This window comes from Oncorhynchus masou, chromosome 5 (genome assembly GCF_036934945.1).
Source record: "Oncorhynchus masou masou isolate Uvic2021 chromosome 5, UVic_Omas_1.1, whole genome shotgun sequence".
Taxonomy (NCBI): Eukaryota; Metazoa; Chordata; class Actinopteri; order Salmoniformes; family Salmonidae; genus Oncorhynchus; species Oncorhynchus masou.
Window position 1 is genome coordinate 53114947 of NC_088216.1, and position 72089 is coordinate 53187035.

The 72089-nt window shown below is 42.4% G+C and overlaps 3 protein-coding genes and 2 long non-coding RNA genes across 9 annotated transcripts in view; 2 read left to right on the forward strand and 3 right to left on the reverse strand.

Moving 5' to 3' along the window:
• Positions 1-246: 246 nt before the first annotated feature.
• LOC135539832 (NGFI-A-binding protein 2-like) lies at positions 247-16424 on the forward strand. The gene is given in 8 exon segments (XM_064965990.1): positions 247-662; positions 6981-7904; positions 8316-8449; positions 10393-10444; positions 10767-10881; positions 13239-13278; positions 13280-13422; positions 14917-16424. Coding segments are annotated over 7 exon segments (1500 nt in total). The 5' UTR covers positions 247-662; positions 6981-6989; the 3' UTR covers positions 15018-16424.
• Positions 16425-17105: 681 nt separating this feature from the next.
• LOC135539833 (uncharacterized) lies at positions 17106-20907 on the reverse strand. Of its 4 annotated transcripts, none has more exons than XM_064965995.1 (4): positions 20485-20907; positions 19257-19399; positions 18656-19035; positions 17106-18528 (listed from the first exon to the last, which is right to left on the reverse strand). In XM_064965995.1, the coding sequence occupies exons 2-4, from the start codon at positions 19366-19368 to the stop codon at positions 18349-18351; spliced, it is 672 nt and encodes a 223-aa protein (XP_064822067.1). In that variant the 5' UTR covers positions 19369-19399; positions 20485-20907; the 3' UTR covers positions 17106-18348. The 4 variants fall into 4 exon arrangements, with proteins under 4 accessions (XP_064822067.1, XP_064822065.1, XP_064822066.1 ...); XM_064965993.1 differs by having other exon boundaries at positions 20441-20906; XM_064965994.1 differs by having other exon boundaries at positions 20327-20906.
• A 1545-nt stretch (positions 20908-22452) lies between these two features.
• Positions 22453-26035, reverse strand: LOC135527263 (uncharacterized). 2 transcript variants are annotated; one of them, XR_010453415.1, is made up of 3 exons: positions 25855-26035; positions 23838-24067; positions 22453-23607 (listed from the first exon to the last, which is right to left on the reverse strand). It is a non-coding gene; the product is annotated as an uncharacterized LOC135527263 (long non-coding RNA). The 2 variants fall into 2 exon arrangements; XR_010453416.1 differs by having other exon boundaries at positions 22454-23607; positions 23855-24067.
• An 82-nt stretch (positions 26036-26117) lies between these two features.
• LOC135527274 (uncharacterized) lies at positions 26118-45652 on the forward strand. Its single transcript, XR_010453417.1, has 3 exons — positions 26118-26185; positions 32079-32245; positions 43815-45652. It is a non-coding gene; the product is annotated as an uncharacterized LOC135527274 (long non-coding RNA).
• Positions 45653-65342: 19690 nt separating this feature from the next.
• The window catches only part of LOC135539834 (nuclear receptor subfamily 4 group A member 1-like), a 10921-nt gene continuing 4174 nt past the window's right edge, over positions 65343-72089 (reverse strand). The window contains exons 6-7 of the mRNA XM_064965996.1: positions 71799-71977; positions 65343-68543 (exon numbers count right to left, since the gene is read on the reverse strand). Of these exons, the coding sequence (XP_064822068.1) occupies positions 68281-68543; positions 71799-71977 (442 nt within the window). The 3' untranslated portion in view covers positions 65343-68280. The remainder of the gene's footprint in view (positions 68544-71798; positions 71978-72089) is intronic.

The window sequence follows — 72089 nt, forward strand, 5'->3', positions numbered from 1 at the left end:
AAATAGGCTCATTTTAGACAGGTGCATCTTATTGAAAAGTGGGCAAATAAAATCCTAAAATGAAAGGGTTACAAAGCAAACCTCAGTATTTCAAGCCCCCGCCTCCCACATCTCCAATTTGAAAGCCGCCTCTCTACTGGGAGAGAGGAAAGCTCTTTTTCGGTCAGATGGCGTCCGCCCCCAGGTTTCTCGCACCCACACAACCAGCAAAAAGGCAGCCAGCAACCAATACGGTTCGCCGGGGGAAGATAACTGCCAACGAATTCAGACGAGTTATGGGATTTAGCTGGTGTCAACAGCAGTCAGAAGTGAGAAAGATAACGATTTTTACAGGAAAATAAAAGCGACTATATAAATACATTTAAGGCATTTACAATAGGTTGTGTACAATAGCTTTTAAAAAAGTATGTATTTATCCAATCTCTTACATTGATGGAAACTTAGTTAACGGGACTGGATGGGACTTTAAAAAAAGAGTCGTCGAGGGATGAGACTTTCGATAAGGTAAAAAGTGAGATAACAATTACGATTGCTGATATAACTTTATTTGTAGATAATCTAGCCTATTACGAGGTTCAACAGATTGTGCGAAAACTGGATTCGGGTCACTCAGTGCGCGCAGGTCCCCTCTGCCAATTCAGCCATCGGACGATTTGAACGAGGTGAGAGATTATGCTGGAGTTATTTACATTTGTATGATGAAATATTACATTTCACATACGTGTTTAGTCCCGTAGAAAGATGGATCATATGTTATTGCCTTGCACTATGGATGTTCGCTTAATACTATTGTCATTGTTTTTTAAATTATTGTCATTGTTTTTTAAATTATTATTTTCGTAACCGTCGCTTTGTGCATCATATGAACTCGCAAATTCTGTCCCCATAAGAATAGACAAACTATTTTTAACAAACTATTTTTAATTCCCAGATCTTGAAAAAACCAAACAATTGTGCATGTCTAAACATTTTTCCAATGACAATGCCATGCGTAATTGGAGAACACATCCTGCATATTTGAGGTATAGAGGATTGGGCACCCACACGTGAAGTGTTGTCAAAGATGATCATCAATAATAATAAACTATCAGGAAAAGTAGGCTTTTGTAGGCTAGTATAAGTCTCTCATGTGTAATCTGGGTTCAAATAAAAAATGGTATGGACTTAGTGTTTTCTTATACAAGACATTTGATTGATATTGACTTCATGTGTTCTTATATGAGACATTCTGCAACATAACAGATCAAAAGGTGTGACACATTTCTCAATACATTTATTGCATTCATTGCGAAAAGGTATGGGTCTTGACGCATGTGCTCCGAAATTAATACATAAACATGCATCAAGATGGTTGAGCATTAGGCAAAAACAGGTGAAATTCAGACAGACAGACATACAATACAGTGCCTTCAGAAAGTATCCCCACCCCTTGACTTTTTCCAAATTGTCTTGTGTTATAGTCTGAATTTAAAATGGATTCAATTGAGATTTTGTGTCACTGATCTACACACATTACCCCATAATGGCAAAGTGGAATTATGTTTTTAGAAATGTTTACGAATGAATAAAACATGAAAAGCTGAAATGTCTTGAGTCAATAAAGCCCCGTCTGCATTGGCACTTTGAAATCAACCCTGTTGGCATGACCTCGCTGGGCCAGCTCAAATTGCGTATCCACTGCCTCCAAAAATAAGAAATGATGCCATGTTAGCTTTCAATACGACCTGGCCAGCAAAAATTCTCGCTAGCTAGCTAGCTTATTTCAACTCTGATTTGCTAGCATTTGAGGGCTGACTGTTCTCATAAAAGTTTGTGTAGTGCAAAAAATGAATGAAGGACCCAGCTATGGTGCTGATTCGTGTCATGTCTGACTACTGCAGTACTGCTTATCTAAGTGCTAGCTAACAGCAACAAGCCCAGACGAGCTGCGGTGACCAGCGGTGATCAGTTTGGTGGTTGCGTAGTAACGGCTCCACCAGCCCGAATTCTAATCGAGCTGTAGCGAGTTGTGAAACTGTGCTGCACTGGCCCAGGTTTCCTTAGACACAGCTCGAATTTGGTACTTCCATTTGAAACAGCTCGAATTTTGCACTCACGGGGCTTAAATGGGGCGTTGCTTTTTCTTGGCCAGGTCGCAGTTGTAAATGAGAACTTGTTCACAACTAGCCTACCTGTTTAAATAAAGGTGAAATAAAATAAAACATAAAAATGAAGTATTCAACACATTTGTTATTACAAGCCTGGTGCATGCATGGTGCAATAATAGGGTACACCCTGTTGCTGCAGTCATCTAACCAAATCGCCCTCTAGTGGCCTCATGGGTGGAATGTTATATTTTTCATAATTAATAAACTTTTACACAGGAAATGCCAAACGTCTTCTGTGATGTATATAAAGTGCCATATTGGGATGCAAACAAAAAATGTCATACATTTCAACTGCCAGATTTTTTTTTAAGCCCATAACCATGTGTGAGGTTTATACTTTTGTTTCAAAATAGATTTGTTTAAGACTACCAAGAACACATATTTTGCAGTAAAAGCTTAACATGATTTTTGAATGACTACCTCATCCTTGTACCCCACACATACAATTATCTGCAAGGTCCCTCAATCGAGCAGTGAATTTCAAACACAGATTCAACCACAAAGACCCGGGAGGATTTCCAATGCCTTGCAATGAAGGGCACTTATTTGTAGATTTAAAAAAACAAGCAGACATTGAATATCCCTTTGAGCCTGGGGAAGTTAGTAATTACACTTCTGCTGGTCTATCAATACACCCAGGCACTACAAAGATATAGACATTATTCCTAACTCAGAGGAAGGAAACCCTTCAGGGATTTCACAATGAGGCCAATGGTAACTTTAAAACAGTTAGAGTTTAATGGCTGTGATCGGGGGAAACTGAGGATGGAAAAACAACATTGTAGTTACTCCACAATACTAACCTACATGACAGAGTGAAAAGTAGGAAGCCTGTACAGAATAAAAATATTCCAAAACATGCATCCTGTTTGCAATAAAGCACTAAAGTAAAACTGAAAAAATGTGGCAGAGGAATTCCCTTTGTGTCCTGTATACAAAGTGTTATGTTTGTGGAAATCCAACACATCACTGAGTACCACTTCAAATTTTCAAGCATGTTGATGGCTGCATGTTTTTGGTATGCTTGTCATCGACACGGACTAGGGAGTTTTTTAGGATAAAAATAAACGGAATAGCGCAAAGCACAGGAAAAATCCTAAAGGAAAACCTGGTTCAGTCTGCTTTCCAACAGACACAGAAACAAATTCCTCTTTCAGCAGGACAATAACCTAAAACACTAGGCCAAATATACAATGCAGTTGATTCAAGACGGCATTGAATGATATTAAGTTTTGCCTAAAATCGGCTAAACTCTTTGGTAAGATTTGAAAATGGCAGTCGAGCAATGATCAACAACCAGCTTCACAGTCTTGAAGAACAAAACAAATATTAATGTGCAAATATTGTACAATCCAGGTGTGCAAAGCTCTTAGAGACTCACAGAAAGACTCACAGCTGTAATCGCTGCCAATGTTGATTCTAACATGTATTGACTCAGGGGTGTGAATACCTACAGTTAAAGTTGGAAGTTTACATACTTAGCCAACTACATTTAAACTCAGTTTTTCACAATTCCTGACATTTAATCCTAGTAAAATTCCATGTTTTAGGTCAATTAGGATCATCACTTTATTTTAAGAATGTGAAATGTCAGAATAATAGTAGAGAGAATTATTTATTTCAGCATTCACATTCCGAGTGGGTCAGAAGTTTACATACACTCAATTAGTATTTGGTAGCATTACATTTAAATTATTTAACTTGGGTCAAACATTTCAGGTAGCCTTCCACAAGCTTCCCACAATAAATTGGGTGAATTTTGGCACATTCCTCCTGACAGAGCTGGTGTAACTGAGTCAGGTTTGTAGGCCTCCTTGCTCACACATGCTTTTTCAGTTCTGCCCACACATTTTCTATGGGATTGAGGTCAGGGCTTTGCTATGGCCACTCCAATACCTTGACTTTGTTGTCTTTAAGCCATTTTGCCACAACTTTGGAAGTCTGCTTGGGGTCATTGTCCATTTGGAAGGCACATTTGCGATCAAGCTTTAACTTCCTGACCGATGTCTTGAGATGTTGCTTCATCCACATAATTGTCCCTCCTCATGATGCCATCTATTTTGTGAAGTTCACCAGTCCCTCCTGCAGCAAAGCACCCCAACATGATGCTGCCACCACCATGCTTCACAGTTGGGATGGTGTTCTTTGGCTTGCAAGCCTCCCCCTTTTCCTCCAAACATAACGATGGTCACTATGGCCAAACAGTTCTATTTTTGTTTCATCAGACCAGAGGACATTTCTCCAAAAAGTACAATCTTTGTCCCCATGTGCAGTTGCAAACTGTAGTCTGGCTTTTTTATGGCGGTTGTGGAGGAGTGGCTTCATCCTTGCTGAGCGGCCTTTCAGGTTATGTCGATGTAGGATTAATTTTACTATGGATATAGATAATTTTGTACCTGTTCCCTCCAGCATCTTCACAAGGTCCTTGTTCTGGGATTGATTTGCACTTTTTACACCAAAGTACTTTCATCTCTAGGAGACAGAACGCGTCTCCTTCCTGAGTGGTATGAAGGCTACGTTGTCCCATGGTGTTTGTTTATACTTGCGTACTATTGGTTGTACAGATGAACGTGGTACCTTCAGGTATTTGGAAATAGCTCCCAAGGATGAACCAGACTTGCGGATATCTACAATTTCTTTTTCCTTTTTTACCATGATGTCAAGCAAAGAAGCACTGAAGTAGGCCTTGAAGGTAGGCCTTGAAATAGATCCACAGGCACACCTCCAATTGACTCAAATGATGTCAATTAGCCTATCAGAAGCTTCTAAAGCCATGACATAATTTTCTGTAATTTTCCAAGCTGTTTAAGGGCACAGTCAACTTAGTGTATGTAAACTTCTGACTCACTGGAATTGTGATACAGTGAACTATAAGTGAAATATCCCGTCTGTAAACAATTGTTGGAAAAATTACTTGTGTAATGCACAAAGTAGATGTTCTAAATGACTTGCCAAAGTATAGTTTGTTTACAAGAAATTTGTGGAGTGGTAAAAAAATGAGTTTTAATGACTCCAACGTAAGTGTATGTGAACATCCAACTTCAACTGTATGTTCATATTTCCGTATTTAATTTTCAATACATTTGTAAAAATGTGAAAAAACATGTTTTCACTTTGTAGTTCTGGGGTATTGTGTGTAGATGGGTGAGAAAAAAATATATTTAATGCATTTGTTATTCAAGCTGTAACAGCAAAATGTGGAATAAGTCAAGGGGTTTCTGAAGGCACTGTATAAACTCACAGACAGATAGACAGACATGTCTCTCTCTCTTTTCTCTTATCCCCCTCTCCTTCTCACTCTCTATCTTCTCTCTTTCTCTCCCTCTTTGCCTCCCTCTTTCTCTCTCTCTACCTCCTCTTTATCTCCCCATCCTCTTTCACCCTTCAACCCCTTCCCCCTCTGTCCCCCCTCTCCCTCTCCTTCCCTTCCTGTTTCTCGTATCTTTCTGACTTTCGGCAGGCAGGCAGGCAGGCAGGCAGGCAGGCAGGCAGGCAGTTTTAAGTTTCAAGTCAATACATTTTTTTTACTGACATTGTCTTCAGAATTCATTCTAACAAGACTCTTCGTTTCTAGAACTGCAAGACCATTGTGTCCAATGGAGGTCAACAATTATTTTGGGTGGATTGACTTTAACTTTCATTTGCCGGATCATGGCGGTCCCTCGGTCAGGTGTAGGCTTGTGTTCATCGGGAGAGTCTGCTGAATGATCCCATATGTGAATTGTGTTTCTAGGATCAACCGCCGATGTCACTCAAAAACACATAAACCCTACCTTTCTGCCATGTAGTGGGGGTAGGGGCAAATACATGTATTGTTAATTGGATTAGGGTTAGGGTGATGTCTAGGGCCTAACCCTAACTCTAGCTTCATGTCCACATCCCGGCTCAACCCTTAACCTAACCAAAACCCTTTTCCAAGGGTGCTATCTAGAACCTAAAAGGGGTTCTTTGGCTGTCCCTATAGGAGGACCCTTTGAAGAACCCATTTTGGTTCCAAGTAGAACCCTATTGGTTCCAGGTAGAACCCTTTTGAGTTCCATGTAGAACCTTTTACACAGAGGGTTCTTCATGGAACCCAAAATAGTTCTACCTGGAACCAAAAAGTGCTCTCCTATGGGGATAGCCGAAGAACCCTTTTGGAACCATTTTTTCTAAGAGTATAACCCTAGCTTCATGTCCATTCCTGGCTCAACCCTACACTAACCCTCACTTCATCTCCACATATTGGCTCAACCATAACCGTAACCCTAGCCATAACCCTAACTTCTTGTCCACATCCAAGCTCAACTCTAACTCCAACTTCAACCCTAACCATAGCTCCAACCCCATGGCTAGGGTTAGGGTTGAGCCAAGGTGTGGACATGAAGCTAGGGTTAGGTTTATGGTTGAGGTTAGAGTCTGTCTGTCTGCCTGAATATCCTTTTGCATTGAATGCAATGTATATTGACTTATGTGTCAACTCTCTTGACACATATCTATGCTTCAATATCATGTCTGTGCTTTGAGAGAGGAGAGAGAGAGAGGTGGTGATGGGAGAGAGAAAGAAAGATGAGAGTGGGGAAGGGGAGAGAGGGAGATGGTGAAGAAGGAAGGGGATTGAGAGCGAGGGGGGAGCGATGGATGAGAGAGGGGTAGGGAGGTAAAGAAGCAGGGAGAGAGAATGGAGGAGGGAGGGAGGATTATTCCATGTAGCAAACAAATTAATAAAGCATTCTGTCCACACAACACAATACATCATAACTGTTTTCTCCTTCCATTGATGAGACATTTATTAAACTTAAGTGGAGTCTTGTGTAACTCTCCTCTGGTCTGTTCCTTCTTTCCTGTCTACAGTCCTACGCCATGTCTCTGCCGCGTATGCTGGGCGAGCTGCAGCTGTACCGGGTGCTGCAGAGGGCCAACCTGTTGGCCTACTACGACACCTTCATCCAGCAGGGCGGCGACGACTTGCAGCAGCTCTGTGAGGCTGCAGAGGATGAGTTCCTGGAGATCATGGCGCTGGTCGGCATGGCGACCAAGCCACTGCACGTGCGCCGTCTACAGAAGGCCCTCCGCGACTGGGCAGCCAACCCGGCCCTCTACAACCAGCCCCTGGCCAACGTGCCCCTGGGCGGCATCCCGCTGTTCAAGGTGGATGGGACGGGTGCCAGCGGAACCGCCACCAGCGGACCCAGGAGGTCCCTGAGCAATGGGCAGCCAGGGTCGCCGTTCGACAGGGAGGACAGGGCGTGCCTCACCCCTTTGCACAGCGGGAGCCCCAGAAGCCCCTGCTCCCAGGCCTCGCCACAGCCCCCGGACACCCACTACAGGGGAAAGCTGTCCCCAATGGACCCCCGCTGGCTCAGCCCAGAGCCAGATGGGAACAGTGCCTCGGTCTCAGCCTCAGGGGTGGACGAGGAGCAGTCCAGCCCACCTCTACTCCCCTCTCGTACCCCAGGTCCCTCCACGCCCCCAGCCTCCTCCTCCTCCCTCTCCCCGGTGGTCCTCTCAGCCTGGCCTGGGGGCCAGCTGGACGGGGAGACGGCACGGGCAGTGGGGGAGAGCGTGGACAGGCTCCTGAGGACCCTGCCCAGGTCGGACCCCAGAGAGGTGAAGACACTCCTTAGGATGAACAAGAAGATGGCCAAGACGGTGGGCCACATCTTCAAGATGGCACCCCAGGACATGGCCAAGGAGGAGGAGATCCGCAAGTACAGCCTCATCTACGGCCGCTTCGACTCCAAGAGGAGGGAGGGCAAGCAGCTCACACACCACGAGGTGAGGGCATCAGTGTTTCCACTAATAGAGTTATCTGTGTACTAATATATGTGTGAGGCTTGAGCATTCCTACTGGGCACAGACGTCAGTTCAACGTCTAGTTTTGAATTGTCAAGTAACCTGAATTCAATGTGAAATCAATCAAAAATGTCACCAGGTCATTGGATTTAGGTTAAAAGTTGGGTGAAAAACCCCACAAAATTACGTTGATTACTTTTTTCAAATCCAATCAGTTTTCCACGTTGCTTCAACGTCATCACATTAAATGTTTTTTTTCAAATGACCTGGAAACAACGTTGATTCAACCAGTTTTTGCCCAGTGGGTTGTATGTTTTTTTAAATCATAGTGTTCATATCATTCTAATGTTCTCTTTCCCCTCTCACCTTATTTGATGTCCTCCTCATGTTCAGCTGATCATCAATGAAGCGGCCGCCCAGTTCTGTATGCGTGACAACGCTCTGCTTCTGCGACGGGTAGAGCTCTTCTCATTGGCTAGACAGGTGGCAAGAGAATGCGCCTACACCTCCACACTCAAGCATGCCAGGTAAGGGCACGAGGTTCCACTGTTTAGGGGGTTCCCTACCCCCGTCTGATGACCTTCCCACCCTCTCACCTTCTTTCTCTTCCTCTACAACTAGTCTGTGTCCCCTATGAGCCCTGGTCAAAAGTAGGAACTTAATTTGATCACTCTTTTGTTGCTGAGAATTTTCCTGCATAGCAGAAAAACAAACATTTAGTGTATTTGAGTTTTAAAAAGGCATCTAAAGTTAGAAATTTCCACTTAGAAAATTCTGACTTGATTTTCCCCAATGAAAAATGAATCAACCCCATACAAAAATGTTCATTCATTATAATCCACATAATAATTCATATTTGCTGTTGCTGCAGGATTATGTTCCTGCTGAAGCAAACTGGCTCAAATTAAGATCCTACATCTGTAGGAAATAGGGTGCCATTTGGGATGCACACAGGGAAACCCACATATAGAGAGACTTATACACTTAGCACACATACAGTGCCTTGCGAAAGTATTCGGCCCCCTTGAACTTTGCGACCTTTTGTGCAAAACTGATAGAGACATACCCCAAGCGACTTACAGCTGTAATCACAGCAAAAGGTGGCGCTACAAAGTATTAACTTAAGGGGGCTGAATAATTTTGCACGGCCAATTTTTCAGTTTTTGATTTGTTAAAAAAGTTTGAAATATCCAATAAATGTCGTTCCACTTCATGATTGTGTCCCACTTGTTGTTGATTCTTCACAAAAAAATACAGTTTTCTATCTTTATGTTTGAAGCCTGAAATGTGGCAAAAGGTCGCAAAGTTCAAGGGGGCCGAATACTTTCGCAAGGCACTGTAGCTAAGGCTGGCCAAGGTCATGCTACTCGTCAGACAGCACTGCAGTCAGTGCATCCGCTCCAAAACCAAGTCATACTTTGTGATCAGCTAAATGAAAAAACATTCAAAAACTCAAGCGTCTCATATAATCTATAAGATTTTTTTATATATCTTTCAAAATCAATTAATAATGTATGTGTTTACTGTTTAGTCACATCGCCTCAAGTTTTGGTTACACAACATCAGTTTTTATATACTGAACGAAAATATGAATGCAATATGCAACAATTTCTAAGATATTACAGTTCATAGAAGGAAATCAGTCAATTTAAATACATTTATTAGGCCATCATTTATGGATTTCACATGACTGGGCAGGGGAGCCAGGCCCAGCCAATAAGAATTCGCTTTTCCCCACAAAAGGGCTTTACTACAGAAATAAATATTCCTCAATTTCATCAGCTGTACCTAGTCTCAGACGCCTAGTGCCTAGTCTCAGACGATCCTGCAGGTAAAGAAGCCGGATATGGAGGTCCTAGGCTGACATGGTTACATGTAGTCTGAGGTTGTGAGGCAGGTTGGACGTACTGCCAAATTCTCTAAAACGAAGTTGGAGGCGGCTTATGGTAGAGAAATCAACATTACATTCTCTGGCAAAAGCTGTGGTGGACATTCATGCAGTCAGCATGCTAATTGCATGCTCCCTCAAAACTTGAGACATCTGTGGCATTGTGTTGTGTAACAAAACTGCACATTTTAGAAGCCTTTTATTGTCCCCAGCACAAGGTGAACCTGTGTAATGATCATGCTGTTTAATCAGCTTCTTGATATGCCTTACCTGTCAGGTGGATGGATTATCTTGACAAAGGAGAAATGCTCACTAACGGTTGTGTAAACAAATTTGTCCACAAAATTGGAGAGAAATAAGCTTTTTGTGCATGTGGAACATTTCTGGGATTCTTTATTTTAGCTCATGAAACATGGGACCAACACTTTGCATGTTGTGTTTAGATTTTTATTCTGTATATTTTAATTGGATATAATGAGCTACTACTTGCTAATGAACTAACAGACAGCAGGGCCAAATGAATCCTGGAGTTTGCACAAGAGGATTGCTCTTTTACTTTATTATTTATTTCTCTTATTACAGAACAAGTGCAGATGACTGCAGTTTATCATCCCAAAAGAGAGTGAAACATGAGGTGAGTGGGCTAAAGTCTCTGAACCCCTAACAAGAAAGATTTAAAACTATATCAAACTCTATTTTAATTTGTTAGTGTGTCTACAAAAGCTGTTTTGTCAACGTAATATTAGTATCATGTTGATCCATACAGCATTGGTAGACAATGAATAAGCTGTAATTAGAATAAATCAATGAAATTGCAAAAATTCATACACTGTAATTTATACCATAGATACTTTTCAATCGACCCTATACTATATATCAATTTTATGCCATTAGTACATTTCAGTAGTAATTGCATTGAACCACACACACACTATGACATTTGGTGTGTGTTTCAGGTGATAGTGTCAGAATGTGTGTCCTCCCTCCATGGTGTGGAGGGTTCAGAGGGCGTGTCCCAGAGGGCTGACGAGGACAGCTTATCAGGAGAGAGTCTGGACAGCTTAACACAAGGTACCATTGAAGTCGGAAGTTTACCTATACTTAGGTTGGAGTCATTAAAACTTGTTTTTCAACCACTCCACAAATGTCTTGTTAATTAACTAACTATACTTTGGCAAGTCAGTTAGGACATCAACTTTGTGCATGACACAAGTAAATTTTCCAACAATTGTTTACAGACAGATTATTTCACTTATAATTCACTGTATCACAATTCCAGTGGGTCAGAAGTTTACATACACTAAGTTGACTGTGCCTTTAAACCGCTTGGAAAATTCCAGAAAATGATGTCATGGCTTTAGGACCTTCTGATAGGCTAATTGACATCATTTGAGTCAATTGGAGGTGTGCCTGTGGATGTATTTCAAGGCCTACCTTCAAACTCAGTGCCTCTTCGCTTGACATCATGGGAAAATCAAAAGAAATCAGCAAAGACTTCAGAAAAAAATTCTAGACCTCCACAAGTCTGGTTCATCCTTGGGAGCAATTTCCAAATGCCTGAAGGTACCACGTACATCTGTACAAACAATAGTACGCAAGTATAAACACCATGGGACCATGCAACCGTCATACCGCTCAGGAAGGAGACGCGTTCTGTCTCCTAGAGATGAAAGTACTTTGGTGCGAAATGTGCAAATCAATCCCAGAACAACAGCAAAGGGCCTTGTGAAGATGCTGGAGGCAACAGGTACAAAAGTATCTATATCCACAGTAAAACAAGTCCTATATCGACATAACCTGAAAGGCCGCTCAGCAAGGAAGAAGCCACTGCTCCAAAACCGCCATAAAAAAGCCAGACTACGGTTTGCAACTGCACATGGGGACAAAGATCATACTTTTTGGAGAAATGTCCTCTGGTCTGATGAAACAAAAATAGAACTGTTTGGCCATAATGACCATTGCTATGTTTGGAGGAAAAAGGGGGAGGCTTGCAAGCCGAAGAACACCATCCCAACTGTGAAGCATGGGGGTGGCAGCATCATGTTGTGGGGGTGCTTTGCTGCAGGAGGGACTGGTGCACTGCACAAAATAGATGGCATCATGAGGAGGGAAGTTATGTGGATATATTGAAGCAACATCTCAAGACATCAGTCAGGAAATTAAAGCTTGATCGCAAATGGGTCTTCCAAATGGACAATGACCCCAAGCATACTTCCAAAGTTGTGGCAAAATGGCTTAAGGACAACAAAGTCAAGGTATTGGAGTGGCCATCACAAAGCCCTGACCTCAATCCTACAGAAAATTTGTGGGCAGACCTGAAAAAGTGCGTGTGAGCAAGGAGGCCGACAAACCTGACTCAGTTACACCAGCTATGTCAGGAGGAATGGGCCAAAAAAGCTGGGAAGCTGGTGGAAAGCTATCTGAAACGTTTGACCCAAGTTGAACAATGTAAAGGCAATGCTACCAAATACTAATTTAGTGTATGTAAACTTCTGATCCACTCGGAATGTGATGAAAGAAATAAAATCTGAAATAATCACTCTCTCTACTATTATTGCAACGATCTGGGTGTAGTGGGTGCAAAGTCAGGCGCAGGAAACAGAGAGTTCAGGGTAGTGCTCTTTAATGCACAAATGGTGAACATAAGCCACCCCACGAAACACTGGGCGCTCACAAAAACAAATGCCCCAAACACGGGGCCTAAAACAGTCCAGCAAAACCCACGAACAGGGAAAAAACATGTTCACCTCAAACGTGCACAAATGTCACACAAACAATCCCGCACAAAGAGCAGGCGGGCCGGGCCAGCTGGCTAATAAAGCCCAACTAATCACCAAAATACATAACAGGTGTAACCAATAAACAGACAAGGAGGGGAGGAAAGAATCAGTGGCAGCTAGTAGGCCGGCGACGACGACCGCCGAGCGCCACCAGAACGGGAAGGGGAGCCACCTTCGGTAGGAGTTGTGACAATTATTCTGACATTTCACATTCTTAAAATAAAGTGACCCAACTGACCTAAGACAGGGAATTTTTACTAGGATTAAATGTCAGGAAAAAAACATGTTGTGAAAAACTGAGTTTAAATGTATTTGGCTAAGGTGTATGTAAACTTCTGACTTCAACTGTACATACACTGTCACTTAATCATATTTCATTCCCAGACATTCTTTATGTGTTTCTCTAAATGTCACAGAGCCCCACTGACTACAAAGCACTATTGATAATAGTTAATGTTTTCTGTAGTGTCCAGCTATGTCCCAAATGGTACCCTATTATCTATATAGAGCCCTATGGGCCCTGGTCAAACATAGTACATTACATAGGGAATAGGATGCCATTCTTGACGCAGCACAGTCTTGTCAAGAAGCAGCTATATGTGATTGGTTCAAAATTACATTTACACCTAACCCTGTCTGTCCTAATAGACGTAGCCTCACAGTGCAACCAATCTCCATCCCCCGCCCCCCACCGACACCTCCATCCCTGCCAACTGGAGTCGCCATCTCATGCAACAAACGCTCATGGATGAGGGGCTGCGATTGGCTAAGATGGTGTCACGTGACCGAGCTGGCAAGATCAGCCTTAGGTCAGAGGGGACACATACCACAGGTGACTTTCTGAATAATGGCTTACAAACATTATCATTCAAGAGTTATCATGCTAGCACTCTTAAAGTGATAGTCTGACTTTTTCATGCCTAAAAATGTGTGTTATGTTGAGATGAGTCCATCCCACAACATTTGTTGTGTAGATTCGGCTGCATGTCTCTATCTCAATTGAATTGGAAAGATAATTTCATCATTTTTAAACGGTGCCTATCTTTCGTATTCATTTGAGTTTGAGACATACAGCAGAATCGAACTAAATCAACTCAACAAATGTCCTGGGACATTGTCTCCTGATATTAAACCACTTTTGAGGTATGAAAACATTTGACAAACCTACATGATCACTTTAACATACTGCCCCTGTAGCCAGTATTGTTGTCTAGGGTGATGCCTCCCACTATCCGGAGCTGTTTCTCTAGCTGGGACTGGAGAAGAACTAAAGGAGAGAAATTAGTTGGGGGATAGAGAGGGGAGGCTGAGGAGGCAGCATCCAGCTACAGTTTAGATTAGAAAGTCATACTGAAAGTTGACATGGATGTTAGTTTATTCAAATTGCCATGAGGTCTTCTAGCATATGTTAATAATAGCGACACTTAAAATGATTATACTTAACCCCTTCCTCGTCACATTTTGTCACTCATCATTAAAATGTAAAAGTGAAGCCATTGAGATGTTAATAAAGCTACTGTGCAGTAGTACTGGGCTGTCACAGTAGGCAGGGTGGAGAAGATACAGGGAGACAGAGAGAGAGAGTGGGAGAGAGAGAGAGAGAGAGAGAGAGAGAGAGAGAGAGAGAGAGAGAATAATGGTGGGGGCCAGAGGAAGTGCTGTGGGAGCAGTAGAAACGGAACCCCCCTCCCCCTCACTCCTCACCAGCTGATGTCACATTGTGTTAGGCGTGTGGGCTGAAGGGCGGGATGGATTGAGAGAGGGGGCTAAGAAGTGGGTGGTAATTGGAGGGGCGTTGCATTGACTCACCAGGCGACAGAGAACAAAAATAAAAACCTGTGGGCAGGGAAATGGCACAGGCTTTTTTTTCTACCTCTTCCTCGACTTCTTAAGTAGAGGGGAAAAACAACCAAGATGACATGTTTCATCTCTCTATGACGTCGGTCTCCTTCTCACTTCCCCTCCGTCGTCCGTTGTTCTTCTCACTCATTCTGGTTTCCTTCTCCATTTCTCTCACACTAACTCAAGGCAACATGACTTGTCTTCTCTGACTGTACTGACTCCATCTACAGTATTATCCTATTAGCTTATAAGTGGGTTCACATTTTGGCAGACAAAACCCTTGACATTTAAATTCAAGTTCTTGACATATTACATTTCAAATATTAAAGAGTGCTACCATAGTTGCATGGTGTTGTATTTCCCCTTGTATTATTTTGATTAAGTGAAGTACTCTATACCAATCAAATGTTCAGGGGGAGTAATAATGTATTATCATATTGTCTCAGTCGGCCATATAGGCTAACAGCCCTTATCGTTCTTCCAGACTTTGAGGTCAAGGTGGAGAGGAGGGGCTCGATAGCAGCGTGCAGCAGCAGCAGCAGCCCTGGCAGCACCAAAGATGACTCGGACCACAGGGGAAAGTAGTGAAACCAACCACTCATCGACAACCCTGCCTCTCAGCTCCACTCTGATCTTGGAGGGCACAACTCAGCAGGCTTTTCATCTGTACTTGACACTTGGGAGTACTGGGGAGGGGAGGTGGAATGAATCATTCCAATCTAAATCAATTTTGGATCCCAAATGACACCCAATTCCCTACATAGTGCACTACTTTTGATCAGAACTCTGGTCAGAAGCAGTGCATTATATAGGGAATAGGGTGTTATTTGGGACGGAGCCCATGATTAGCTGAATCGGGTGGTTCAGGGAGAGGTAAAACATCATAAACCTTCTAATACTATGGCCTTCCAGTACTGAAATTGAGAGATAGGCACTCTACAACTTTACCTCTGTATATAGTGTGCCCAAACACTCCTGCGGGGGCATTAGCCACATGCATCCACAGGGCTACGGTAACACTTACACAAATGTAGGAGGTATGTCACACACTGATGTGATAATGTCTCAGTTTGCCCACTTTGAACATAATCCCAATCCCCATAATCCCCTCCTCCCCCACCCCGCCCCCAGGACAATGGATGCAAAATGTTGATATCATGACTAACTTTTGGTGCTATTTTCGTTCTGTTGATACAAGGTTGTCACTGAGATTAGGATAAGTATCTGTTATGACACTGCCGTTAAAGATTGGTTTTACAAAGTGTCACTAATTTGAGTGTTGACCGTTAGATGATAAAGGCAATGTGTACAGAGAAGATAATCAGGTTCAGAGGCCTTTTTCTTCCAATACTGCAGCAACTGTCACTGACACCCACTGAAACTATGTTAATGTAGAGGGGTGGGTTTGGATGTTAATATGTTAACACTATTGAGCCCTTAGATTAAATTTGTTGGTGAACTCAACATTCTTTGATTTAACTTAATAAGGCTTAAACAAGCAACAATAATTTGGATAACTCTTGAGGCAATTACTAAGTTAGCAATGACAAGAATGCTCATCTCCCAATGTTATTATTTTAATACAGTATGTATGTCGTATCAAACACTAAATTCTTTGATTATGAAGTTTTGGAGAATTCACTTTTTTTGGTAAGAATGCATAGATGTTACTGGGAATGAACGTTTAAAAGAAAGGTGTTTGGATGGTTAGGAAATCAGGGAGAATCCAGGACATGACATTTTCTGCATCTGAAAAGGGCCCCTATTTCCTATATAATGCACTACTTCTGAACAGGGCCTGCCTGTAGTCAAAGGTGGTGCACTGTATAGGAAAAAGGGTGCAATTTGGATGGACACATTATTTCCATGAAGTACCTAAACTGTAACCTCCTGCCTCACAAGCATTAAACAACCTCCTCCATTTGTTATGCTGAACAGCAGATTATTTATTTAGTTAAATCTCAATAAATGTTATTTTATTGTTTTAAAATTCTTGTTGTGGCTCCATCTGTTGCACTCCTTGTGAGGAAATCCATCCACCCCATCTGTTGCACTCCTTGTGAGGAGCATAAGTGTCAAATGTATGATAAGGCTGAAGAATCCTGCGTCATTTGAATGCTGCCAGTAATTCCAGAACTAATAGAAAAGCACTAGGTCCAAACAGTCATATTCCCACTCTCCCCGCACTATCACCACCACCATCATCATCACCGCCTCCGCTCCATCAAGTTGTTTGTTCCTTCCAGTTCTAAGCTAACATGACTGTATTTGTGATGTCACCTGCCTCAACTCCCTGTGAGTCCCCCCCCCCCTCCCCACCCCACCCCACCAGCATCATAATGAGAGAGCAGACTAAATATAGCGAGATATAGCTGCCAACCTGGTGGCTCGTTGAGGAGTTCTGCTGTGTACTTTTGCATCGCTGCTCTGACTGTGAAAGACCCAGGTTGTATTCCGAATAGCACCCTATTTTCTCTATAGTATGCTACTTTTGACCAGGGGAATATAGGGAATATAGTGCCATTTGACACATCCCAAACACAAATGACTGTTCACTGTGGCAACATAATAAGCTTCATGTTCAAAAAAATAAATACATCATCTTTTCAAACTAGAATGTACATATCAATTACAAAAACTACATAAATACACAAAGAGACAATATCAAAAGTATTATTTGAAGAAAATTGGCCTAATTTATTAATCAATTCAGCTCTACATTCAACAGAGAATCATGACAGAAATTTTACCTACATAGTGTCTGTGTTGGATGAAACCTCTTATCTCCAAAATAGAAAACAGCAATACTTTACCATTAACAAACATACAATTAAGAAACTTCAGAAGCTATTTTGAATAAATTTTCTTGGCCCTAGAGTCAATGCATGTAAAAATTCCAATGCACAATGAAAAAAATGAATGGTTACAAAGTTAAGAGGTTTTCCTTCGAAAGCAACGATAGGATAAATATACAAGTATATTTCTATGTTTATACATATATTATGTGTAACATTATAATGGATTGTGTAGCTGTTTATAAATGACTGTATGTCCTTTTATTATTTTTAGTAATAAAACAGTACCAGTAATAACGAGATAACTGAGACAAATCCCATGATGTAGCCTACCATATGTTGTTACTGCCCTCTAGTGCTATAAGAAAACAGTGGTATATGTACATTTCTCAGTTTCATAGAAAACAGACTGTTTAATTAATACATATATGTTGTAAGAACCTTTTTCATTGAAATCAATAATACATTTCTTGGGGAAAACAAGCAAATCTCATAAATGGTCTAGGTGATGTGTGTGGAGGTGGCAGGCAGGCAGGTCACAATGCAGAAACAAATTTAAGGGAAACCACTACTCTAGGTGATGCAGAATCAACATTATGGGGAAACCACTACTCAAGGTGATGCAGAAACAACATTATGGGGAAACCACTACTCAAGGTGATGCAGAAGCAACATTATGCGGAAACCACTACTCTAAGTGATGCAGAAGCAACATTATGGGGAAACCACTTACTCAAGGTGATGCAGAGGAAACATTATGGGGAAACCACTAATCTAAGTGATGGGGAAACAGCTACTCTAGGTGATACAGAAACAATGTTATGGGGATTCTAGATTACGTGTGTGTGGAGATGTTATGGGGGAACCAGTGTTCTCGATGATGTGTGTGGAGTCGGTGCAGGGAACTAGTGTTCTAGGTGATGTGTGTGTGATGGAGTTTGTGCAGGGAAGCAGTGTTCTACGTCAGTGGTTCCCAACCATTTTCGGTTACTGTAACACAAACAGTTTTTTGCTCTGCCTGGAGTACCCCTGAATTACACCCTCATGTGCGTTTTACCAGTAAGCCCATGGTCTCATCGGTCTCCTCAAGTATTTATTTCCCCTGGTTGGGAAATAATGTTCTAGGTGATGTGTGTGTGGAGGTGGCACATGAAGTCTCCCCTGGTGGTGGTGTGGCCAGGGAATACAGCATTACAGAAGTCACACACATGAGACTGCAGCGCCACCTCTGACATCAGCATCATCCCCCCGGTCTGGCTTAAAAACTCACTGTCCAGGAAGGAGCCACATGCCGAGGGCATCTGAGCAGGGGGGAGGAGAGAGAGGTTTTAGGGGAGGCACAGGGATTGGAGGAGGGAGAGGACAAACAGATGTTTTGTTTAATGACATGACTAGTCAAAAAAAGAAAATTAAAGGGGAGAAACCTACCCTGAACATTTGTCGGGTCATATCATCACTCCAAAATCGACCTGCTTGCTTCGAGTCCCCAGAGACACTTGAGGGTGCCATCTCTTCATTACCCCCAGGTAGGTCCAGAGGTCCTAGGGGGGTGGCTTTGAGGACCTCCTTCCTTTCTGTCCCTGGATGAGCAAAGTCCAGCCGTAGTCTGCCCAAATCCCCAGCCAGTAGATTAGTGAGTGACCCCATGGACCCAGATGGCCTTATAATGCCATAGTGTGCAGCAGGGTTGTGTGTTGGGACCATTGGGGTTTCTGGCCATGCAGGGAGAGCAACAGAGCTCTTCTGGGTACACTGGATTGGGATTGATGCCATTACGCTGGGGTCTCCATCAGGAACAGGGGCTCCTCCTAAGGAAGGAATAAGCACGTATAAGTAATCGCTCAGGATAAGATCCGTTTGCTAAATGACAAAAATGTAAATGTAGCCTACTAGATTCATTGATATTGTATATATGCACTGAATTCACTGATTTTGACACTCATCGTAACACAAAGATAAGAACCTGCAGAATAGGCATGGCATGAGAAGTATATCATTTTTGGTACGACAACAAGGAAATGGGAGTGACCTTGCTGTGTCCTCAGTTTCTCTGTGAGTTTATTGAGTAAAGCAGCCTGCTTCAGACACAGCAAGCGCAGTTGGAGGAACTCCCTGTACAGCTCTGTGTACGCCTCCTCCATCTCATGAGCACAGGGATCTTTACAAAGCCATCTGAAAAGAGACCCGTACATTACAATGTACATGAAAAATTATAATGTTCCAGTCCGAAAAATAGATTTTGAGGAGGGACTTCTGCTCCTGTGATTGTAAAATGCTAAAGCTTTCTAATGCTATAGCATGTTATGCTTTTGTCAGCAATGTGCCATGTATAGTTCCCTCCCCTCAAATTGAGTCTAAAGAAGGAAGTAATAAGGAAAAATGGAACCAAGTCGAGGGGAGAGAATGGAGTCCTATCCTACAAAACACATCTGGTGTGTCTCTTTACGTGCAAAGTCAAATACATATAGACATCAGTGAACACGTTTAATAATACCTGGCTCTAAATGTACTAATTACAACTGATATTTGGTATTTCAAACACATTTCTTCCCCCAGACATAATCAATCACATTTGTCTTTTTCAAGAGGCATATTCTATTCGATTTATGACAAGAATTGTAAACTGTACATGCACTCTTACTCTCTACAAGGAACTCAAACAGAATGCACTAATAACACATTCATAACAAACCAGGAAAACACAGACAATGTCATTACATGTGCATGTCTTGTACAGGCTTTCTATAAGGTCATGTTTAAAGTTCCATGCATGTTTGATATATCCAACCTACAAATTACCACTTACATTACATGTTGAAGTGTATAGATAGGACTTTCATGATGATATTTTAGAGTTGTATTTGGAAACCTACATATGCGATGTTCTGTCATTACATTTAAAATAGCCAACTGTAATTCTTGAAAACAAAGCACATGTTATCCTAACTTCAGACGTTGTTTTCACTGATTTAATCTACTGTACACGAAGTTGAGATAAAGTAAACTCTGGGCTCATTTTGGTCCAGGCATTTTAAAGATGGAAACACCATAGTGAACACACTTAAACTGACAAAGGTGAAGATGAATATAACTTACGACCTTGTATGGTCTTCCCCAATGACACGACAGGATATCACTTTGAACACGATTTCATATCTTACATATATTGAGAAGAGGCGGAGAGTACTTGCCTTACTGTTGATTTTAGCCTACCTGTTAAACACAATAATCCCCGAAACAGGAACAGGTGTTCTTACCGAATGCCATTATAACTGGATCATCTATTGAACTTTCAAAAAGAAGAACAACAGTAAAGTAGAGTTATTTCCGGAAAAACTGCTGAGCTTCGGAGCAGCACTTGACACATTGTTGACCTCCTAGTTGGTGAATCAAGGATTTAAAAGTGGACATATATTAATCAGCACAGATGCAGACAAAAGGTTATACATCTCATAGTCTCATATACACACGAAGTCCGTGATTAGAACCTTTATATAGGTAAAACAAAGAACAAGCCCACCACCTGGGGCGGCAGGTAGCCTAGTTTACTAGCGGTGGGCTAGTAAACGAAAGTGTTGCTAGATCAAATCGCAAATCCCTCTGCCCCAAGGCAGTTACCCCACTGTTCCTCATTTCGTTTCCAGTGGTATGGTTATGTAAACAATTTTGACCTGACAGACCCTTGATCATTTTACAATGCACCATACTTACAAAGTGAAGTAGTTAACTAAAGAAGTGACACCTACAGTACAGTACCGACCAACTACACACATGACATTTTCTTAAAGTGTGTGTGTGTTTCAAGTTTTATTGTCACATGCACAGTGAAATGCCTTTATTGCAAATTCAAAACCCAACAATGCAATAATCAGTAAAAAAAACACAAGAAATAAGAATAAGACATAATGAAATACACAATAAAGTAACTAAGTGAGTAAGCATACTATATACAGGAAATATTTAAAAAGTCAGTTCCAATAACATGTGCAAGGATACTGGAGCGATGGAGGTAGATACAGTGCCTTGCGAAAGTATTCGGCCCCCTTGAACATTGCGAACTTTTGCCACATTTCAGGCTTCAAACAAAAAGATATAAAACTGTATTTTTTTGTGAAGAATCAACAAGTGGGACACAATCATGAAGTGGAACGACATTTATTGGATATTTCAAACTTTTTTAACAAATCAAAAACTGAAAAATTGGCCGTGCAAAATTATTCAGCCCCTTTACTTTCAGTGCAGCAAACTCTCTCCAGAAGTTCAGTGAGGATCTCTGAATGATCCAATGTTGACCTAAATGACTAATGATGATAAATACAATCCACCTGTGTGTAATCAAGTCTCCGTATCAATGCACCTGCACTGTGATAGTCTCAGAGGTCCGTTAAATGCGCAGAGCATCATGAAGAACAAGGAACACACCAGGCAGGTCCGAGATACTGTTGTGAAGAAGTTTAAAGCCGGATTTGGATACAAAAAGATTTCCCAAGCTTTAAACATCCCAAGGAGCACTGTGCAAGCGATAATATTGAAATGGAAGGAGTATCAGACCACTGCAAATCTACCAAGACCTGGCCGTCCCTCTAAACTTTCAGCTCATACAAGGAGAAGACTGATCAGAGATGCAGCCAAGAGGCCCATGATCACTCTGGATGAACTGCAGAGATCTACAGCTGAGGTGGGAGACTCTGTCCATAGGACAACAATCAGTCGTATATTGCACAAATCTGGCCTTTATGGAAGAGTGGCAAGAAGAAAGCCATTTCTTAAAGATATCCATAAAAAGTGTTGTTTAAAGTTTGCCACAAGCCACCTGGGAGACACACCAAACATGTGGAAGAAGGTGCTCTGGTCAGATGAAACCAAAATTGAACTTTTTGGCAACAATGCAAAACGTTATGTTTGGCGTAAAAGCAACACAGCTCATCACCCTGAACCTCATACCCACTGTCAAACATGGTGGTGGCAGCATCATGGTTTGGGCCTGCTTTTCTTCAGCAGGGACAGGGAAGATGGTTAACATTGATGGGAAGATGGATGGAGCCAAATACAGGACCATTCTGGAAGAAAACCTGATGGAGTCTGCAAAAGACCTGAGACTGGGACGGAGATTTGTCTTCCAACAAGACATTGATCCAAAACATAAAGCAAAATCTACAATGGAATGGTTCAAAAATAAACATATCCAGGTGTTAGAATGGCCAAGTCAAAGTCCAGACCTGAATCCCATCGAGAATCTGTGGAAAGAACTGAAAACTGCTGTTCACAAATGCTCTCCATCCAACCTCACTGAGCTCAAGCTGTTTTGCAAGGAGGAATGGGAAAAAATTCAGTCTCTCGATGTGCAAAACTGATAGAGACATACCCCAAGCGACTTACAGCTGTAATCACAGCAAAAGGTGGCGCTACAAAGTATTAACCTAAGGGGGCTGAATAATTTTGCACGCCCAATTTTTCAGCTTTTGATTTGTTAAAAAAGTTTGAAATATCCAATAAATGTCGTTCCACTTCATGATTGTGTCCCACTTGTTGTTGATTCTTCACAAAAAATACAGTTTATATCTTTGTTTGAAGCCTGAAATGTGGCAAAAGGTCGCAAAGTTCAAGGGGGCCGAATACTTTCCCAAGGCACTGTATGTATAGGGGTAAGGGGAGACTAGGCAACAGGATATAAGATAAACAGAGTAGCAGCAACTTGTGTGCAAGTGGGTGTGCAGGTGTGTAGAGTCAGTATAAATCGATGTGCATATTATGCCTGAGCGAGCAAATGATGGAGTGAGTGTTTGTGTGTGTTGGAGTGACAGTGTGTGCGAGTGTGTAGGGCCCTGAGAGTTTGCAGAGACAGTGGAAAGATTGAAATAAAAGGTCAATAAAGATACAAGGTTAACTCAGTCTGTGTAGTTATTTTGTTAGCTATTTATTAGTCGTATTGCTTAGGGATGGAAGCTGTTCAAGAGCCTGTTGGTGTCAGACTTGATGCACAGGTACCTCTTGCCGTGCGGCAGCAGAGGAAATAGTCTATTGTGAGAGGGTTTGAGTGTGTGTGTGTGTACGTACGTGTGACTGAAACCATATGTGTGACGTATCATGCACAGTGGAATGGATTAAGACATACAGCACAGTAGCAGTTAAAGCCATCCATGCACTGACTCATTGATTCTCTACATGTTAGCAATTGATCCGTTTGTTTAATTCTATGCCTCTCTGTCCAGAGAAAATTAGATGAATGGTTTCTGTTCCATTAGAATTAGTCTGAGAGCAAATGAATACATTTAACAAAGAGTCTGGTTGCAGCTGCATGCTTTCTTCCTCTGGTCAGGGGCTGGGGTTGTTCACGGAGAGCAGGACCATGTTGTGCAGCAGTAAAGATGTCTCTGTTTCTAGAAAGCACAGAGAAGAGGACACACCATAAAATAAAATAATGCATACTATCTGAGATTTATGAGCATGACTGACAAGTGACACAATTGGAAATTAAATAATTAACATCCAGGTCAAATTCAATCATTTATATTTTTACAGCTTTCCAGGCAATAGCCCCAGATATGGAAGTATAGGCTGTCAGTTAAACTTCTAAATATCAATGATGTAGGAATAGTTATCCTATTACATAAACACATTATTGACGGGCCTCCCAAGTGGTGCAGCGGTCTAAGGTGTCACTCCAGATCCGGGTTCGATCCCAGGCTGTGTCGCAGCCGGCTGCAACCGGGAGACCCATGAGGCATCTCACAATTGGCCCAGCGTCATCCAGGTTAGGGGACTGTTTGGCCGGCTGGGATGTCCATGTCCCATCGCGCTCTAGCGACTCCTTGTGCCTGCCGGGCCCATACATGTTGACTATGGAATAAAAGTGGGGCTTTTATTGCGCAATCTAATTCATGCTGATTTAAAAAAAATGGACACATGCTCAAACTCGCACACTTTTGATAGACGAGACTCGAAGGGGCAATTTGTAGTTGCTACATCCATTTTTAACCTATAAATTAAAACAAAAAAATAAATATATCCATTGATTCTTGAAGAATATAATTTATAAATGCCTCATGAGCTTATTAGTTCAACTGTCACAATCCATGCGAACCCAAAATATAAGCTTGTTTTCCTCCAATGTTTGTAAACATTGTAAATGTAAACACACACTGTATAGCCTCATAACATGGTTAAAACTAGAATTTTGATATCATGGATGGTCAGTTTTTGCATCCATAGCTCTGCCTATTAATCTGAGTGTGGTTACATTTCTCCAGGCCCATCCCTCAGTTTTTTACCAAAAACAGAGGCGAGGGTGACTGTTTTGTTATTGTTTCATCTATGGATTTGCCCTTTTAACAGCTGAAATATATCACAGTGTCTCCAAAAAAAGGTAAACAATAGGCCTATAGCAAATGCAGCATATGACATTCATTTTCCACATGTAAATTGCACTTTTCAGTAGTGCTCAAAGCATGACATTCCATGAGCGGAGCATTTATTTTTCAACTGGAATCAATGAGCCCAATCAGTCCTCCATGACAACAGAGTAGGGCTGGCTAATAAATCCTTCGTTTTGGGATTATGCTCAGGTAAAACTATTTGGCTAATCTATACTTCCATATTTCCAAGTCCTATTCTTGAAGATCAAGGGGTATAACATTTATTGGAATAACTGTAATTCTGATAGACTTTGTTTTTTTATGTAAATATATAATTTAATCGTGTTATTATATGTAGTAGTAAGTGACGGGTTAGGAGAAATTTAGCATCTATATATGGCCAGCTATGTAAACTTGAACATGATGTCGTTCAATTTGTAACATACATTTTTGTCTTCTTCTAATGTCGCTTAAAGGTGAAAGTAACTAAATGTAATCAGATTATGTTACTGAGTTTGGGTAATCCAAAAGTTACGTTACAGATTACAATTTTGGACAGATAACTAGTAATATAAGGGATTACATTTAGAAAGTAACCTCCCCAACCCTGTGCATAGATAATAAACAGCGAGTAGCAGCAGTGTAAAATCAAAGGGGGGCGGATGTCAATGTAAATAGTCCGGCTGGCCATTTGATTAATTGTTCTGCAGTCTTATGGCTTGGTGGTAGAAGCTGATAAGGAGCCTTTGGACCTAGATTTGGCACTCCGGTACCGCTTGCCGTGCGGTAGCAGAGAGAACAGTCTCATACTTCGGTGACTGGGCCTTCCTCTGACACCGCCTAGTTATATAGGTCCAGGCGCATGCGCACTTGGGTCAAAAAAACAATACATTCTTTCCAGACAATATATGTTTTCGGTTGCTTGGAAATATTTATGTAATGTTTTTGGAAGCACACAACGGGCTGGACGGCAGTAAATTACGATAGTTGCTCAGTGAAACTTGATAACGAACGTATTTTGACATAAAGCTTGCTGTCTAATGGCAAAATATATGGTAGCATCTAGGCTATTAGCCTAGGCAGTCGGTAGTGCAGATCTAGCGCCCATGCACTAACTATCCGCTGCCTAGGCTACATATTCATCGTCTCCTCTGCCCAGATACCGGTTCAGAGGATGACTAGCCCTAGAATGACAATGACCGACAAAGCATTTCGAGCACGCTACTCTCCATCTTGCAATAATATTCAAATAATGTTCGAGTTATTCAGTACCTTAGTCTTTGTTAGGCTAGCATTGGGGTGTATATTGACACTGTTGAAATTGATAACTATATTTTCGTTGTTACACAGCATTGGACCTCTCTCTTGCACAGCGCCATGGTGGTATTTGGTGGGTGAGGCCGTGAAACTCGTTGCCAGTGTTGCCAACAAATTTTCAGGGTAAATTGTTAGAGGCAGGTTGATTTGTTGCTAAAAGTTGCTAAATGACGTTGTGATGTCACTGCGTGATAACGTAAAACCGGGTCATTACGTAGAATACACAATAACGTTACTTAAATTTACGGGCCATCTCGGCAAAAAATGTGATTTGACATTTGTTCAGGTACAGACTCCCACTCTTTTCTTTACTTCTTGCTGTACAGTTTTGATTGAGACATGTTGATTGATGTTGTAAGTTCTGTTCAAGATCAAACATTCGTGACCAACTATATTCATTGGGTTTGGATCGTCAAACCCGTACTGCTGCAGCTAGCCAACAATGATTTGCAATGTACTGAAATTGCTGCTGGCCTGCTGCTGACGTCACTCACAATGCATTTTTACAGCCAGGCACGTGTGTTGTGACTGAGTGTGTGACAGAAAATCGTGTTTGTGTCATTTAGAGGGAAAATACATGCATTTTAGCGTTTGGGTCACTTTTCAAAAGTTGCAAAAAGTTCCAAATACATGTTTTAAAGTAGCTACATTTGTTGCTAGGTGCTGTTTGAAAACAAAAAGTTGCCAGGGTAGTCTTAAAAGTTGCTAAATCTAGCAACAACACTGGTCGTTGCCATGCTTACAAGATAGCAGGGATCAAACGTTACTTCCATTGGCTGGAACGATTACCATAATGTATGCAATAGTTTATATAGTTGTGTATACTACACTCAGAAATCTTTAGAATATTATTGACTTGTGAACTCTAAAATTAAATAGTTTTGTAGCTACAACATGTAATCTCAGCATGTAGGTCACATTTATCTAAAACTTAACTGAATTCACTTGATACAATTGAGATGCCATGGATGGATCCATTGTAGGGACACTAAATAGCCAGCAGATGTCAATCTTGCACATCAGGCTGAGTAGGGCAGTCTGTCAGATGAGTAGGTCCTACAAGTTGTCCGCTGGTGAAGCCCGAAAAAGACTAGTTCGGAGTGAGTGCTTTGCAAAGTGAAATAAACGTTCAGAGTGAGGTATTTACATATCACAGTTAAAACAAGATATGCATATGATACCAGACACTGCTTTATTAAAATGACATGGTATGAAACCGTCATTTGCGCCATTAGATGAGGGATACTAGCTAGAAGTGAGACTCTTGCCTATAGCTGGTGCTATAATACAATGCTGGCTTTATCATGCGGTTGATCTAAATTAGACACTGGTGGAGGGCCTGGTTCAGAGAGTGTCACCTCAACTGAGCCACAGTGCATCCAGGGGTCAGCCTGTCCCTCAAGTTTATCGGCCATGCGATATCTCTCTCTTGGATCTATATTGGTCTCTGTCTGAGCATCGCAGGGGAAGATTTGTAGTGGCTAGTTCAGAGAAAATTCCAGTGGGTATCTCGTGTTGTGGTTGGACAAGTTATAGTGCACACGAAGCTCTCGCCGCAACCATCGTCTTATCTTTTAACATTAAAGAGTAAGTGAGAGTGAGGCAATGTGTATTTTGAGGATATTACCTAGTTTTGTACCATAAATCACTTCACCATGATGGTTCTCATCAGTGTATGGCTTTTGAGTGTAATTGATTATGTTCTCTGTGATCAGGTGGTATGCAACTGAAGTACTTATTATTTTAGTGCACAACTGCAAATTGATGAATGCAAATGCTATGAATAAAGTTGCAAGAAAGTTTTGGAATTGTTTAAATATTTTTTATTTATTTAACCTTTATTTAACTAGACAAGTCAGTTAAGAACAAATTCTTATTACAATGACGGCCTACCCCGGCCAAACCCGGACGGTGCTGGTCCAATTATGCGCAGCCATATGGGACTCCCAATCACAGCCGGATGTGATGCAACCTGGAAATGGATATGTTTGCAAAGATATTTGCAAATTCATGAAAGGGAAAAGTATTTATTACTGAATGCTGGATTCTGCACACCACAGGGTTTGCATAGAAAGCATTTCTCAAAAGAGCCTCATCACTGATGACTCAATTCTATATGAATCAAGGTTGCAACCTCCAAGAGTGGCCTAACCTTGGCAGTTCTAGCATCAAACCTTGGCAGTTCTAGCATCAAACCTTGGTAGTTCTAGCATCAAACCTTGGCAGTTCTAGCATCAAATTCTTGGCAGTTCTAGCATCAAATTCTTGGCAGTTCTAGCATCAAGCATCAATTATGCCAGTCAAATTGAAGATGATCATTGTACAAAGATAAAAGCTTGACAACATTATTCATATAGGCTTTATAAACTTGAGTTCTCCACAGGCCTTTCTAGTACTGTTGCCATCCAAATGTGTTAGTGATTACCAAGCACAGAGTGCGCTAATCCACGGAGGGTCCTCGCTGCCAAAACACACGCCATCACTTCTAAGTGGCATTATTGATTTAATGTGATGAAGCTCTATTTTTAAAGCCAGACCAAGGCTAATATTGGAAACATTCTTATGATACCCACCCACCCCCATGCCCCGGCCTTACCCCCTTGCCACTCCTCCGTCCTCCCCAGCATCTACGAAGATAAAATGCGAGCCCCCCCCTGAGGAACGCGCTGTCAATGACTCCTTGGTCACGCAAGGGATGTGTGAGGGGATACTCTCCTCCAAATTGTCAGAATTATTTCAAGATCTGTTTCTTTCCCATTTGTTTATGTCCAAGGTATCGCTGCCACCTGCTTAACTTTCAAGTTTAGTTGAGAAGATATTCAGCAACTATGGTATACATTTGTAACAGTTTTGCTTCCGTCCCTCTCCTAGCCCTTGCAGGGCAAGGGAAACAATTACTTCAACCTCTCAGTTAGTGACTCCTCTAGTTTGTGTAGGAATGCTAGGTCAGGTGTAAATACAAGTAGGCGTTACCTTATGTGTGATCCCTCAGCCAAAACTTGAATCAGTTAGAATATAAACTTCAGTTCCTTTATTGCAGGGTTTGCGTCTGGCTTTGGAGGGGAAGTGAAAAAACCTGTGTTAGAAATGACACGGCATTAGTCTAACTTACACTTTGTTGACAGCGACTGAGCATGTGGTCCACAGCAGCCGCTGATGGGTCAGACCCATTCATCACAGTCTGTGACAATTTTCCTTTTACTGAGGCAGCATCTCAAATGGCAATCTATTCCTTATTTAGTCAACTACTTTTTGACCAGGGTCCATGTGGAATAAGGAGCCATTTGGGACGTATGCTGAAGCTCTGTCCTTCCTCACTGACCTGCATATTTATTAACCACAGTGAGCTACAAAAGTATTGAGACAGTGACACATGTTTTGTTTGTTATCAAATTTTATTTATTACATACACATGGTTAGCAGATGTTAATGCGAGTGTAGCAAAATGCTTGTGCTTTTAGTTCCGACAATGCAGTAATAACCAACGAGTAATCTAACCTAACAATTCCACAACTACTACCTTATACACACAAGTGTAAAGGGATAAATAATATGTACATAAATATATATGACTGAGTGATGGTACAGAACAGCATAGGCACGATGCAGTAGATGGTATCGAGTACAGTATATACATATGAGTAATGTAGGGTATGTAAACAAAGTGGCATAGTTTAAAGTGGCTAGTGATACATGTATTACATAAAGATGCAGTACATGATATAGAGTACAGTATACATATGAGATGAGTAATGTAGGGTATGTAAACATTATATTAAGTGGCATTGTTTAAAGTGACTAGTGATCATTTTTTTTTACATAAATTTCCATTATTAAAGTGGCTGGAGTTGAGTCAGTATGTTGGCAGCAGCCACTCAATATTAGTGGTAGCTGTTTAACAGTCTGTTGGCCTTGAGATAGAAGCTGTTTTTCAGTCTCTCGGTCCCTGCTTTGATGCACCTGTACTGACCTCGCCTTCTGGATGATAGTGGGGTGAACAGGCAGTGGCTCGGGTGGTTGTTGTCCTTGATGATCTTTATGGCCTTCCTGTGACAATCGGGTGGTGTAGGTGTCCTGGAGGGCAGGTAGTTTGCCCCCCCCCCCCTGGTGATGCGTTGTGTAGACCTCACTACCCTCTGGAGAGCCTTACGGTTGTGGGCGGCGCAGTTGCCGTACCAGGCGGTGATACAGCCCAACAGGATGCTCTCGATTGTGCATCTGTAGAAGTTTGTGAGTGCTTTTGGTGACAAGCCAAATTTCTTCAGCCTCCTGAGGTTGAAGAGGCGCTGCTGCCCCTTCTTCACAACGCTGTCTGTGTGGGTGGACCAATTCAGTTTGTCCAGTGATGTGTACGCCAAGGAATTTAAAAACTTACTGCCTTCTCCACAACTGTCCCGTCGATGTGGATAGGGGGGTGCTCCCTCTGCTGTTTCCTGAAGTCCACAATCATCTCCTTTGTTTTGTTGAGTGTGAGGTTATTTTCCTGACACCACACTCCGAGGGCCCTCACCTCCTCCCTGTAGGCAGTCTCGGTGTTGTTGGTAATCAAGCCTACCACTGTAGTGTCGTCTGCAAACTTGATGATTGAGTTGGAGGCGTGCATGGCCACGCAGTCGTGGGTGAACAGGGAGTACAGGAGAGGGCTCAGAATGCATCCTTGTGGGGCCCCAGTGTTGAGGATCAGCGGGGTGGAGATGTTGTTACCTACCCTCACCACCTGGGGGCGGCCCGTCAGGAAGGCCAGTACCCAGTTGCACAGGGCATGGTCGAGACCCAGGGCCTCAAGCTTGATGACGAGTTTGGAGGGTACTATGGTGTTAAATGCTGAGCTGTAGTTGATGAACAGCATTGGCACATAGGTATTCCTCTTGTCCAGATGGGTTAGGGCAGTGTGCAGTGCGGTTGCGATTGCGTCGTCTGTGGACCTATTGGGGCGGTAAGCAAATTGGAGTTGGTCTAGGGTGTCATGTAGGGTGGAGGTGATATGGTCCTTGACTAGTCTCTCAAAGCACTTCATGATGACGGAAGTGACTGCTACGAGGCGGTAGTCGTTTAGCTCAGTTACCTTAGCTTTCTTGGGAACAGGAACAATGGTGGCCCTCTTGAAGCATGTGGGAACAGCAGACTGGGATAAGGATTGATTGAATATGTCCGTAAACACACCAGCCAGCTGGTCTGCGCATGCTCTGAGGATGCGGCTGGGGATGCCGTCTGGGCCTGCAGCCTTGCGAGGGTTAACATGTTTAAATGTTTTATTCACGTCGGCTGCAGTGAAGGAGAGTCCGCAGGTTTTGGTAGCGGTCCGTGTCAGTGGCACTGTATTGTCCTCAAAGCGAGCAAAAAAGTTATTTAGTCTGTCTGGGAGCAAGACATCCTGGTCCGCGACGGGGCTGGTTTTCTTTTTGTAATCCGTGATTGACTGTAGACCCTGCCACATACCTCTTGTGTCTGAGCCGTTGAATTGCGACTCTACTTTGTCTCTATACTGACGCTTAGCTTGTTTGATTGCCTTGCGGAGGGAATATCTACACTGTTTGTATTCGGTCATGTTTCCGGTCACCTTGCCCTGGTCAAAAGCAGTGGTTCGCGCTTTCAGTTTCGCGCGAATGCTGCCATCAATCCACGGTTTCTGGTTTGGGAATGTTTTAATCGTTGCTGTGGGTATAACATCGCCAATGCACTTTCTAATGAACTCGCTCACCGAATCAGCGTATTCGCCAATGTTGTTGTTGGACGCAATGCGGAACATATCCCAATCCATGGTCAGCTTTTCCGAAAGGAGGGCGAGGGAGGGCCTTATATGCATCGCGGAAGTTAGAATAACAATGATCCACAGTTTTACCAGCCCTGGTTGCGCAATCAATATGCTGATAGAATTTAGGGAGTCTTGTTTTCAGATTAGCTACAATGAATGCAGCCTCAAGATATGTGGTTTCCAGTTTACATAGAGTCAAATAAAGTTAATTCAGGGCCATCGATGTGTCTGCTTGGGGGGGAATATATACGGCTGTGATTATAATCGAAGATAATTCCTTTGGTAGATAATCCGGTCGACATTTGATTGTGAGGAATTCTAAGTCCGGTGAACAGAAGGACTTGAGTTCCTGTATGTTGTTATGATCACACCACGTCTCGTTAATCATAAGGTATACCCCCCCCCCCGCCTCTCTTCTTACCAGAAAGATGCTTGCTTCTGTCTCCGGAGCCTGACCAGAAAACCGCTTCGTTTGCCCCTTTTATGGCGTCGTTGTTTTGGGTCACCGGCTGGGATCCGATCCATTGTCCTTGGTGGAAGGCTAAGCACAGGATCCGCTTCTGGAAAGTCATATTCCTGGTCGTAATGATGGTGAGTTGACGTTGCTCTTATATTCAGTAGTTCCTCCCGACTGTATGTAATGAAACCTAAGATAACCTGGGGTACCAATATAAGAAATAACACGCAAAAAAAAACAGAATACTGCATAGTTTCCTAGGAACGCGAAGCGAGGCGGCCATCTCTGTCAGTTACGGAAGTAAACAAATATATAAAAAAATAAACTCAAGCAATTTGGATTTGAAAATATACAATGACTATGAGGTTAAAGTGCAGACTATCAGCGTTATATGGATATTTTCATCCATATCAGGTTAACCGTTTTTAGAAATTTTAGGGAACAAATTCACAGTGTATTGGAGTATTCAAACGTTTAGTGTTTGGCTCCATATTCCTAGCATGCAATGATTACATCAAGCTTGTGACTCTACAAACTTGTTTGTTTTGGTTGTGTTTCAGTAATTGAGTGTGGACATGCAGTAAGGACTGTTATTTTGAAAGATGTGAGATTAATACTAAGGGTGTGAAAGTATTCAGACCCCTTCCCTTTTTCCACATTTTGTTACATTACAGCCTGATTCTAAAACTGATTAAAATATTGTTTTCGTCATCAATCTATACCCAATAATGAAAACACAAACAGGTTTTTAGGAATTTTTGCAAATGTATTAAAAATCAAAAACAGAAATACCTTATGTAAGTATTCAGACCCTTTGCAATTAGACTTGAAATTGAGCTCAGGTGCATCCTGTTTCCATTGATCATACTTGAGATGTTTCTACAACTTGATTGGATTTCACCTGTGGTATATTCAATTGATTGTACATGATTTGGAAAGGCACAGACCGGTCTATATAAGGTCCCACAGTTGACAGTTCATGTCAGAGCAAAAACCAAGCCACGAGGTCGAAAGAATTGTCCGTAGAGTTCCAAGATAGGATTGTGTTGAGGTACAGATCTGGGCAAGGGTACCAGCACATTTCTGCAACATTGAAGGTCCCCAAGAACACATTGGCCTCTATCATTCTTAAATGGAAGAAGTTTGGAACCACCAAGAGACTTCCTAGAACTGGCTACATGGCCAAACTGAGCAGTTGGGGGAGAAGGTACTTGGTCAGGTAGGTTACCAAGACCCGATGGTCACTCTGACAGAGCTCCAGAGTTCCTCTGTGGAGGTGGGAGAACCTTCCAGAAGGACAACCATCTCTGCAGCACTCTACCAATCAGTCCTTTATAGTGGAGTGGCCAGACGGAAGCCACTCCTCAGTAAAAGGCACATGACAGCCCGCTTGGAGTTTGCCTGAAAGGCTCTGACCATGAGAAACAAGATTATCTGGTCTGACGAAACCAAGATTGAACTCTTTGGCCTGAATGCCAAGTGTCACGTCTGGAGGATACCTGGCACCATCCCTATTGTAAAGCATGGTGGTGACAGCACTTGAACTCGATCAAACATCTTTGAAGAGACCTGAAAATAGTTGTGCAGTGACGCTCCTCATCCAACCTGACAGAGCTTGAGAAGAATGGGAGAAACTCCCCAAATACAGCTGTGTCAAGCTTGCAGTGTCAAACTGAAGAAGACTCAAGGCTATAATAAAATCCTCTCCGTCAACGTGATCAAGACAAATAAGAGGATAGTGGACTACAGGAAAAAGAGGACCGAGCACGCCCCATTTTCATCGACAGGGCTGCAGTGAAGCAGGTTGAGAGCTTCAAGTTCCTTGGGGTCCACATCACCAACAAACTAACATGGTCCAAGCACACCAAGACAGTTATGAAGAGGGCACGACAAAACCTATTCCCCCACAGGAGACTGAAAAGATTTGGCATGGGTCCTCAGATCCTCAAAACGTTCTACAGCTGCACCATCAAGAGCATCCTGACTGGTTGCATCACTGCCTGGTATGGCAACTGCTCGGCCTCCGACTGCAAGGCACTACAGGTAGTGTGAATAGCCCAGTACATCACTGGGGCCAAGCTTCCTGCCACCAGGACTTCTATACCAGGAGGTGTCAGAGGAAGGTCCTAAAAATGGTCAAAGACTCCAGCCATCCTAATCATAGACTGTTCTCTCTGCTACCGCACGGCAAGCGGTACCGGAGCGCCAAGTCTAGGTCCAAGAGGCTTCTCAACAGCTTCTACCCCCCAAATGGCTACTCAGACTATTTGCATTGTCCCCCCCCCCCACCTTCTTCTACGCTGCTGCTACTCTCTGTTATTATCTATGCATAGTCACTCTAATAACTCTACCTACATGTACATATTATTTCAACTAACCATTGCCCCCGCACATTGACTCTGTACCGGTACCCCCCTGATAGTGAGCTGTAGACCACTAGTCTCGCTATTGTTATTTTACAGCTGCTCTTTAATTACTTGTTACTTTTATTTCTTATTCTTATCCGTTTTTGTTAAACTGCGTTGTTGGTTAGGAGCTCATAGGTCAGCATTTCACTAAGGTCTACACCTGTTGTATTCAGAACATGTGACTAATACAATTTTATTTGATTTAAATGGTAAAGGAGTGGTTTTATGTGTTGTCAACAAACTCGTTGCTGTCTTCTTCCCCTCACAAAGTAGGTTTTATCTCATTTTGTTGTGTGGGTCTTTTCCAGTGCCGTTTCTAGCATTTTGGGGGTCTTTCACAAAGCCAGTCCTACGGATGAACTCAGCCTGTCATTATGGAAACATGTTCCAAAACACTGAGTGGGTGAAGGAGTCAGAGACAAAAGTGAATGGGAGTGAACCATTTAAATAATTGTATTCATGTCTTCCCTCCACAACCGTCATTTGCTGCAATGGTTCCTCTGTCGAACAACATGTCTTATTCTCCACTCGCACAGTGGGAAACAGTTCCCACAACAACAACAAAAACTGTCAAAAACATCCATTCAGTGGAGATGAAATCTTCTGGTGATGCAGGACTTCCCATGCCCACACATTCAAATATGTCTCCATTACAGGGTGAGGAGGGGTATGAACAAAAAAGTGACAAAAAAAGAGCGAAGGAAAATTGGATTCTTTTGTTGGGGGTTTTCGTCAGTTTTTGTCAGTGGTAGGATTGTGTGCAGGAGTTGGCGTTGGTTTGATGATTCATGCTATGGGCTTCTCTGTATACTGTATAATTGAGTCCCTTAATAAGCCTGTGTGCTTTCCTACTACACTGTAGTTCAAAACTTTATCAAGCACAACTAGAAGGAGATAGTGCTTCTACATACTATTCTAATACTGCAGCTACTGTATACTACTCTTTATGGCAATAATATATATTACCCAGGGCCTATTCCCCCAACAACTCCCCACCACCCCTGGTAGAGGCCATGGTTGGTACAAACACCTGTCGTATCATATGATTAAATCATACTGTACTGACGGCGATGAATATAGAAAGGCTAATAAATTTAACAGACAAGTGAACAGTCAATAGGTACTTGGACTCTGAACACTTGACATGGCGTTATATTGATATATTGGCACCACTGTCCACCGTGTCACAGACGGGGATCTTCTGGAGCAGGATCCTATGTGACCCTTGCTAATGGTTTATTTCCCAAAAATGAACGCTGGCTGCAGAGTTGAGCTTGTGCCATTGTCTGCAGTCTGCCAGGCTATATTTTGCAGATACAACAATGCTCTCCAATCACAACCCAGGCTAGGGTGTTGTTGTGGTGCACATCGTTTCAGAAATAGCTTTGTACTTCCTGTCCCAAGACAGCGAGCGGTACAGAGGAGGTGGCATCACCCCAATGGAGTGCTATATATTTTGTCCTCTACAGCGGGCAGTGACCATACCTAAAATGGCGCCGCGCTGCGCCGACTCCCTGTCCTTGTCCTCCAGCAGTATTACATAACACTTAGGTTATATTCCACATGGCACCCTATTCCCTATGTAGTGCACTACTTTTGGCCAGAGGCCTATGGGTAGTAGTGAACTACATTTGGAATAGGGTGCCATTTGGAACGCACAGTTTGTAATGTGTCCGACTCGGTGAAGGACATCCTCCTGAAACTCCACAGTGCTGAGAGGGCCACTTCTTTGTTATGTTGCTCCCCTTTCTTCACATTGTGCTAGAGCTAGCATGTTAATTAATGTCTATGACCGGGGGCCCATGCATGTGTTCTCAGGTTGCCAGAAGCTCATATGGATGATATGTGATGCTTGCTTAGTTAATGTTTTGTTACATGTGATGTGTCCACATATGGGCGCTTTCTCACCCTCATGCCTTGGCATAATTTTGGCAACAATTATGCATACAAGGAATCTAAAACGACCCCCCCCCCAATAGTCATAACCTATAACTAAGGTCTATGGTTTCCTAGACAGGTTATATGTTTGGCGTAAACTGCTTTCCACAATTATAACTCCAGTCATTACTAACTTATGTAACCTACCAGTCAGCCTCTGGCATGGTGCTCAAATGGTTTGCGGTTGTGTGTTGAGGTTTGGAGGGGAATGAATGCATCGCCCAATGGTTTCCCACCTGGACGAGTGTGTTCAATGGCATGTGCTCCTTGTGACCTTGCCCCCACCCCACCCCATTCATTCCCCATTTACATTCGGATTTTGTGGGTAGAGAGCGTGGGGCAGGGTGGTATTGCTGTGAACAACTTCCAGGCGGACGGCCAGGGGCTGTCATCTGCCGGTGAAATCCAAGCCTTCCTGTCACTCTTGTTTTATAATTGTAACATTCTCATGTTCTGTCAGCGAGCAGAGAGTTTTCCAATACAGTGTGTGTGTGTGTGTGCAGGCTCTGCGGTTGAGGGATGAGATGGGTGGGGTGTAATATCATCTTTTTGAAGATGTCTTACTGTCAGGCTGGGACACTATCAGTGGGACACCATCAGTACACCACATTTGTTTGGCTGCACAATTTCTCCTTCCTCCCCCAACCCATGAACGGATGCATTTTCCTCTTCTAAGGACATGAACATGGTCAAATGGTGATTAAAAGACCTAAAACCATTATCCCTGGCTTCTAACCCTACTGTCTCTCTCACACTCTCATTATGCGCTTGTTGTATTGTGTTCCTTGGTGTGACAAACTTTGCTAGTGGCATGCAAGGAAATATAATGTTCATCTCGACATTGTCCCATTCGGCCCTGTATGGTTGACATAGACTCTAGACTATAGAGAAGCAAGGTCAGTAGACCTTCAAGTAGAGTTCAAGGTCAGGGGGAAAGGTGTGACGAGTTAAGGTCAGTGTACAGCAGGGAGGGTTGTTAGTCTGTACTACTCTTTAGGAAGAGAGTGAGTGATTCAGTAATGTCTTCTACACTTGATATGTTGATTATCAGAGTTAAATTGTATTACCATGGCATAAAACTGAGAGTATCCTTTTTTGAGATCATAGCAGCATCTTCTATTACAGGGATGAAATGAGGCGATTTCATCCCTCTGGATTTGACCCGTACAATCCACACACACACACACACACACACACACACACACACACACACACACACACACACACACACACACACACACACATATATATATATATATATATATATATATATATATATATATATTTATATTATTTATTTATTTATATATTTTTTATATATATATTTTTTTTTTATTTTTTATATTTTTTTTTTTTTTTTAAATGTTAATAAATTAGCAGAAATATATAACCTGTTTACGCTTTGTCATTATGGGGTATTTTGTGTAGAACAAAATAATTTAAACCATTTTAGAATAAGGCAGTAACGTAACAAAATGTGGAAAAAGGTCAAGGGGTCTGAATACTTTCTGAATGTACTGTATATACACTACATTACCAAAGGTATGTGGACACCTGCTTGTCGAACATCTCATTCCAAAATCATGGGCATTAATATGGAGTTGGTCCCCCCCTTTGCTGCTAACAGCCTCCACTCGTCTGGGAAGGCTTTCCACTAGATGTTGGAACATTGCTGCTGGGATTTTCTTCCATTCAGCCACAACAAAATTAGTGAGAACGGGCACTGATGATGGGGCGATTAGGCCTGGCTCGCAGTTGGCATTCCAATTCATCCCAAAAGTGTTCAATAGGTTCAGGGCTCTGTGCAGGCCAGTCAAGTTCTTCCACACCGATCTCGACAAACCATTTCTGTATGGACCTCACTTTGTGCACAGGGCATTTTTATGCTGAACTATTGGCACAAAGCTGGAAGCACAGAACCGTCTAGAATGTCCTTGAATGCTGTAGTGTTAAGATTTCCCTTCACTGGAACTAAGGGGCCTAGCCTGAACCAATAAAAAACAGACCATTATTCCTTCTCCTCCAAACTTTACAGTTGGCACTGTGCATTCGGGCAGGTAGCGTTCTCCTGGTGTCCACCAAATTCAGATTTGTCTGTCGGATGGTGAAACGTGATTCATCACTTCAGAGAACGAGTTTCCACTGCTCCAGAGTCCAATGGCGGGGAGCTTTACACCACTCCAGCCAACGCATGACAATGCGCATGGTGATCTGAGGCTTGTATATGGCTGCTCGGCCATGTAAACGTATTTCATGAAGCTCCCAACAAACAGTTATTGGGCTGACATTGCTTCCAGAGGCAGTTTGGAACACGGTAGTGTGTGTTGCAACCGAGGACAGACGATTGTTACGCGCTTCAGCACTTGCCGGTCTAAGACGTTGTTGCTCCTAGACGTTTCCACTTCACAATAACAGCACCTGCAGTTGACCGGGGCAGCTCTAGCAGGGCTGAAATTTGACGAACTGAGTTGTTGGAAAGGTGGCATCCTATGACGTTGCCACGTTGAAAGTCACTGAGCTCTTCAGTAAGGCCATTCCACTGCCAATGTTTGTCTTTGGAGATTGCATGGCTATGTGCTCTATTTTATACACCTGTCAGCAACATTTGTGGCTGAAATAGCTGAATCTGCAAATTTGAAGGGATGTCCATATATACACACTACTGTTCAAAGGTTTGGGGTCACTTAGAAATGTCCTTGTTTTTGAAAGAAAATCACTTTTTTTGTCCCTTAAAATAACATCAAATCGATCAGAAATGCAGTATTAGACTGTAATACACCAGTCTCAACGTCAACAGTGAAGAGGTGACTCCGGGATGCTGGCCTTCCAGGCAGAGTTGCAAAGAAAAGCCATATCTCTTTCTTTGCAACTCTGCCTAGAAGGCCAGCATCCCGGAATCGCCTCTTCACGGTTGACGTTGAGACTGGTGTTTTGCGGGTACTATTTAATGAAGCTGCCAGTTGAGGACTTGTGAGGCGTCTGTTTCTCAAACTAGATACTCTAATGTACTTGTCCTCTTGCTCAGTTGTGCACCAGGGCCTCCAATTCCGCATTCAATTCTGGTTTGAGACAGTTTGCGCTGTTCTGTGAAGGGAGTAGTACACAGCTTTGTACCAGATCTTCAGTTTCTTGGCAATTTCTCGCATGGAATAGCCTTCATTTCTCAGAACAAGAATAGACTGACAGGTTTCAGAAGAAAGTGCTTTATTTCTGGCCATTATTGATTATTTTATCTGAACCGTTTTCTACGGTGCTATCATTGCAAAAGAGTTTTCTAATTATCAATAAGCCTTTTAAAATGATAAACTTGGATTAGCTAACACAATGTGTCATTGGAACACAGGAGTGATGGTTGCTGATAATGGGCCTCTGTACGCCTATGTAGATATTCCATTAAAAATCATCAGTTTTCAGCTACAATAGTCATTTATAACATTAACAATGTCTACACTGTATTTCGGGTCAATTTGATATTATTTTAATGGACAAAAAAATGAGATTTTCTTTCAAAAACAATGACACTTCTAAGTGACCACAAACTATTGAACAGTATACAGTTGAAGTCCGAAGTTAACATACACTTAGGTTGGAGTCATTAAAACTCCTTTTTCAACCACCCCACACATTTCTTGTTGACAAACTATAGTTTTGGCAAGTCGGTTAGGACATCTACTTTGTGCATGACACAAGTAAATTTTCCAACAATTGTTTACAGACAGATTTCACTTTTATTTCACTGTATCGGCTTGGAAAATTCCAGAAAATTGTCATTCTTTAGAAGTTTCTGATAGGCTAATTGACATAATTTAAGTCAATTGGAAGTGAACATGTGGATGTATTTCAAGGCGTACGTTCAAACTCTTTTCGTGACATCATTGGAAAATCAAAGGAAACCTCAGAAAAAGCAAGTCTGGTTCATCTTTGGGGGCAATTTCCAAATGCCTGAAGGTACCACATTCATCTGTACAAACAATAGTACGCAGGTGTAAACACCATGGGACCACGTAGCCGTCATACCACTCAGGAAGGAGACGCGTTCTGTCTCCTAGAGATGAACGTACTTTGGTGCGAAAAGTGCAATTCAATCCCAGAACAACAGCAAAGGACCTTGCGAAGATGCTGGAGGAAACGGGTACAAAAGTTTCTGTATCCACAGAGTCCTATATCGACATAACCTGAAAGGCCACTCAGCATGGATGAAGCCACTGCTCCAAAACCTCCATTAAAAAAAGCCAGACTAGAGTTTGCAACTGCACATGGGGACAAAGATTGTACTTTTTGGAGAAATGTCCTTTGGTCTGATGAAACAAAAATAGAACTGTTTGGCCATAATGACTATTGTTATGTTTGGATGAGAAAGGGAGAGGCTTGCAAGCCGAAGAACACCATCCCAACCGTGAAACATGGGGTGGCAGCATCATGTTGTGGGGTGCTTTGCTGCAGGAGGGACTCGTGCACTTCACAAAATAGATGGCATCATGAGGAGGGACTATTATGTGGATATATTGAAGCAACATCTCAAGACATCAGTCAGGAAGTTAAAGCTTGGTCACAAATGGGTCTTCCAAATGGACAATGACCCCAAGCATACTTCCAAAGTTGTGGCAAAATGGCTTAAGGACTACAAAGTCAAGGTATTGGAGTGGCCATCGCAAAGCCCTGACCTCAATCTCATAGAAAATGTGTGGGCAGAACTGAAAATGCATATGCGAGCAAGGAGGCCTATAAACATGACTCAGTTACCAGCTCTGTCAGGAGGAATGGGCCAAAATTCACCCAATTTATTGTGTGAAGCTGGTGTAATGCTATCTGAAACATTTGACCCAAGTTAAACCATTTGAAAGGCAATGCTACCAAATACTAATTGAGTGTATGCTAACTTCTGACCTACTGGGAATATGATGAAAAAATGTAAAGCTGAAATAAATAATTCTATCTACTATTATTCTGACATTTCACATTCTTAAAATAAAGTGGTGATCCTAACTGACGTAAGATGGGGAATTTGTACTCCGAATAAGTGTCAAGAATTTTGAAAAACTGAGTTAAATGTATTTGGCTAAGGTGTATGTAAACTTCCGACTTCAACTGTACGTGTGTGTGCCTATATTTACAGTGCCTTGCGAAAGTATTCGGCCCCCTTGAACTTTGCGACCTTTTGCCACATTTCAGGCTTCAAACATAAAGATATAAAACTGTATTTTTTTGTGAAAAATCAACAACCAGTGGGACACAATCATGAAGTGGAACGACATTTATTGGATATTTCAAACTTTTTTAACAAATCAAAAACTGAAAAATTGGGCGTGCAAAATTATTCAGCCCCTTTACTTTCAGTGCAGCAAACTCTCTCCAGACGTTCAGTGAGGATCTCTGAATGATCCAATGTTGACCTAAATGACTAATGATGATAAATACAATCCACCTGTGTGTAATCAAGTCTCCGTATAAATGCACCTGCACTGTGATAGTCTCAGAGGTCCGTTAAAAGCACAGAGAGCATCATGAAGAACAAGGAACACACCAGGCAGGTCCAAGATACCGTTGTGAAGAAGTTTAAAGCCGGATTTGGATACAAAAAGATTGGGAAATCTTTAAACATCCCAAGGAGCACTGTGCAAGCGACAATATTGAAATGGAAGGAGTATCAGACCACTGCAAATCTACCAAGACCTGGCCGTCCCTCTAAACTTTCAGCTCATACAAGGAGAAGACTGATCAGAGATGCAGCCAAGAGGCCCATGATCACTCTGGATGAACTGCAGAGATCTACAGCTGAGGTGGGAGACTCTGTCCATAGGACAACAATCAGTCGTATATTGCACAAATCTGGCCTTTATGGAAGAGTGGCAAGAAGAAAGCCATTTCTTAAAGATATCCATAAAAGTGTCATTTAAAGTTTGCCACAAGCCACCTGGGAGACACACCAAACATGTGGAAGAAGGTGCTCTGGTCAGATGAAACCAAAATTGAACTTATTGGCAACAATGCAAAACGTTATGTTTGGCGTAAAAGCAACACAGCTCATCACCCTGAACACACCATACCCACTGTCAAACATGGTGGTGGCAGCATCATGGTTTGGGCCTGCTTTTCTTCAGCAGGGACAGGGAAGATGGTTAAAATTGATGGGAAGATGGATGGAGCCAAATACAGGACCATTCTGGAAGAAAACCTGATGGAGTCTGCAAAAGACCTGAGACTGGGACGGAGATTTGTCTTCTAACAAGACAATGATCCAAAACATAAAGCAAAATCTACAATGGAATGGTTCAAAAATAAACATATCCAGGTGTTAGAATGGCCAAGTCAAAGTCCAGACCTGAATCCAATCGAGAATCTGTGGAAAGAACTGAAAACTGCTGTTCACAAATGCTCTCCATCCAACCTCATTGAGCTCAAGCTGTTTTGCAAGGAGGAATGGGAAAAAAATTCAGTCTCTCGATGTGCAAAACTGATAGAGACATACCCCAAGCGACTTACAGCTGTAATCGCAGCAAAAGGTGGCGCTACAAAGTATTAATTTAAGGGGGCTGAATAATTTTGCACGCCCAATTTTTCAGTTTTTGATTTGTTAAAAAAGTTTGAAATATACAATAAATGTCGTTCCACTTCATGATTGTGTCCCACTTGTTGTTGATTCTTCACAAAAAAATACAGTTTTATATCTTTATGCTTGAAGCCTGAAACGTGGCAAAAGGTCGCAAAGTTCAAGGGGGCCGAATACTTTCGCAAGGCACTGTATTTTCCAAATACTTATTTTCCACCATAATTTGCAAATAAATTCATAAAAAATCCGACAATGTGATTTTCTGGATTTTTTTTCTTCTCATTTTATCTGTCATAGTTGAAGTGTACCTATGATGGAAATTACAGGCTTCTCTCATCTTTTTAAGTGGATAGAACTTGCACAATTGGTGGCTGACTAAATACTTTTTTGCCCCACTGTACATTGTATTTCATCAGCCAGCCTCATCTAACCACAATGTTACCTAGAGAGATATGCATCAACAAATGGTTTTACAAAACCTATTCATATAATCTCTCAATCCCTCTGTGTGAACCAATCATCTCATCACTAGTCACACTTTGAGAAGTTTTCAGAAACAATGAATATTGGTTGGTTATATCCTTCCTGTTTGGCCCTGTCCGGGGGTGTCCTCGGATGGGGCCACAGTGTCTCCTGACCCCTCCTGTCTCAGCCTCCAGTATTTATGCTGCAGTAGTTTATGTGTCGGGGGGCTAGAGTCAGTTTGTTATATCTGGAGTACTTCTCCTGTCCTATTCGGTGTCCTGTGTGAATTTAAGTGTGCTCTCTCTAATTCTCTCTTTCTCTCTTTCTTTCTCTCTCTCAAAGGACCTGAGCCCTAGGACCATGCCTCAGGACTACCTGACATGATGACTCCTTGCTGTCCCCAGTCTACCTGGCCGTGCTGCTGCTCCAGTTTAAACTGTTCTGCCTTATTATTATTGGACCATGCTGGTCATTTATGAACATTTGAACATCCTGGCCATGTTCTGTTATAATCTCCACCCGGCACAGCCAGAAGAGGCCACCCCACATAGTCTGGTTCCTCTCTAGGTTTCTTCCTAGGTTTTGGCCTTTCTTGGGAGTTTTTCCTAGCCACCGTGCTTCTACACCTGCATTGCTTGCTGTTTGGGGTTTTAGGCTGGGTTTCTGTACAGCACTTTGAGATATCAGCTGATGTACGAAGGGCTATATAAATAAATTTGATTTGAATATGTGGAATCAGGATCCCATGTGTCACAAATCAATAAATATTACTAAGGGAATAAACAGTATACAGTGGATTTTGCTGAACACGTGGGACTCCTAACATGTTTTATTGTGCTTGATAGAATGATAATACTTGAGGCTTACCATTCAGTTCTGGATTTAATCCCCTGGGCACTAGGAGTATAAGAAAGTTATAGGGGCCGTATGGTATGCGTGGGGATTGCTTGAGCGATGGTGTCTGCCAACTCATTTATCACTAGACTCTCAGTCAGAAAGGGGAGATCGGATTCTAGAGGTTTCTATGGCCTGGCTAAAAATACACTCACCCGAGGGTTTCCACACACCCACACACAAAACCGCACACGCATGCAGACCGAACAGAGATATGGGCGGAGTCGCACGTATTAGGGATTGAATGTGATCATAGGACAATCACGGGACAGACACAGGACTCTTCACTAACCCAAGATGAGAAAGGTTGTCCGGTAAGCCAGGGGAAGTGGATCAGGTGTCCACACCTGGCCTTGGGGATTGGGTGGAGAGAGGAGAGTGGCACTGGGAACGAGAGAAAAACACACACACACACACACACACACACACACACACACACACACACACACACACACACACTCATCCCCCTTGTAAGAGCTCATTTTGGCTGTTTCTGGTAAATGAGTAGAAATGATGGTGGTGTTTCTATATGTGGGTGCATGAGAGACAGAGCCAATGAAAGAGATAATGAAATAAAGAGAGGGGGCAAGAGAGAGAAAGAGAGAGGGTGAGGTACAGGAGCCCCCTGCTGAGCGCCAAACAGCTTCACAGAGTTATTTACAGATCAGTCCATCAACAAATGGCAGGTGCAGCATCCTCACAAACAGGCCTATTGGCTTTCCTCTCCCTGGAATGCTGAAATATCCTCTCCAGCTAGCGCTCTGTGGATTATGTCTCAGTAACTCACTCTCTCTCATACATTGCGCTTGCGTCTGTTGTACGCCATCCACTCACACATATATGTCTCATGTACTGTATGTCTATCTTCATGTTTAAAGTGACATCATAGGGCATAGTTATCCCCAATCCTAGCTTGTGATGTCTGTGCTTGTTGGCTACGTTTGTTTTACCATAGTATGAGTCCCTGGAGACCTTTTAGAATTAGCATGTGTACACTGCATGTACAAAACATGAACACCTGCTCTTTCCATGTGAAAGAGCAGGTGAAAGCTATAATCCCTTATTGATGTCACTTGTTCAATCCACTTCAATCAGTGTGGAGACGAAGGGGAGGAGACTGGTTAAAGGAAGATTTTAAACCTCGAGACAATTGAGACATCGATTGGGTTCAGTTGAAGTCGGAAGTTTACATACACCTTAGCCAAATACATTTAACTCAGTTTTTCAAAATTCCTGACATTTAATCCTAGTAAAAATTCCCAGTTGTAGGTCAGTAAGGATTACCACTTTATTTTAAGAATGTGAAATGTTAGAATAATAGTAGTGATTTATTTCAGCTTTTATTTCATTCATCACATTCCCAGTGGATCAGAAGTTTACATACTCAATTAGTATTTGGTAGCAATGCCTTTAACTTGTTTAACTTGGGTCAAATGTTTCGGGTAGCCTTCCACAAGTTTCCCACAATAAGTTGGGTGAATTTTGGCCCATTCCTCCTGACAGAGCTGGTGTAATTGAGTCAGGTTTGTAGGCCTCCTTGCTCGCACACGCTTTTTCAGTTCTGCCCGCAAATTTTCTATGGGATTGAGATCAGGGCTTTGTGATGGCCACTCCAATACCTTGACTTTGTTGTCCTTAAGCCATTTTGCCACAACTTTGGAAGTATGCTTGGGGTCATTGTCCATTTGGAAGACCCATTTGCGATCAAGCTTTAACTTCCTGGCTGATGTCTTGAGATGTTGCTTCAATATATCCACATAATAGTCCCTCCTCATGATGCCATCTATTTTGTGAAGTGCACCAGTCCCTCCAGCAGCAAAGCACCCCCACAACATGATGCTGCCACCCCGTGTTTCACGGTTGGGATGGTGTTCTTCGGCTTGCAAGCCTCTCCCTTTTTCCTCCAAACATAACGATGGGCATTATGGCCAAACAGTTATATTTTTGTTTCATCAAACCAGAGGACATTTTTCCAAAAAGTATGATCTTTGTCCCCATGTGCAGTTGCAAACCGTAGTCTGGCTTTTTATGGCGGTTTTGGAGCAGTGGCTTCTTCCTTGCTGAGCGGCCTTTCAGGTTATGTCGATATAGGACTCGTTTTACTATGGATATAGATACTTTTGTACTGGTTTGCTCCAGCATCTTCACAAGGTCTTTTGCTGCTGTTCTAGGATTGATTTGCACTTTTCGCACCAAAGTATGTTCATCTCTAGGAGACAGAACGTGTCTCCTTCCTGAGCTGAATGTGGTACCTTCAGGCGTTTGGAAATTGCTCCCAAAGATGAACCAGGCTTGTGGAGGTCTCCAATTCTTTCTGAGGTTCTTGGCTGATTTTATTTTTTATTTTCCCATGATGTCATGCAAAATGTTTGAAGGTAGGCCTTGAAATACATCCACAGGTACACCTCCAATTGACTCAAATGATGTCAATTAGCCTATCAGAAGCTTCTAAAGACATGACATAATTTTCTGTAATTTTCCAAGCTGTTTAAGGGCATAGTCAACTTTGTGTATGTAAACTTCTGGCCCAGTGTAATTATGATTAAGTGAAATAATCTGTCTGTAAACAATTGTTTGAAAAATGGCTTGTGTCATGCACAAAGTAGATAACCGACCGAAATGTGTGGAGGTGTAGATAAACAAGTTTTAATGAAATGTGTGGAGGTGTAGGATACACCTGGGTCTTAGAAACAGTTGAGCCACGAATAGTCAGAAGATGAGGCAGACAAAACTTGTATTTTATGTGGCAAATCAAAAGGTGGTAGGAATAGCACAAAAAAAGCCTCAAGAGATACTCAAAAACCAAAACTTCCAACTGTCGACAAGAATACACAGAACACTGCTGGGTGCCATTCAGCACAGAACTGAACTGGGTAAGCCTGCAAATAATTGGGGAACAAGGGAAAAAACATAAGGTCAAAAAGCACAATGGGGGCATTAGTACACAAAATAACAGTTGGTGCCATTCAGAGGGTGAATGGGTAAGCCTGTTTTACTTTTACACAAAATAACAGTTGGAATATATGTGTTCTTCTAAGGACACCCGTGACTGCACATTTCAATTCTGTACTTTCAGCTTCATATAGGGCTTGATAGAATACCTGACATATTACAGCATCCTTATTCTGTGCATGCTCCTTTAGATTCAAGACATATAACAGTTGGTAGCCGTCTGGGTCTTTTCCTCAGTCGTTAAAGAATCTGTTGAATTATTGAATGTCAGTCTATATTGACCACTTTAGACATTGACCAAGACACATTTAGATTTTGGTTTCCAATTTCAAAAAGCAAAATTGGAGTAATCAAATGACACATTCAAGTGGCAGATTCAATGCTGCCTTGCACACTCTTGCCTGCATCTACTGTAGCTGATCTAGGGTGTAATCATTAGTCAAACAGTTGCAAACGAGAGTCTCTATTGGACAAGTTCAGTTATGTTTATCCCTGTTTTGTTACATTTGCCTCCATTTAAAACAAAAAAATTAACCAAAATCGGCGGAATAAATACAGCCATTGTCACACGGAAACACAGTTTACTTTTATAGCAACCACATACAAAAGCATGACCATTTTGCTCGTTGTACAATTCCTTCTCGCATCTACGCTCTCTCCTCCTCTCGCCTTTTCCCTTCTCTTTTGGACTTCAGTGCACAACACATCAGCTGTCTGTGACCAGGCGAAAAAAACATTAATTGTCACCATATTAGCTAATATCATAGTCAACATAGCTACTAGAACTAACGAGTCAGTGAACCCTCTACAATCATGCGATACAGTGTACAGTCAGGAAGCAGTTTAGCAGTTACACCGGCGGGCCCCAGTGGCAAAACCAAAAGCTTGGAAGAGTTCCAGTGTTGGATAGCCATAGCCAGCTGGTGAACATAGCATCGCTCTCTGAGACGGGTGTTTGAATAGGCTAAACCAGCCAGCTGCATTTGCTAGCTAAGTGGAAGTGAAAAAATGCAACAAAATATAGTTAGGTAGCTCTCTTGCTTCTCCTTCAATTTTTAAGAAATTAATATTGTCTTTCTCTTTGAGTCAACAACTCACCACATTTTATGCACTAGCGAGCTGTAGCTTATGCTTTCATTACTAGATTCATTATCTGATCCTTTGGTTAGGTGGAGAACATTTCAGTTTATGCTGCAAGAGCTCTGATAGGGTGGAGGATGTCCTCCGAAAGATGTCATAGTTACTGTGTAAGTCTATGGAAGTGGGTGAGAACTATGCGCCTCCAAGGTTTTGTATTGTAGTGAGTGTACCCAGAGGAAGACAGAAATTAGCTGTCCTCCTGCTACACCGTGGTGCTTCCCAACATAGTGCTGTTGAGGCTACTGTAGACCCTGATTGCAAAACAGTGTGTTTCAATCAATTATTTGGGGGCGTGAATATATTTAGTGTAGTTTTATCTAAAAATTCACTGAGGAGGATGGTCCTCCTCTGAGGAGCCTCCACTGGCAGTAGACTAATGTGGCATTCACATGCTTTTCGGAGCTTCCTATTTCCTCATGACGGAAATACAACTTTGTTTCATTCATGTGCTTTTTCGTTAGAACAATTCTTCAACCTTAATAAGCGAGCTAACGTTGCTTATAATAAAGTTATCCCACTGGGCACAAACTGGTTGAATCTACGTTGTTTCAACATAATTTGTCAACGTATTGTGACACGTAATCTACATTGAAAATACATTGGATCAACGTAAACTGTTGTTTTGAAGGTGAAATTTCAACCACAAGATTGTTACCATTGTAACCAATTTTGAACATTGACAAACCTTGTTTAAAATATGTTGAATTTGTACCTTTAAAAAAAACATCCGATCTTCAACGATATATTCCACTATCACATTTTTTTTTTACTATAGGCTGGGCAGTACCTCCTACTGGAGAGTTGACGTTCAGCTATTTATTTGGTCTCCCATAAAAGGGTTTTAACCAAGCCCTGCTTAGCTTTTATATTTGTCACTTACTACTACCAATGTGCTATGGTGAGCATCATTACTGACTACAAAGTCATTCCAATGGGTAGGTTTAACAGAGCAAATGAAATATTTAGACCTAAATAGCATTTGAAAAGTCATAAATAGCTATTGTTTCAATTCAACCCAGGGTTCAACTAAAAATAAACGATACATAAGCCTAGGGTTTCAAGCTTTTGTTTATTTAAAATGTAATCTTCAAGTTAATCATTAATACTTTGGATTCACGTCTCCATATATCAATTATTAATTTGTAGACAAACTGGATATTGAATTGTGTTTGGTTGTCAACGCAACCAAATAACAACATTTGAAGGAGATGTATCTTCTGCTTGGATAGTTCCGTCTGTGCCACTGACTAAGTCTGGCTTTAATTCCTGTTTGTCTACAAATGAATAATTGATATGGTGACTCCAACATATAAAATATTAATTTGTAGACATACTGGAATTTGTTGACATCAAACAATATTCAATATCACACTTACAATACAGTAAATAGACTATTGACAAGTTAACAAATATGTTAGATTCACATCTCCAATTAAATAAAAGTTAAGGAATGGAATTAAACAAGTGGCTCAGATGAACTACCTGCATGATCAATTATCAATCAGTGTAGGCCGTCATTGTAAATAAGAATTTGTTCTTAACTCACTTGCCTAGTTACATTAAGGTAAAACAAAACAAACAATTCAATAATATTTTAATCTAATACAGTAAATACCCTAAAGTTAAGGCTATCCTATAAACTGATGAAACCGTATTTATTCAACCTTAAGATGAGTAACACATCCATGGCCAAATTTTGAGGTTAGCCTACTGTAACTATATATTTCTTCTTATGCATTTGGAAAGTGTTCAGACCCCTTTTTCCAATTTTGTTACGTTACAGCCTTATTCTAACATTGATTAAATGTTTTTTTCCCTCATCAATCTACACACAATACCCCATAATGACAATTTAAAAATAGGTTTTTAGACATTTCTGCAAATGTATTAAAAACAGAAATACCTTATTCAGATCCTTTGCTATGAGACTCAAAATTGAGCTCTGGTTGATCCTGTTTCCATTGATCATCCTTGAGATGATGTTTCTACAACTTGATTGGAATCCACCTGTGGTAAATTCAATTGATTGGACATGATTTGGAAAGGCACACACCTGTCTATATAAGGTCCCACAGTTGACCGTGCATGTCAGAGCAAAATCCAAGCCATGAGGTCGAAGGAATTGTCCGTAGAGCTCAGAGACAGGATTGTGTCAAGGCACAGATCTGGGGAAGGGTACCAAAAAAAAATCTGCAGCATTGAAGGTCCCCAAGAACACAGTGGCCTCCATCATTCTTAAATGGAAGAAGTTTTGAACCACCAAGACTCTTCCTAGCACTGTCTGCCCGACCAAACTGAGAAATCGGGGGAGAAGGGCCTTGGTTAGGGAGGTGACCTGATGGTCACACTGACAGAGCTCAAGAGTTCCTCTGTGGAGATGGGATAACCTTCCAGAAGGACAACCAACTCTGCAGCACTCCACCAATCAGGCCTTTATGGTAGAGTGGCCAGACAGAAGCCACTCCTCAGGAAAAGGCACATGACTGCCCACTTGGATTTTGCCAAAAGGCATTTAAAGGACTCTGACCATGAGAAACAAGATTCTCTGCTCTGATGAAACTAAGATTGGACTCATTCACCTGAATGCCAAGCGTCACGTCTGGAGGAAACCCGGCACCATCCCTACAGTGAAGCATGGTGGTGGTAGCATCATGCATGTTGGGATGTTTTTCAGCTACAGGGACTTGGAGACTAGTCAGGATTGGGGGGACGACCAACAGAGCAAAGTAGAGAGATCATTGATGAAGTCCTGAGCGACTTTAAGCACACCGCCAAGACAATGCAGGAGTGGCTTCAGGACAAGTCTCCTTGAGTGTCCTTGAGTGGCCCAGCCAGAGCCCAGACTTGAACCCGATCAAGAGACTTGAAAATAAAAACCTGACAGAGCTTGAGATGATCTGCAGAGAAGAATGGGAGAAACCCCCCAAATACATTTGCGCCAAGCTTGTAGCATCATCCTTGAGAAGACTCAAGGCTGTAATTGCTGCCAAAGGTGCTTCAACAAAGTACTGAGTAAAGGGTCTGAATGCTTATGTAAATGTAATATTTTAGTTTTTTGTTGTTAATAAGTGATAGCACATTACGTTGTTGTATACAAAATATATGATGTATTCCCATTTTGACTTTGTCGTACTTTTAAATGGTTGAAAGCGCAGATAGCACATTTAGATGACAACTAAAAGTCAGAAATTGTTTTTCCATTGGAATTTCGTTGCACTTTTAAATGGTTGAGAGCATAGTGATAACACATTAGGAATTCAGCAAACTTCTGGCAGGCTTTTTGACTCGGTGAAAAAAGGTTTAAATCTCATTGATCAACATTTCAACCAAATATTACCCAAATTTCCATATTGAAATGACGTGGTCTGCCCAGTGGGAACTAGCTTGCTTAACATTGATGGTCAAACTATGCTGAACAAAAATATAAATGCAACATGCAACAATTTCAAATATGTTACTGAGTTACAGTTCATATAAGGAAATCTGTCATTTTTTAGGTTCTAATCTATGGATTTCACATGACTGGGAATACAGATATACATATGTTGGTCACAGATACCTTAAAAAATAAGTACGGGCGTGGATCAGAAAACCATTCGGGTATTTGGTATGACCACCATTTGCCGCAAAACATCTCCTTCGGAGAGAGTTGATCAGGCTGTTGATTGTGGCCTGTGGAATGTTGTCCCACTCCTCTTCAGTGACTGTGCAAAGTTGCTGGATATTGGCAGGAACTGGAACACACTGTCATACATGTCGATCCAGAGCATCCCAAACAGCTCAATGGCTGACATGTCTGGTGAGTATACAGGTCTTGGAAGAACTAGTGCATTTTCAGCTTCCAGGAATTGTGTACAGATCCTTGTAACACGGGGCCATGCATTATCATGCTGAAACATGAGGTGATGGCGGAGGATGAATTTAAACCGACATTGACATCACCAATCCGCTCGCCCACACAGTAACATGCACGTGGTCTGCGGTTGTGAGGCCATTTGGACACACTGTCAAATTCTATAAAATGATGTTGGAGGCAGCTTATAATAGAGAAATAACATGAAGTTCTCTGGCAACAGCTCTGGTGGACATTCCTGCAGTCAGCATGCCATTAGCACACTCCCTCAAAGCTTGAGATATCTGTGGCATTGTGTTGTGTGACAAAACTTCACATTTTAAAGAGGCTCTTTATTGTCCCCAGCACAAGGTGCACCTGTGTAATGATCATGCTGTTTAATCAGTTTCTTAATCTAGCCACCTGCCCGATGTGGCATATTATCTTGGCAAAGGAGAAATGTTCACTAACAGGCATGTAAACAAATTTGTTAGAAATAAGCTTTTTGTACACATGGAACATTTCTGAGATCTTTTATTTCATCTTATGAAACATGTGGCCAACACTTTACGTATTATGTTCATATTTTCATTCAGTGTAGATACAATTGAAGTCAAGTTTACATACACCTTAGCCAAATACATTTAAACTCAGTTTTTCACAATTCCTGGCATTTAATCCTAGTAAAAATTCCCTGTTTTAGGTCAGTTAGGATCACCACTTTATTTTAAGAATGTGAAATGTCAGAATAATAGTGGAGAGAATTATTTATTTAATCACATTCCCAGTGGGCCAGAAGTTAACATACACTCAATTAGTATTTGGTAGCATTGCCTTTAAATTGTTTAACTTGGATCAAATGTTTTGGGTAGCCACAATCTTCCCACAATAAGTTGGGTGAATTCCTGAAAGAGCTGGTGTAATTGAGTCAGGTTTGTAGGCCTCCTTGCTTGCACACACTTGCACACACTTTTTTAGTTCTGCCCACAAATTTTCTATGAGATTGAGGTCAGGGCTTTGTGATGGTCACTCCAATACCTTGACTTTGTTGTCCTTAAGCCATTTTGCCACAACTTTGGAAGAATGCTTGGGGTCATTGTCCATTTGGAAAACCCCATTTGCGACCAAGCTTTAACTTCCTGACTGATGTCTTGAGATGTTGCTTCAATATATCCACATAATAGTCCCTCCTCATGATGCCATCTATTTTGTGAATTGCACCAGTCCCTCCTGCAGCAAAGCACCCACACAACATGATGCTGCCACCCTGTGCTTCACGGTAGGGATGGTGTTCTTCGGCTTGCAAGCCTCTCCCTTTTTCCTCCAAACATAACGATGGGCATTATGGCCAAACAGTTCTATTTCATCAGACCAAAGGACATTTCTCCAAAAAGTACAATCTTTGTCCCCATGTGCAGTTGCAAACCGTAGTCTGGCTTTTTTTATGGGGATTTTGGAGCAGTGGCTTTTCCTTGCTGAGCGGCCTTTCAGGTTATGTCAATATAGGACTTGTTTTACTGTGGATACAGATACTTTTGTACCCGTTTCCTCCAGCATCTTCACAAGATCCTTTGCTGTTGTTCTGGGATTGATTTGCACTTTTCGCACCAAAGTACGTTCATCTCTAGGAGACAAAACGCGTCTCCTTCCTGAGTGGTATGACGGCTGCGTGCTCCCATGATGTTTATACTTGCGTGCTATTGTTTGTACAGATGAACGTCATACTCTTCGCCAAACCCACTGGCTCCAGGTCATCTACAAGTCTTTGCTAGGTAAAGCCCCGCCTTCTCAGCCACTGGTCACCATAGCAGCACCCACCCGTAGCACACGCTCCAGAAGGTGTATCTCACTGGTCACCCCCAAAGCCAATTCTTCATTTGGCCACCTTTCCTTCCAGTTCTCTGCTGCCAATGACTGGAACGAACTGCAAAAATTACTGAAGCTGGTGACTCATATCTCCCTCACTAGCTTTAAGCACCAGCTGTCCGAGCAGCTCACAGATCACTGCACTTGTACATAGCCCATCTGTAAATAGCCCATCCAACTCCCTCATCCCCATACTGTATTTATTTATTTATCTTGCTCCTTTGCACCCCAGTATCTCTACTTGCACATCTACCATTCCAGTGTTTAATTGGTATATTGTAATTACTTCGCCACCATGGCCTATTTATTGCCTTACCTCCCTTATCCTACCTCATTTGCACACACTGTATATAGACTTTTTCTACTGTATTATTGACTGTATGTTTGTTTATTCCATGCGTAACTCTGTTGTTGTATGTGTCGAACTGCTTTGCTTTATCTTGGCCAGGTTGCAGTGTTAAATGAGAACTTGATCTCAACTAGCTTACCTGGTTAAATAAAGGTTAAATTAATAAATAAAAAAACAAGAGTCCTGATCACCAGTCAGTTAGCAAGTTTGGTATGCTATGAATGACCATCAGCAGCATCAGAGCTTGGAGAAGCCTAATTACAGTGACTAAATGGTCACTGTAACGAAGACACAGGGAGTCAGGAAGTAGGTGCAGTCGGTGAAATTAATATGAACAAACAGAGCAAATACAAGAACAAGAGTAGCATCTGATCATGAACACATGAACACCGAAACAAAAGAGGATGTAATCAGGGAAGTGATGAAGTCCAGGTGTGCCTGATGATGAGGCACAGGTGTGTGTAATGATGGTTGCCAGGTGTGCGTAAAGATGGTTTGCCAGGACCGGTGGTTAGTAGACTGGGAGTAGACATGACAGTGTCCACCCCCAACTAGCGGCTCCAGTTTCAGGATGACACTGGCCAGGAGGACGGCCCCGAGGTCGAGGAGGGGGCCGGTGGGCGACGGTGGAAATCTCAGATGATGTTGGGATCTTGAATTTTGTCCACAGGAACCCAACATGGCTTCTCTGGACCGTACCCCTCCCAGTACACCAGGTACTGGAGCCGACCAGGAGGGACATAGGCAGGGCTTCCCCTCAATGTCCAGCGGAGGTGGAGGGGTGTTGTGGGGGACGGCGTCTGCCAGGGGACCAGGAACCACTGGCCTGAGGGAAACGTGAAAAGATGGGGAAATCCAGTAGTTATTGGGGAGCTGTAATCGGTATGTTACATTGACCCTCCAGAGGACTTTGAATGGTCCAGCTTCTGGCAGGGAAGGCGGAGCGGCAGGTTCCTGGTGGAGAGCCAGACACGATCACCAAATTGGAACCTAACTGCGGTGGGGGTCCGTCTGCTCCTTCTGGCGGCAGACAGCGCCTCCTATGCGTGCCAGAAACACTCGTCCACCGGAGGAGCGTCAGTCTCGTTCGGGGTTCATTTTTTTATTTTATTTTTTTATTTCACCTTTATTTAACCAGGTAGGCTAGTTGAGAACAAGTTCTCATTTGCAACTGCGACCTGGCCAAGATAAAGCATAGCAGTGTGAACAGACAACACAGAGTTACACATGGAGTAAACAATTAACAAGTCAATAACACAGTAGAAAAAGGGGAGTCTATATACATTGTGTGCAAAAGGCATGAGGAGGTAGGCAAATAATTACAATTTTGCAGATTAGCACTGGAGTGATAAATGATCAGATGGTCATGTACAGGTAGAGATACTGGTGTGCAAAAGAGCAGAAAAGTAAATAAATAAAAACAGTGTGGGGATGAGGTAGGTGAAAATGGGTGGGCTATTTACCAATAGACTATGTACAGCTGCAGCGATCGGTTAGCTGCTCAGATAGCACATGTTTGAAGTTGGTGAGAGAGATAAAAGTCTCCAACTTCAGGGATTTTTGCAATTCGTTCCAGTCACAGGCAGCAGAGTACTGGAACGAAAGGTGGCCAAATGAGGTGTTGGCTTTAGGGATGATCAGTGAGATACACCTGCTGGAGCGCGTGCTACGGATGGGTGTTGCCATCATGACCAGTGAACTGAGATAAGGCGGAGCTTTACCTAGCATGGACTTGTAGATGACCTGGAGCCAGTGGGTCTGGCGACGAATAGGTAGCGAGGGCCAGCCGACTAGAGCATACAAGTCGCAGTGGTGGGTGGTATAAGGTGCTTTAGTGACAAAACGGATGGCACTGTGATAAACTGCATCCAGTTTGCTGAGTAGAGTGTTGGAAGCAATTTTGTAGATGACATCGCCGAAGTCGAGGATCGGTAGGATAGTCAGTTTTACTAGGGTAAGTTTGGCGGCGTGAGTGAAGGAGGCTTTGTTGCGGAATAGAAAGCCGACTCTTGATTTGATTTTCGATTGGAGATGTTTGATATGAGTCTGGAAGAAGAGTTTACAGTCTAGCCAGACACCTAGGTACTTATAGGTGTCCACATATTCAAGGTCGGAACCATCCAGGGTGGTGATGCTCGTCGGGCATGCGGGTGCAGGCAGCGATCGGTTGAAAAGCATGCATTTGGTTTTACTAGCGTTTAAGAGCAGTTGGAGGCCACGGAAGGAGTGTTGTATGGCATTGAAGCTCGTTTGGAGGTTAGATAGCACAGTGTCCAAGGACGGGCCGGAAGTATATAGAATGGTGTCGTCTGCGTAGAGGTGGATCAGGGAATCGCCCGCAGCAAGAGCATCATCATTGATATATACAGAGAAAAGAGTCGGCCCGAGAATTGAACCCTGTGGCACCCCCATAGAGACTGCCAGAGGACCGAACAGCATGCCCTCCGATTTGACACACTGAACTCTGCCTGCAAAGTAGTTGGTGAACCAGGCACGGCAGTCATCAGAAAAACCGAGGCTACTGAGTCTGCCGATAAGAATATGGTGATTGACAGTCGAAAGCCTTGGCCAGGTCGATGAAGACGGCTGCACAGTACTGTCTTTTCTCGATGGCGGTTATGATATCGTTTAGTACCTTGAGCGTGGCTGAGGTGCACCCGTGACCGGCTCAGAAACCAGATTGCACAGCGGAGAAGGTACGGTGGGATTCGAGATGGTCAGTGACCTGTTTGTTGACTTGGCTTTCGAAGACCTTAGATAGGCAGGGCAGGATGGATATAGGTCTGTAACTGTTTGGGTCCAGGGTGTCTCCCCCTTTGAAGAGGGGGATGACTGCGGCAGCTTTCCAATCCTTGGGGATCTCAGACGATATGAAAGAGAGGTTGAACAGGCTGGTAATAGGGGTTGCGACAATGGCGGCAGATAGTTTCAGAAATAGAGGGTCCAGATTGTCAAGCCCAGCTGATTTGTACGGGTCCAGGTTTTGCAGCTCTTTCAGAACATCTGCTATCTGGATTTGGGTAAAGGAGAACCTGGAAGGGCTTGGGCGAGAAGCTGCGGTGGGGGCGGAGCTGTTGGCCAAGGTTGGAGTAGCCAGGCGGAAGGCATGGCCAGCCGTTGAGAAATGCTTGTTGAAGTTTTCGATAATCATGGATTTATCGGTGGTGACCGTGTTACCTAGCCTCAGTGCAGTGGGCAGCTGGGAGGAGGTGCTCTTGTTCTCCATGGACTTCACAGTTGGATCTACAGGATGCAAACTTCTGCCTGAAGAAGCTGACCTTAGCTTTCCTGACTGACTGTGTGTATTGGTTCCTGACTTCCCTGAACAGTTGCATATCGTGGGGACTATTCGATGCTATTGCAGTCCGCCACAGGATGTTTTTGTGCTGGTCGCAAGGGCAGTCAGGTCTGGAGTGAACCAAGGGCTGTATCTGTTCTTGGTTCTGCATTTTTGAATGGAGCATGCTTATCTAAAATGGTGAGGAAGTTACTTTTAAAGAATGTCCAGGCATCCTCAACTGACGGGATGAGGTCAATGTCCTTCCAGGATACCCGGGCCAAGTCGATTAGGAAGGCCTCCCCCTTTGGCAGTTCTATCTTGACGGAAGATGTTATAGTTGGGTATGGAAATCTCTGAATTTTTGGTGGCCTTCCTGAGCCAGGACTCAGACACGGCAAGGACATCAGGGTTAGCAGAGTGTGCTAAAGCAGTGAGTAAAACAAACTTAGGGAGGAGGCTTCTGATGTTGACATGCATGAAACCAAGGCTTTTTCGATCACAGAAGTCAACAAATGAGGGTGCCTGGGGACATGCAGGGCGTGGGTTTACCTCCACATCACCCGCGGAACAGAGAAGGTGTAGTATGAGGGTGCGGCTAAAGGCTATCAAAACTGGTCGCCTAGAGCATTGGGGACAGAGAATAAGAGGAGCAGGTTTCTGGGCATGGTAGAATATATTCAGGGCATAATGCGCAGACAGGGGTATGGTGGGGTGCGGGTACAGCGGAGGTAAGCCCAGGCACTGGGTGATGATGAGAGAGGTTGTATCTCTGGACATGCTAGTTGTAATGGGTGAGGTCACCGCATGTGTGGGAGGTGGGACAAAGTAGGTATCAGGGGTATGAAGAGTGGAACTAGGGGCTCCATTGTGAACTAAAACAATGATAACTAACCTGAACAACAGTATACAAGGCATATTGACATTTGAGAGAGACATACAGCGAGGCATACAGTAATCACAGGTGTTGAATTGGGAAAGCTAGCTAAAACAGTAGGTGAGACAACAACAGCTAATCAGCTAGCACAACAACAGCAGGTAAAATGGTGTTGACTAGGCAAAGTGGCCGACAGATAAAACATAAACAAGCAGAATGGAGTACCGTGATTAATGGACAGTCCAGCGTGCATCAGCTATGTAGCCAAGTGATCAGTGTTCAGGGGGCAGGGAAGCTGGATTAGTGAGTGTTATCCAGGTTAAAAAAACTAACAATGACTAAATAGCTTGTAGCTACTTAGCTGGTTAGCTTCTGGAGGTTCTTGAGTTGAAAATAATAGCGATTCCGTATCACATTGGGTGAGGCAGGTTACCGGAAGGTATAAACAAATTAGCCAGGGTCGGCTGGTACCCCAGGATGCACTGGAAGGAAGACAGCCCAGTGGAGGAGTGGCAAAATGAATTCTGGGCGTACCCCGCACAGGAATGGAACCGGAAACACTCCCCCTGCCAGTCCTGGCAGTGACTCCTAAGGAACCTTCCTAGATCCTGGTTCATCCTCTCCACCTACCCGTTGGACTGAGGCCGGTACACGGAAATGAGGCTGACCCTGAACCCCCACCCCAGCTTCTCCATGAAGGCTCTCTATACCCGTGACTTGACTTGGGGTCCATGGTCGGAGACTATGTCTTCCAGAAGGCCATAGTGCTGGAAGACCTGCTGGAACAGTGCCTCAGCGACTTGGAGAGAGGTAGGGAGACCAGAGAGAGGGATGAATGGGCAAGATTTAGAGAATCTGTCCACAACAACCATAATAGTAGTGTAACCATCAGAAGAGGGGAGGTCAGTGATGAAATCAATGGACAGATGTGACCAAGGCCGCTAAGGCACGGGAATGAGTTTCCCTGCTGGAGCGTGCCAGGGAGATTTGGTTTGGGCACATGCGGAGCAGGAGTTGACATAGCGAGCGACGTCCTGCGCCAAGGTTGGCCACCAATACTTAGCGGAGCTGGAATGAACGGTGCGGGTGATACCTGGGCGTCCAGTGACAAGGGATGTGTGCCCAGGTCAACAGCTGTTCCCTTACCTCCGTGGAAACTTAAGTACACTCCGGAGGGCAGGTGGCAGATGCAGGTTCCTTCTCCAGAGCCTGCTGGATGTCCACATCTACGTCCCAAAGCAGGGGGGCAACGATTCGGGAGGGCTGAATGATGGGCGCACTTAGGATAGGAACCACTCCTGAAATGTTTAGATGGGACAGGGCATCAGCCTTAATGTTCTTTGAACCTGGGTGGTATGTCCGAGTGAAGTTCAATCTAGTGAAGAAAAGGGCCCACCTTGCTTGGCGCGGGTTCAACCGCCTCGCTGTCCGTATGTACTCCAGGTTACGATGGTCGTTGAGGATGAGAAATGGGTCCTTGGCGCCCTCCAGCCAGTGTTTACACTCCTCTAGTGCTAACTTTAACGCCAGGAGCTCCCGGTCGCCATTCTGCTGGAGACAGTTTTAGTAAAGTGAAGTAAAGTAATTTGCACATGGATAACATTTGTGGGTTTCCTTGTCATTGTGACAGAACAGCCTGCACTTCTGAGGCATCCACCTCCGCTACTAAGGGCAGGGTAGGATCTGGGTGTTTCAGGAACGGGGCGGAGGTGAAACGACCATTCAGTAGGTGGAAAGCGTCATTCGCTGTAGGACTCCACACCAACTTATGGGGGCCACCCTTGAGGCGAGTCGAGTCGATGGAGCTGAAGTTCTTAATGAAGCGGCGGTAGAACTTGGTATACCCCTAAAAACATTGTAGTCCCTTTATGGTGGTTGGGACTGGCCTGACTGTTTCAACCTTCCTTTCATCCATAACCACTCCCTGCGGGCTGATCCGGTATCCCAGGAAGGAGACATCATCCTGATAGATCTGGCACTTCTCCGCCTTGACATACAGGTGGTTCTCCAGGTAGCATTCCAGGACTACCCGGATGTGGGCATTGTGATCCTCTAAGGTGGCCAAGTAGAACTGGATGTCGTCGATATGCACAACCACCTGATGCCTGAGCATTTCCCGGAACACCTCGTTCACGAATGCCTGGAACACCAATGGAGCATTGGCTAATCCATAAGGCATCACCAAGTACTTGTATCTCCCGGATGCAAATAAGATTGTAGGCACTCTGCAGGTTTTGTTTAGTATAAAAACGGGCCCCGCGGAGTTGTTTCGATGGCGGCCGGCACCAACGGGAGAGGGTAGCGGTACTTGGTGGTACGACGTTCCCGCAGAATGTTATCCATGCGGGTGGCCATCGTGATGAGTCCGTCCAAGGAGAGGGTGTCCTCTCGGCATGCAAACTCTGGACCTTTTTGCGCAATCCTCTACTGAATAAGGTGCGGAGTGCTGGCTCATTCCATCCACTGGATGCAGCCACTGTACAGAAGGTGAGGGCATACTCCGCAGTGGTCTGGCCTTCCTGCTGTAGTTGGACTAGGCGCTCAACCCCTTCACTGCCCTCCGGTGGATGATTTTAGACTCCTCTGAACAGAGTCCTCCTCTCCTCTCTCCCAAATGGCCGTAGCCCACTCCAACGCCCACCCGCTCAGCAAGGAAATAACAGTGGAAAACTTGGACCTCTTGTGGTGGGGCTCCCATCTGATGAGTGAAATAAAGGAAGCACTGAAGGAGGAAGCCACGGCATTTGGATGGAGTCCCGTCATATTTGTCCGGGAGTGACAAACATGCATCGTTGACCGAGGCTGACTGCTGAATAGTCTGAAGTGTTGGCTCACTGAGTTGTCTCGTGGTAGTGAATCCTCCACTTGTTGGAGGTGATGCCTTTTGAGGATGTTCTAGACGTTGAAGAACGCGGAATGAAGACGCAGGGAGTCAGGAAGCAGGTGCAGTCTGTGAATTTAATCTGAACAAACAGAGCAAATACAAGAGCAAGAGTAGCGTCTGAACATGATCACAGAAACAATACTGCCTGATGGGTGATACAACGGCTTGCTAGATAAAGAGGAAGTATTCAGGGAGATGATGAAGTCCAGGTGTGCCTGATGAGGCGCACGTGTGCATAATGATGTGTTGCCAGGACCGGTTGAGAGCCAGAGCGGGGGGCGGGAGTAGACGTGACAGTCACGTAGAATTTGACTGCCGTCATGATGGTGTGGCGGTAATATGGTCACCGTAACAGCCTTACTCGGAACTCAGAAATCTCAGACTTTCAGTGCATTCAAGACAACTGGGAACTCTGGAGAAATCTGTGCTCGGACTGGGAAAAATATTTTTGGACTGTTATCCAACTCGGAATTCCAACCTGAAAATGACACTTGGCAGTCATGGCCAGGCCAGAACATACGACTCTGACCGAAACATCCACAATAAATGTTCAGAAGTAGTTTCTGCGGCTGTTGCAGTGTCGCTCTGTCGTTTACCTTAAAGCAAAGCGCCGTGCTAAACCAGCAAAGTGTCTGGTTTTCAGTTCACTCTAAACCCCAGCTAAACTAAACAACACCATATGATTATGTGCGTGTTAACATTTCACTTCTAAAGGCCAGAAAACTGGCCACCAGTTTATGTCATTAGTGTGAACATATTTTACCCATTAGTAGTATGATATGTGAGTGAAATGTTAGTATGATACAGTATGGGTTGTCTGGGTGGAATGGAATAGTTATTGTCAGGTCAAACCTTAGGGGTTGATTTTAAATCACCATCGTTCCAGGATGACCTTATTTTACAGCTTTAACCCATCTTCAACTCATTTTGAAATTAGTTTACGGAACAAATAGCATAGTAAATAAGACTTGATCTATAGTTTAGGCTTGCCTATCAAAAACAATGGACAAATCCAGTACATCGATCCCCATTCAAATGATGAGTAACAAAGAAGTTTGGACTCCTTTACCTTTGTGTGGTTCCACTGGCTCGAACATGTTGTTCCACTGGCTCTGTTGGTTGTAGTTTGGTTCTTACATCACCAGAGGGGTCTGGATTTGATTTCCACATACAGTGCATTCGGAAAGTATTCCGACCCCGTGACTTTTTCCACATTTTGTTATGTTACAGCCTTGTTCTAAAATGGATTGAATTGTTTTGTTTCCTCATCAATCTACACACAATAATGAACATTTTGTGGGGTATTTTGTGTAGATTGATGAGGAAGAAAGGAACTTAATCCATTTTAGAATAAGGCTTTAACGTAAGAAAATGTGGGAAAAGTCAAGTGGTCGGAGTACTTTCCGAATGCACTGTATACTGAATGAACTGTAAGTCACTCTGGATAACATTTACAGTATCTGTCCAAAGGTCAATATTCCCTTTACCGCTAGATACCACCATGTGCACTCCTGCAAATCTTACACTGGATAGGAGCGTCTGCCAAAATGACCAGATGCCAAGTGTATACTACATGTGTATACGACTGTATATTGACACACGCTGTATTCCTAATGAAGGTAGAGATGGTGTACAGAATAGTCCCTAGGTTATGTCTACTGGTCTCTGAAGATGTCTAGCCTCTGTCAACCCTGAATGGGGACTACACCCATATGTCCATCCACTCACTGTACCCATCAGATTGTGGGCAGCATGACTGGACTTTTTAATTGTAATACATGTCTCTATGTGAGCTTTTATATAGCCTCCCCTTCTTTTCTCCTCATGCCCCCATTTTCCACTCTGGCTGCCAACATTAAAATCCAGATGACTGGAGTGTGGTCTGAGATCGGATGTCCAGGGGAGTATTGGCTGAACACGGTTTCCAATTTCCCTGGGCTGTGATTGGCAAAGGATAGACTGCTGATCATGGGTGCTGTGCCAATGTTAACACATTTTGCACACCTCTCCCCTTGACAGACCAATTTCAAAAAGCACCACAGTGGTAATAGCAAGTCTTGATAACAGCAACATATTGCTCGCTTTGATTTGTATTTATTATGGATCTCCATTAGCTGCTACAAAGCAGCTACTCTTCCTGGAGTCCAGCAAAATTAAGGCAGTTCATATAATTTTAAAAACATAACAATATATTCAGATTTCACAACACTACTCCACCACTACCACATATCTACAGTACAAAATCCATGTGTACATGTGTGTGAATATGCATGTATCTGTGCCTGTTTGTGTGGCTTCACAGTCCCCTCTGTTCCATACGGTGCATTTTTATGTTTAAAAAAAAATATATCATATTTTACTGCTTGCATCAGTTACTTGATGTGAAATAGAGTTCCATGTAGTCATAGCTCTATGTAGTACTGTGCGCCTCCCATAGTCTGGATTTAGGGACTGTGAAGAGACATCTTGTGGCATGTTTTGTGAGGTATGCATGGGTGTCCGAGCTGTGGTCAGCAGTTCAAGCAGACAGCTCGGTGCTCACATGATCACATCTTGCCCTACTGTATGTCTGATCTTGATTAATCTGCTTTGTAGCCTCTTATCCAGCCAGGGGGTTGATGCACAGTGGTAGTGGATGGAGTGAGTAATCTCCATTGTTCATATATTGAACTATATGTACAAAAATATATGGACATATAACTAAATTGCCTGTTTTCATATATTTCGACATATGTTTATATATTTAAAAATATGCTGTGGGAATACATTTTGACAGCATGCTGTGATAGCTAGTAAAATATAGTCCAAAATATTTCAGAAATATATGTTGCCATGTATTTTAATGAATGAAAAATGTATATTTTTTTACCTTACATACTGTAGCTAGGCTACATTAAAATCCAATGCATAAAACTACACATTTCAGGATTAAATCACAATGGCATGCTGTGGTATACTTTAACAAGTTATGAATGAATGACTAGTGACTGACAACTACAAGAGTGCTTTCAATAATCTTTATTTCTTGCTCAAATAACCCGTGGTGAATTGTGGCATCTGAGTCACTTGTAAAGTCGTATCTGAAACACAAATATAATGTACAAATGATCTCTGTGCACTTAACATCTGTATGTGAAAATAATGTATTGTGTTACAACTGATTCCTTCACCTCGTGTCCATTTTCAGACACAAGTTGACAGTGGCCCTTTGGATAAAGCAGAGACAGTCAGTGAAAATATTCCACAGAAGATGAAGAATAAATGAGGGGTTAATGTTCATGAACATCAAAGCAAAATGATACAAAATATTACTTAAATTGGCTGGGGTCTGTCCATTGGCAGTTGAGGATCCAGACCAGAAGGATACACTGCAGGAGAGAAAAATAGATTATTTCAAGCAAAAAATAATCCTATCTAACGTTAGCTAGCCAGTCCTGACACCCAACCCTCACTAAAACTAGCTAAATTAGCTACCTAGCAAGCAACGCTTGGTTAGCCTAGAAAATTAAACAATAGCTTTGGCAATTAAATTATATCTAATACAAACATGACATTAACTCTACTCAACTTTCATTTTCAAAACAATTCTTACCTTGGTCAGTCACACTGCACTTCTGTGGCAAGCTAAAGAAGGAGCTAGCTAGCTCGACAAAAACTCTTGCTTGCCAGTTGAATAAATCACTTCTTCCTCTGTCACCCACCAGGTTAAAAGCATTTTAATTAAATGTTAAGAATGTATAATCAACTAAAATGGCATTATCCAAGAGATATTTTTGAGGATGGCAGCTGCTCGTCTCCTTCTGAAGAAAATTCTAAATTGCAATTGCTGCTCTGTCAGTTAAAGGCAGGGCTCGGGAACATTTCAAATTTTGACTGACAGCCCGGAAAAAATATATACAAATATATGTTATAGATTCCAAGTGTCTTTTAAACACCTAATTTATTTGTACTGTTTCATAAGTGGCAGGTAGGCCATACCTCAGTAACTGTATAATACATTTTTAACTACAACTCAATGATCCATCTTTTGCATGTAAAACACAATTTCCAGAACCCAATGCTCAGGTACCATAGGTCAATAGAGACTCAACATTATCATTAGGGAAGGTTGTGAGGAGTGTGTGTATTTTATGCATATATTTTACAAATATATGTACATATATTTTTTTCCATATATATTAGATTTTCCCAATCTATTTAATTATATTATTTTCCCATATGGGATACTACAGAATAGCTCTGCCATACTATGTACAGTAATACATTGTGTGGTTTATACAGCCCAATAACAAAGAAACTCAAAGGGGAACAACCAAAATTCATATTGTAAGGTGTTAGTATCAGCTACTTTGAGTACATCATATAATATGCCTAGACAACACTATGGAAAAGATACAGACACCCACACAGTTATGACGTCATGTGCCCCTGTGTGGCACAGAGCATGACAGTTCCCTTTCTATCAAACTTATCTAGAAACTAAGCAAGTGGTTTTACTGAAAGGAAGGAACGGCTCCCGGTTATGATGTCATGAAAATCAAACCAATGGTGTACAACTTCGGCTGCAGACAGCCTCTAAACTAGAGGAAAGAGTTTTATCCACAGGAGGCTGCTGAGGAGAGGACAGCTCATAATAATGGTTGAAATGTGTTTGATGTGTTCGTTACCATTCCATTTATTGTTGAGCCCGTCCTCACCAGTTAAGGTACCACCGGGCTGCCTGTGGTTTTATCATTATCTTAAGCAGTGAAACCACGTATTTCTTTGGAGATACCAGATAACTCATAATCTGGTGTTACTTTTATGATGATGTGTGTAGTAAAAATGATGTCTGTGAAATAATATGACATTTAAGAAAAATGGCAACAAATGTTGTATTTTGAAATTGTATTTTAATATTAAATGTAATATTAAACGTTTTCTTCCTCTGTGTGTGTGTGTATATATATATATATATATATATATATATCTACCACATTACGAAAACTCACAAATATAAAGTATTTATGTTATAAGTATACACACAGAAAAAGAAGCAGGAAACATTTTTATACATCTGTATACTGTGTTAGAACGCTGAAGTGCTCTTAGCTGCTCGTGGTTTTGTCACATTTCACCATGTAATGACTTAAGAAATCACTTGAAGTTCATTTCAAGAACAAAATAAAAACAACATATAATAAAACTGTACACACTCCTCCTGAAGGAGCGTGTGTAAGGCAACATTTGCAGTAGCAGAGGTTTATATACACACATAGTTAAGGATAGAAAGCTATAGAGTCACATGTTTGAGTGGATCCATGTTACAGCTATACTGTGAAATTATACTATGCTATAATCATTCATTCATAAAAATAAATGTATTTATGATTTTTATCCCTGGACTATTAGGCTATTCCAAAGCATGGGATTCCTAACCTCTGTTTTCAAGTATCTCTTGGTATGCACATTTTCATTTCAGTCAATCGTACTTCACCAAGTCTGTTTGAATGTTTTAGATTTACAGACTTTATAGCAGTGAGATGGTTGGAATGAAAACCTAAATACGCAGGAGTTCGTCAGTATTTAATGATTTGAAACTTTTTTTAAAGGCACTTTTCAAACATTAAATCTGCTGGCATGTTTCTCTTTTTAAGGACTCATGGCTATGGCTAGGTACAAATCTGTCATTCTGCCCCTGAACAGGCAGTTAACCCACTGTTTCTAGGCCGTCATTGAAAATAAGAATTTGTTCTTAACTGACTTGCCTCGTTAAATAAAGGCAAAATAAAATTAAAATAACATTAGAGTTAAGGAAAATAATTGTTTTGTTTCAGTAATATGATTCTCCTGCCATTAAAACCCACAAGAAATGTTGCAGTGTGGTGTGAGTAAAAATGGTGGCACCTTTTTAGATACATTAAGGCTTTAGGGTTGATGAGCTGTAAATGTCACAACAATAGCTAGCTATCACCACAGAGAGACAGATGGAACATTTCCCTTTGGTCCAATACCTTGTCAAGGTGTGGTATCAGGACTACAAATGGCTATTATAACAGTTTTAATGAAATATTCACTTTTGAAATGTAGGACCTAACAGTTGTCGTTAAGAAAGGCTTGTGAACTGGAGACCCCAGTGTTTGACTCTGTTTGTCTCCCGACGCGTCAACTTTGAACACCTGCTAAATTAAATCTATTGGGATATGAAGACTCCATAGGACTTTTGAGAACTTGGGTTTAAGTGGGTGTTCAGGTGTGAACATATGCAGTTTATTTCCCTCAGAGCTGTACATTCACACCAACTGTCTCCCAATATTTTGCAACCCACAAAGAAACAAACGTAAACATTTTGCATAGCGATAAAGCCACTCCACAAACTCACACTTACAAAAGAGACCAAAAACTTGAAATGTCCACTCGTGTCTTCTTCTCTCTTGTTGGATGATGTCCATGAGAATTCCACAGATAGGAAAATAGACATCCAATTCTGCCACCCACAGGTCTTTGTTTTTAAAACGAAACGTGAGAAAAATACAGGCAGAATCAGACACTTGTCATTAAGTCAGTGCACTGGAAAGGGGCAAGTCCACGCCACTTCAGTGGAGAGGGGGGGTGCCTCCTATCCATATTCAACACTCAGAAGTCCCAAATGTAATGGACTCGGACAACGGCCCCCTATTCACCTCCTCAGATTTATCGTATTTGTGTCCCCTCACATCAACACTTAATCACTCCTCTTCATCTTTTTATCTGTCCTTTCAGAAAGGTAAGGTATCCATGAAGATTTTGTCTACGATGGGCGGTGGGGGAACCAGGTCCTCCAGCTTCAGGTAGAAGATGCGCTGCAGGCCCTGGGTGCAGAGGGTGCGCAGCTCAGGGAGCTTCCCCAGTAGTCGGGACAGGAAGTTGGGCTGGGGCCTCCCCGCATCGGAGCCACTGCTGGTCACATGGTCCCTCAGACAGGTGATGAGGCAGTTCTGGAACTCCTCCACCCGTTTGGGCTCTTTAAGGCCATGGCGATCTGAGGAGAAACCATAAGGAGAAACATTTTGATGAGAAACGTGAATGGGCATTTCACTGTACCATTTACAACTGCTGTGCATGTGAGCATTAAACTTTGATTCATTTGATTTTGATTTGGCTATAGCCTATATCACATGCATATGTTATGCTTGTTTCAGTGTTAGAACTACAGTGCCTTCAGAAAATATTAATACCCCTTGACTTAGTCCACATTTTGTTGTGTTACAGCCTGTATTCAAAATGTATTAAATTGATTTTATTTCTCACCCATCTACAAACAATACCCCATAATGACAAAGAGAAAACATCTTTATTTAAAATGAAATACAGAAATATCTAATTTACATATATATTCACACCCCTGAGTCAATACTTTGTAGAAGCACCTTTAGCGGCGATTACAGTTGTGAGTCTTTCTGGGTAAGTCTCTAAGAGCCTTCCACACCTGGAGTGCGCAACATTTGCTCATGTTCTTTTCAAAATTATTCAAGGTTGGTTGCTGATCATTGCTAGACAACCATTTTTAGGTCTTGCCATAGATTTTCAATTAGATTTAAGACGAAGCTGTAACTCGGCAGCTCAGGAACATTCACTGTCTTTTTGGTAAGCAACTCCAGTGTAGATTTGGCCTTGTGTTTTAGGTTATTGTCCTGCTGAAAGATGAATTCATCTCCCAGTGTCTGGTGGAAAGCAGACTGAACCAGTTTTTCTTCTCCTGTGCTTAGCTCTATTCCATTGATTTTTTTATCCTGAAATACTCCAGAGTCCTTAACGATTATAAGCATACACATAACATGACACAGCCACCACTATGCTTGAAAATATAGAGAGTGGTACTCTGCAATGTGTTGTTTTGGAATTGCCCCAAACATAACACTTTGTATTCAGGACAAAAAGTTAATTGCTTTGCCTCATTTGTTTTGCAGTATTACTTTAGTGCCTTGTTGCAATCAGGATGCATGTTTTGGAATATTTTATTTATGTACAGGCTTCCTTCTTTTCAATGTCAGTTAGGTTAGTATTGTGGAGTTACTACAATGTTGTTGATCCATTCTCAGTTTTCTCCTATCACAGCCATTAAACTGTAACGGTTTTAAAGTCACAATTGGCCTCATGGTTAAATCCCTGAGCGGTGGGCCTCCCAAGTGGTGCAGCGGTCTAAGGCACTGCATCGCAGTGCTAGAGGCGTCCCTACAGACCCGGGTTCGATCCTGGGCTGTATCACAACTGGCCATGATCGGGAATCCCATAGGGCGGCACACAATTGGCCAAGCGTCGTCCAGGTTAGGGGAAGGTTTGGCTGGGGGGGGCTTTAATTGGCTCATTACACTCTAGTGACTCCTTGTGGCGGGCCAGGCACCTGCAGGCTGAACGCCCGGTCATCAATTGAACGGTGTTTCCTCCAACACATTGGTGCGATTGGCTTCCGGGTTAAGTGGGCGGCTGTTAAGAACAACGGTTTGGTGGGTCATGTTTCAGAGGACGCATGACTCAACCTTCGCCTCCCGAGACTGTTGGGGAGTTGCAGAGAAATAGGGGGTAAAATAAAATAAAAAAACAGTTTCCTTCCTCTTCGGCAATTGAGTTAGGAAGGATGTTTGTAGTGACTGGGTGTATTGACACACCATCCAAAGTGTAATTAATAACTTCACCCTGCACAAATGGATAATCAATGTCTGTATTATAATTTTTTGGACTCATTTATCCATTTTACCCAATAGGTGCCCTTCTTTGGAGGCATTGGAAAACCTCCCTGGTCTTTGCGGATGAATCTGTATTTGAAATTCACTGCTCGACTGAGGGACCTTACAGATAAGTGTATGTGTGGAGTAGAGAGATGAGGTAGTAAAACATCATGTTAAACACTATTATTGCACACAGAGTGAATCCATGCAACTTATTATGTGACTTGTTATGCAAATGTTTACTCCTGAACTTATTTAGGTTTGCCATAACAAAGGGGTTGAATAGTTATTGAATAGTTATTATTAACTTCTTACGGATCAAGTCCCGTTAACAGGATAGATTTGACAACATCCGGTGAAATTGCAGAGCTCCAAATTCAAACTACAGAAATATAAATATTCAACATTCATGAAATCACAAGTGTAATACATCAAAATAAAGCTTAACTTCTTGTTAATCCAGCCGCTGTGTCAGATTTCAAAAAGGCTTTACGGCAAAAGCACACCATGCGATTATCTGAGGACAGCTCCCCACATACAACAACATAACCATTTTTCAACCAGGCAGGAAAGTAAGAAATAGCGATATAATAAATGCCTTACCTTTGAAGATCTTCATCTTTTTGCAATCCCAAATGTCTCAGTGACACAATGAATGGTCATTTTGTTCGATAAATTCCTTCTTTATATCCACAAAATTTATTTGGCTCGTTTGATTCAGAAATACACCGGTTCCAACTCGCCCAACATGACTAAATATCTAATAAATTCCCTATAAACTTGGTCCAAACATCTAATCCAACCTCAGGTACACTAAAATGTAAATAATCGATCAAATTTAAGACAGAAAAAACTGTTTTCAATACCGGAGAAAAACAAAGAGGAGCGCGCGCTCCTGTTCACGTGCACCAAAAGACTAGAGTCCACCTGAGTGATGCATAGAAAGAATAAGACGACTTCTTCATTTTTCAAAAGAAAAACATTGAACAATTTCTAAAGACTGTTGACATCTAGTGTAAGCCATAGGAACTACAATATGGGCCCTAATAAATCAAGTTTCCCATAGAAAAGCATTGGAAAACACAATGACCTCAAAATAAATGTTTCCCTGGATGGATTGTGCTCGGGGTTTCGCCTGCCAAATCAGTTCTGTTATACTCACAGAAATTATTTTAACAGTTTTAGAAACTTTAGAGTGTTTTCTATCCAATACTACCATGTATTGCATAACCTAGCTTCTGGGCCTGAGTAACAGGCAGTTTACTTTGGGCATTCTTTTCATCCGGACGTGAAAATACGGCCCCCTAACTCAAAGAGGTTTTAAGACATTTCAGCCTTTTAATTTTTCATTAACTTGTAATAACTTCTAAAAACATAATTACACTTTGACCGTATGGGTTATGTCTGTGTAGGCCAGTGACACACAATCTAAATGTAATCTATTTTATGTCAAGGGGTGTGAATAATTTCTGAAGGCACTGTACACTTAAGAGTTATTCCTTTCAGCTCCTAGTGGAACAAATAAGTGGCTCACTAAAAATGTGTGTGTGTGTGTTTGTGTGTCTCACCTGTGATGATGACCAGTGCTGCAAGGCAGGCGAATGAGGACACGTCCAAGTTCATGCGGTGGAGGCTCTGGGAGAAGTCCATGATGGAGTCGATCCAGTCGCCAAAGCCTCGCACACACTGCATACGGTGAAGTACCACGCCGTTGCAGAAGATCAGCTTGTCCTTCTCAGGACTAGACCTAGACACAGAACAGTCTTAACATATATTGTAGAAACATTGGGCACACCTTTGTGTTTTTTTACAGAGTAAATGTATGCATCCCAAATGGCACTATTCCCTATTTACTGCAA

Bases quoted from the DNA above. Each gene is read 5' to 3' on its own strand.
- LOC135539833 (XM_064965991.1), bottom strand. From the start codon at position 19,431: ATGTACATTGTAATGTACGGGTCTCTTTTCAGATGGCTTTGTAAAGAT. The intron at 19,036-19,256 runs GTCACTCCCATT...TTCCTTCCTTAG, and splicing joins GAAACTGAGGACACAGCAAG to GAGGAGCCCCTGTTCCTGAT. The intron at 18,529-18,655 runs GTAGGTTTCTCC...CCCCCTGCTCAG, and splicing joins TGACCCGACAAATGTTCAGG to ATGCCCTCGGCATGTGGCTC.